The 71311-nt window shown below is 32.2% G+C and overlaps 9 protein-coding genes and 1 pseudogene across 12 annotated transcripts in view; 7 read left to right on the plus strand and 3 right to left on the minus strand.

Annotated features, from left to right (window-relative positions):
* Nucleotides 1-3483: 3483 nt before the first annotated feature.
* LOC144545858 (S-adenosylmethionine decarboxylase proenzyme-like) lies at nucleotides 3484-6059 on the plus strand. Of its 2 annotated transcripts, none has more exons than XM_078294425.1 (3): nucleotides 3484-3638; nucleotides 4057-4214; nucleotides 4565-6059. In XM_078294425.1, the coding sequence occupies exon 3, from the start codon at nucleotides 4749-4751 to the stop codon at nucleotides 5832-5834; it is 1086 nt and encodes a 361-aa protein (XP_078150551.1). In that variant the 5' UTR covers nucleotides 3484-3638; nucleotides 4057-4214; nucleotides 4565-4748; the 3' UTR covers nucleotides 5835-6059. The 2 variants fall into 2 exon arrangements, with proteins under 2 accessions (XP_078150551.1, XP_078150552.1); XM_078294426.1 differs by having other exon boundaries at nucleotides 3494-3642; nucleotides 4062-4214.
* Nucleotides 6060-11247: 5188 nt separating this feature from the next.
* Nucleotides 11248-14723, minus strand: LOC144545774 (uncharacterized). The gene is made up of 5 exons (XM_078294337.1): nucleotides 14454-14723; nucleotides 13728-13977; nucleotides 13133-13479; nucleotides 12367-12622; nucleotides 11248-12054 (listed from the first exon to the last, which is right to left on the minus strand). Exons 1-5 carry the CDS (start codon nucleotides 14619-14621, stop codon nucleotides 11867-11869), a joined length of 1209 nt encoding a protein of 402 aa, XP_078150463.1. The 5' UTR covers nucleotides 14622-14723; the 3' UTR covers nucleotides 11248-11866.
* A 3560-nt stretch (nucleotides 14724-18283) lies between these two features.
* Nucleotides 18284-20616, minus strand: LOC144545874 (F-box/FBD/LRR-repeat protein At1g13570-like). Its single transcript, XM_078294439.1, has 3 exons — nucleotides 19810-20616; nucleotides 19362-19514; nucleotides 18284-18889 (listed from the first exon to the last, which is right to left on the minus strand). The coding sequence occupies exons 1-3, from the start codon at nucleotides 20590-20592 to the stop codon at nucleotides 18503-18505; spliced, it is 1323 nt and encodes a 440-aa protein (XP_078150565.1). The 5' UTR covers nucleotides 20593-20616; the 3' UTR covers nucleotides 18284-18502.
* Nucleotides 20617-30525: 9909 nt separating this feature from the next.
* LOC144545773 (uncharacterized) lies at nucleotides 30526-32446 on the plus strand. Of its 2 annotated transcripts, none has more exons than XR_013508579.1 (2): nucleotides 30526-31067; nucleotides 31628-32446. XR_013508579.1 is itself a non-coding variant. In XM_078294336.1 (2 exons), exons 1-2 carry the CDS (start codon nucleotides 30927-30929, stop codon nucleotides 31997-31999), a joined length of 528 nt encoding a protein of 175 aa, XP_078150462.1. In that variant the 5' UTR covers nucleotides 30526-30926; the 3' UTR covers nucleotides 32000-32404. The 2 variants fall into 2 exon arrangements, 1 of the variants encoding a protein (XP_078150462.1); XM_078294336.1 differs by having other exon boundaries at nucleotides 31613-32404.
* A 1777-nt stretch (nucleotides 32447-34223) lies between these two features.
* On the plus strand, nucleotides 34224-35270 carry LOC144545519 (BTB/POZ and MATH domain-containing protein 1-like). Its single transcript, XM_078294085.1, has one exon. It carries the CDS (start codon nucleotides 34224-34226, stop codon nucleotides 35268-35270), a length of 1047 nt encoding a protein of 348 aa, XP_078150211.1.
* Nucleotides 35271-37960: 2690 nt separating this feature from the next.
* On the plus strand, nucleotides 37961-40938 carry LOC144545736 (laccase-4-like). The gene is made up of 7 exons (XM_078294284.1): nucleotides 37961-38126; nucleotides 38251-38402; nucleotides 38724-38968; nucleotides 39068-39196; nucleotides 39387-39916; nucleotides 40116-40554; nucleotides 40665-40938. The coding sequence occupies exons 1-7, from the start codon at nucleotides 38004-38006 to the stop codon at nucleotides 40793-40795; spliced, it is 1749 nt and encodes a 582-aa protein (XP_078150410.1). The 5' UTR covers nucleotides 37961-38003; the 3' UTR covers nucleotides 40796-40938.
* Nucleotides 40939-49344: 8406 nt separating this feature from the next.
* LOC144545520 (F-box/FBD/LRR-repeat protein At1g13570-like) lies at nucleotides 49345-51103 on the minus strand. The gene is made up of 3 exons (XM_078294086.1): nucleotides 51076-51103; nucleotides 49836-50642; nucleotides 49345-49518 (listed from the first exon to the last, which is right to left on the minus strand). The coding sequence occupies exons 2-3, from the start codon at nucleotides 50616-50618 to the stop codon at nucleotides 49345-49347; spliced, it is 957 nt and encodes a 318-aa protein (XP_078150212.1). The 5' UTR covers nucleotides 50619-50642; nucleotides 51076-51103.
* A 10905-nt stretch (nucleotides 51104-62008) lies between these two features.
* Nucleotides 62009-64483, plus strand: LOC144545522 (F-box/FBD/LRR-repeat protein At1g13570-like). The gene is made up of 3 exons (XM_078294087.1): nucleotides 62009-63079; nucleotides 63392-63541; nucleotides 64087-64483. The coding sequence occupies exons 1-3, from the start codon at nucleotides 62231-62233 to the stop codon at nucleotides 64456-64458; spliced, it is 1371 nt and encodes a 456-aa protein (XP_078150213.1). The 5' UTR covers nucleotides 62009-62230; the 3' UTR covers nucleotides 64459-64483.
* A 2427-nt stretch (nucleotides 64484-66910) lies between these two features.
* Nucleotides 66911-67957, plus strand: LOC144545523 (BTB/POZ and MATH domain-containing protein 1-like). The gene has a single exon (XM_078294088.1). The coding sequence runs from the start codon at nucleotides 66911-66913 to the stop codon at nucleotides 67955-67957; it is 1047 nt and encodes a 348-aa protein (XP_078150214.1).
* A 2758-nt stretch (nucleotides 67958-70715) lies between these two features.
* LOC144545751 (laccase-4-like) overlaps nucleotides 70716-71311 on the plus strand; it is a 2931-nt pseudogene continuing 2335 nt past the window's right edge. The window contains exons 1-2 of the transcript XR_013508576.1: nucleotides 70716-70826; nucleotides 70951-71102. The product of XR_013508576.1 is annotated as a laccase-4-like (transcript). The remainder of the gene's footprint in view (nucleotides 70827-70950; nucleotides 71103-71311) is intronic.

The following is a 71311-nucleotide window of genomic DNA, read 5'->3' on the forward strand; positions in this document are numbered from 1 at the left end:
TTTTCTATAATTTTTTAACTGTGACAATTAAGTCTAGATTCCCTGCCGTAGCTCAATGATTTTAGTCAGGATTCCAGGAGAGAAAACGGATGAAAAGTTATATATATATTTTTAATTTTCAGTGTTGGATGTGAGTCATGTGACAAATTGAGATATTGAGATCTGTGCCAAACTTTATTCGCGTGAAGTAGACCTTCTTTTCCGGAAGCGTATCCTCTGCGGAGCCAATTCCTGTGGAGCTGTGCAGATTTTTTAATCTAATCAGTTCGTTTTAGATCGGACATATCAAATCAGATCTTACAAAATTTAAGAATATTTACTTTTTTTTTTAATTCGAGCAAGATCTGATCTGATCAGTCCGATCTGAAACGAACAGACCAGATTAAAAGCTCCGCACAACTCCGTAGGAATTGGCTCCACAGATGATATGCTTCCTCCTTTTCCATGCTCTAGTAATACAAAATTTGTGGCCTAAAGCCTAATCCATGATTTTGTCTTTTGTAAAAATAATATTTTTGAAGGACAAAATTAAAATTAAAATTTATAAGAGTGTTTAGTTTAGCCTCCCTTTTATATACTTCACTCAACCTCAATTTTTTTCATAATTAGAAAAAAAAAATGATGAAACCAGTATGATTATTTTTTTTCACAAAAACTATAAGAATCAAAATGTCATTTCGGTCTCATTTGTTTTCACAGATTTCGAGAAAAAAATACGTTGAAAAATCGTAAAAATCCTCGAGACCGAATTGTCATTTCAATCCCAAGAAAATAAAAATTTCGAGACTAAAATGACATTTCGGTTCTTATGATTATTTAAAAAAAAAAAAAATAATCATGTTGGTTTCATAAAAATCTTTTTTCTAATTATGGTTTATAAAAGAATTCCTCAACCTCTGTTGATAAGAAAAGGACCTTTTTAATTTCATAAGAAATAGTAAAAGAAATAATAATATTGTTGTCTAAGACGGGTCCGCTAATCGTTGCAAATTTAATTTTATTAAATAGATTATAATTCATAATGAAAATTATCACATAATTTAAATTCAAATGTCGTATCACAAGAAAAAGAAATGTTCATAGCTTCAATTATATAAACAAACAATTAAGTAATGTTAGTTTACTAATTGACCCGTCCAAAGAAAATCATATAAACAACTAATTATTTTTTTTTAATTTGCGGACTTTACAAAGTAACATTCTAGGCAAAAAGGAGAAATTTATATAATTATTATTACTTTATAATTTAAAAATATTTTTCTATCAATGTGTCAATTTTGAAAGGAAGGGGAGGAATTAGCAAAGCAATATTTTTAAAGTAAGGTGTAAGAGATATTTTTTTTAAAATTAAGCTATATTTTTAAGTGATTAAATTAAAAAAAAAATCCAGATATTGACAAGATGAGTGAGCATAGATGGAAAAAAAATAATTTAAAAATTGTGATGAACAAATCTAAATGAAGTTATAATGGTTATATATATAAGTTTCTCAAAAATAAATGCTGGTAAATGGAAGAGAATCTTCCTACTTATTTTTTTAATTAAAAGTATTTAATGGGAAAGGAATATAGGATTTGTCATACATGGAATAAATTTTCCTTCTTTCTTTGTATCTTTTTGACCAATCTCTTTGTTTTATACTTGGATTTTGTTTTATAATAATATTTACTGGAGCCTATTAAAAAAAAAATCTAAAGGATATTGCTTTGGTGTAATACCCAAAGTGAAAAGCGAATAGTTTAGGTTCGGTTTGGCGGAATAAAAATTTCATGATTCGGACATAATTCGGTACAACAATGAAGGAAAAAAATCTTTTAAATTATTTTTTCTCGTCTTTGTTTTGCGAATAATTCGTGACTCGCGTTTTATTCGCGAATAAAACATGCTATACATTTTTTTTAACGTTTTATTTGAAGTTCGGTGCAAAAACGTCAAAAAACATTTAATATGCAAATTATTCGCGAATTAAACACGTATATTATCACTATTGTAATACCTACAAATGAAGATACATATCAAGTACCTCCAAATAAAAAAAAAATCACTTAAATTATTACATTAAGTCTTGTGGAAATTCAATAATACTTGCCAAACATAACTTATAGGTGAAGTACGAACAAGTTTCATGAGAAAGATATTGTATCGTTTTCAAAATTTAGTTTAGTTTGAAAAACAACATTATTTGTTAACTTAAAATGCATATTTTGTAATTAATTGTTCTATAAATATAGCAACTCGAATTTCTAAATGGGAAAAAATAATAATTTTGTTAACTTTACCTTGTGCATGTTTTATTTTTCCATAGTTATATCTTTTGTTTTATATTTTATGAACAAATATCCTAAATTTGTTAATATAATATTAGCAAAAAATTGTTATTCCTTTCTTAGCTCCCAAAAACAATACAGTAAAAATTTGAAATGCGTAAATTACTAAATTTTCTTTTTATGAAAAATTGTCCATCAAATTTTAGATTAGTATACACAATATTTATTCCGACGATGCTATAAATAGGAGTATTTTTATAATAATAGAAACTTATTGAGAGATAAATTATTTAGTATTAATGAATAGCTAATAATACTAGTATATATATTTTTAAAACAAAAACATACCAATATTAATACAATTTATTTTATTTTTAGAAATCAAATATTAAAAAAAATCCAAAAAGATGATGAATTTTTTCATAATATCAAATATGGAGTTGTTTCTTAAAATTTCTCCAAGAATCACATTAGATGCGGTTCCTTTCATGGATACAATATTTTCATCATCTTTCTAGTTCCTTAAAAATAACAATATATTTTCCAAAAATAAAAATGGCAATAATGCACAGCCTGACTAGTCAAGTCCAACCCATTTCTAATAATTTTCCACAAGTTTCCTTGTTTTACGGACTCTCTTATTACCAATTCCACAATCACCAAACAATAATAAACTATGTATAGCGTACAACAGTTAGTATAATTAATATATATTTATTTTTAAAGTTTAGATAGTTAATCTGAACCGTTAAACATGATTACCGTTTTCAAATATACTGGAAAGTTAAATTTTACATTTTTTATAAATATTTTACTATTTTGTTAGATAGTTAGAAAATCACCGTTTTTGAATAGTTCAGAATTTTTAAATTAAGTGATTTTTTATCTATTTAAAAAAAGTAAAAAATTCTAAAAATATAAAATTTGAATTTCGAATATTTTTTATATAAAGATAATATTAAACTGTTTGAATTAACTATTTAAACTTTGAAATAAAAATATAAATTCATAGTAGTCAAAATAGCCTCACTATAAATTAACAAAAGAGTACTAAAAATAGGATATAATTGTATGAAAATAGAATTTATGCAATAACAGAGGAGATTTCCGTCTGCGCCGCGTCCAGTTCGTAAAAAATAGTAGAAAAATAGCGAATCGTGCGTGTCAAACAAAACCCTAGGAGGCATTCTGGGTCTATAAATACCACCTCTTCTAATCTCATTTCATCTATTCACAGAAAATCCCCATTCTAAACTATTCTCCTCTCCTCTCGCTTTTTCAAGAAACCAACCCAAATCTCGACAAAGAAAGAAGAGAGAATAGTCTGAATAGATCCCAATTACAGCTTTCTTCTTAACCAATTCAAAATTTGTAAGTTCTCTCTCTCTCTGTCTGTGGTTTCTTTCGATTAATATAAAATATTTAGGATCTATGTGGAATTTGTTGTTTGTTTATGCAATTTTGTGAAATTCTTTTGTAATCACCTGGTTGGATCTGAAATAAAATTGTAGCTTGCTGAACCAATGTTGAAATTTGTTAAATATTTGGAATCAGCTATTGTCCTAATTCAAATTATTGTGTAATTTATTCAGAAATGAAATTTACATTTGCTCTAACAAAATCATATGAATGTTCTTCTAACCTAGAAGAATTTGAATTAAAAAGATGAATCCAAACGAAATTGCAATTTCTTTCAAGTTGTACTTCATATGCCAATTACAAGGCATACACCATATTAAATAAAATTGCTAACAATGGAAATATATTTCATTTGTTTTGGTGATTGCAGATTAGAGAATTGATGTTTTAATGGAGTCGAAAGGTGGAAAAAAGAAGTCTAGTAGTAGTAGTGGCTCTAAACAATACGAAGCACCTCTCGGATACAGCATTGAAGACGTTCGACCTGCCGGTGGTATGAAGAAATTCCAATCTGCTGAATACTCCAACGTAAGTTCTATATCTTATTTCTGATTTTTATGGTACCAGTTAAGTATTGGTAGTGTTGTTGGTATGAACATGATAACAAGCCTCGTCATAGGATTTTATATGTTCGGTACAAAAATGGTTGTGAGATAGTACCAGTTATGGTTTGTGCCAGCTGATACCTGGTTTGGATTGTAAAGTGTGAATTTTATTAATTTTCAGTTTCTAATCAAACCATACTTTTTATCATATGAATTTGTTAACCCAAAATAATAATTCCTTATTTCTGGTCACAAAATAAGACAAAGAATCAGATTATTGACTTCCCAAATATCAAATTTGATTATTTCACTAATTTCTTGTTTTTTTTGTAGTGCGTGCGCAAACCATCCTGATACGACCTACATGCAATTCTTCGTAGATTAGGAACTTTCCGATTTTCTCTTACTTTGATTTTGAAAACCTTTTGCTAGCTGCTCTGCACTCTAATTCTCTTCTCACTCCCTCCCTTCTCTTGATACATTCTCCCTTCTCTCTCTGTCTACAAACCTTGATCAAATGGCGGTCTCTGCTATTGGTTTCGAGGGCTACGAGAAGCGCCTCGAGATCACAGTCTCTCCAGCTCCCACTTTTCTCGATCCTCAAGGCCTTGGTCTCAGAAACCTTTCACGTCCCCAAATTGACTCTATTCTCGACCTTGCTTATTGCACTATTGTCTCCAATCTCTCAAACAAATTGTTTGACTCCTATGTGCTCTCTGAGTCGAGCCTCTTTATCTACAACTACAAAATTATTCTGAAGACTTGTGGGACCACCAAGCTCCTGCTATCCATCCCCAGAATCCTCGAACTTGCTGAGGAATTGAAGCTCCCGGTTCAATCGGTGAAGTACTCTCGTGGCTCTTTCATATTCCCCGGGGCCCAGCCGGCCCCACATCGCTCCTTTGGGGAGGAAGTCACAGCTCTCAACCAATTCTTTGGCCACCTCAACTCTTCTGGTGCGTATGTTGTTGGAGATGCATTGCAGCCCAACAAAAAGTGGCATGTCTACTATGCGACTGATCGCCCCGAGCAGCCCATGGTAACACTTGAAATGTGCATGACGGGTTTAAACCCTAAAAAGGCCGCGGTGTTCTTTAAGAATGAGGTGAATGGGGATGGGAATATGACGAAGAATGCGGGCATATCGGAAATTATTCCAGAAATGGAGATATGTGACTATGAATTTGAACCATGTGGTTATTCCATGAATGGCATCTATGAGAAATCCCTCTCTACCATTCACGTAACCCCCGAAGAGGGTTTTAGCTATGCGAGTTATGAGGCTATGGGATTTGATCCTGGCAAGTTGGACTACAGCGATTTGGTGTCCCGGGTCTTGAGTTGCTTCGGCCCCACTGAGTTCTCTGTTGCTGTTACTGTTTTTGGTGGATGTGGATTGGACGGGTCATGGGGTAAAGGGGCAAATGTGAATGGTTATAATGATGGTGATATGTTGAAACAGGAGTTGCCTGGTGGCGGGTTGCTTATTTACCAGAGCTTTGTTGCTGCAAGTGGTTTCCCGACTTCTCCAAGGTCGTTTTTCTCTTCCTGGGATGAAGAAGATGAAGAAATACAAAGCAAAAAGATTATTTACAAGGTCTAAGCTTTTGATTGTGGAAGCAGCTAGCTAAGGTTTATGTTTTAAGTTTAATTTTTGTTTTTCATGAATTCAGATTTCAATTATGATTGAATAAGCGCTTTGTGTGGCATGCTGTGTCTGCCATGATGAGTGATTGTTGAAGAACAATGTTTTTATTTGATGTCATTATGTTATTTTATCTATCTTTTGTTGGAATTATGTGATGTGATATTTTAATTTTGTGTTAGTTGATGTGATTGATGAAGTTTTCATGTAATATGTTTAATTATTTGGCTATGATTGCACATCACCATCGGAGCCTCAAAGGTGCGAATCTATGCTGATGTTCTATTTTGTGGTATTTTTTTTTTTTTTTTTTATTTAAGAATTTTGTATCAGTTAATAATATTAAATTTCAAATTGGAGTATGAAAGGGACATGAGTCAGCTCTGGCCAATTAAGTTAGTCAATTCATGGAGACAGCTATGTTTGTGCTACTATATAATAAATCACCTAGATATATATGTGCCTTTAATTATGGATGGATTATGGAGACAGCAAATGCTTAGAGGTGTAATTGCTTGTTAGACTTGCTAATTAAGGGATTAGCATGCTTTCGCTTTCATCTCTTATCCTATAGTCTTTATCACTGTTTTTTTATTTTTTTTTTATTTTGAGAAGATCTAGCAAGTTCTTATTCCATTATTTTATAATAAATAACAAAAATGTTGAAAGAATTTACAAGTCAATTTGTTAAAAGAACGAGTATGAGATTGAATAAGAGTATAGTAGTAATAGAAAAATGTTTCATAAGTTTTTGGTGCCACAAAATGTTATATTTTTTATGTCTATATCTAATAATATGAAATCGAAAGGTCAAATAAATACTATTGATAATTTTCATAAATGATGCACCGATCATAAAATTTTTAGGATTTTGAAGTTCATTTCATACAAGATTATGCAATAAATAATGAACATAGTTAAAAACTATGATAGATCAATTTGAATGAATTTATTATTCGACCACTAGGTCTAGTATAGATTCTTTTTTTTTTATTTATTAAATGGCTTCGGTGCATCCCAACATCTTTTAGATACTATTTTCAAAAATTAAATAAGCGCTTTCTTGAAAAGGAGACGAGCTCATGCCACTACACCAAACCTGTGGTTCCGATCTAGTATAGAATAAAATATAATATTTATAATTTTTTTTTGAAGATTAGTGGCTTTAAATGCTTATTAATAATTTTATTGATAAAAAAAAGACTTACAATGAATCAAATTACACTCCTTAGATCTAAACTCATTTATTCTCATGAAATCTTGTAAATTACTCTAATAACTTAATCCTACATATCTACTCTTAAATACCTTATTACCTCTTTCTCCATCTCTTTTCACGACTGGATCTGCTTTCGTCCGATTGCTATCGTGTTCTGACGGTAGGATTTGCTCACCGCCATGCTTCAATCGAGATATAGGTAGTATATGCTCTACGCTTTGAGATCCGACGATAACGCGCTCTCGGCTCTGGTCGGCTTCCTCTCTTCTTCTCTCATTCTTCTCTCCGTTCAAGAAGATAAAGACGAGAGGGGAGAAGGTACCACTATATCGGTGGGGGGGGGGGGGGGGGAATTAGAAGTGAAAGAGACAAAATGAAGATGTGTAAAAGAGTGAAGAAGAACAACGGCGACGACTAGGTTTTTTTTTCTTTTTTTTTGTCGCTTGGGAGAAAAGAGCAAAAATTGCTGCCTCGTGAAGAAAGAGAAAGACAATGATTGGGATTGAACAATTAGATTTTAAATTTTGAAATATAAATACAAAAATAAGGTCATGACATTTTATTTATAAGCATTAGAATCTCACTTTTAAACCATTGATGTTGTTCATTTTCATTAGAGACGTCTCTACGTAAAACTTTATGCTTTTAAATTAATTTTAAAGAAGACTGAGTTGTTAAAAATGAATGACTCTAATTAACTATAATAGATTATGGTTGTTTATTTTTTAACACTTAATTTAGTATATACAAAATTTTAAAATTTAGAAATATATGTGGATTCATTTCTCTTGAAATAAACAAGATTAATTCGAAATTTGTGACATTAAAACCATTATGTTTTAAAGCCTGCGAAATTCAATGAATGTTGGGGGTGTTATAAAATTTTATCTAACAATGTTGGAAATGTTAATAAAATATAACAAAGCAAATCGTTTCAAAGTGTTTAGATTTACAATTAAAAAAAATTGACTCCAACATATGTGGACCTTTCCTTCTAGAAGAAAACTTTAGTTAAAAGAGAAAAAAAATATATCTTTGCTAAGAGTAAATGTAATCAAGCAATAACCAATGTGAAATGTGGTCCTTTTAGGTTAATCAAGCAATAACCAATGGAAGGGAGCTGGAATATCTGGATTCAAATCTGCTCATTTTCTTAAGAAAAAGAACATCCTTCTATTATTTTATCCGGACAGTTTAAAATCGATTATACAGCTTCAATTACATCTGATTCATTTTAATATATTATATTGATATAAAAAAAAAAAGTAATTGAAACAAACTGTGTGATCGATTTTGAACGGTCCGAATAAAATAATAGAAGGATGCTCCTTTTTTTAAGAAATTTTTCTTAAGAAAAAGAGCAGATTTAATTCATGATTTTAATTGGATCGATGTTCGATTTGAGCTATTCAATTCCCGTAATTATTCATGTTAAAATTAAAATTATAAATCGCTCTGTGAATCTCATTGAAGATAAATCGTGGTAATCTGAAGAAATAACTTTATCAAATACGTTACCTCACTTAATTAGTAAAAGAGTTCCCTCACTTTACGGTTTGAGATTAACTCTCAGTCACTTTGAGATTTAGACTAGCGCATGAGACAGTATTATTGGACTTTGAGATTCGTACCAAGTTAAAAAGGACAGTCCAGATCTACTAATTCTAAAAGATCCCCTATTACAGTACCTGAGGATCTGAATTCAAAAAAATGGGGAAAATGACTTAAAAATGAGACACTTGACACTCTAGGCTTTGAAAAGAAGCTCGTTTCCGCCAATTGTTTTGACTTCACCAGCTTGCTATTTCGATGCTGTTCAACACGAATCTTGATGCGCACAAATTTGTCAACTTTGGGCTGGACGGTGGATGGTGCTTGAGCGGATACGATCTAAACATCACACGGTCCATTTGGTTTGAAAGAATATTTAATAAAAAAAAACTTCATATCTAAAATTATATCGCATTTTTAGAGAGGTGATGGAGAGAAGTTTTGCATGATGTGTCATACATATGTTACTTTATCCTTGATTTATATATCTTGTGAATTATGTATATAGCAGCTATTATTGTAAATAATTGTTTGTAAATAAGCCTAGTTTTCTCTTATAATAAAAAATATATATAAATCCCGTCTTGATTAATTATATATAATTTCCAATCATATTATAAGAAATCAGAAAAAATCAATAAATCTATATCATCAGAATTGAATATTATATTTTTTTATTATTTGCTTAATAACATAATATCTCTTATAATATGATTTTGGATACATCTTAACCAAAATCATGATAGTTTTCCTATTTTAAGCTTAATTTCTTTTATTTAAATTCATGATAGTTTTCTTACTTTACAATTTCTTTTATTTAAGTTTAGTGGTATGCAAGTTTTCCGTTTAATTTAGGTTATAAGATTTTTAGATTAGTTTATGTTGTTAATTTGTTATATTTCATTTTCGACTTATTATAAATTGAGATCTAATGCTTTTATTTATTATCATTATTAATGTATATTGAGTCGATGTTCAAAATTAAAAAAAGTTAGAATATTCATTATTTTCAGGTAATGTTAATTAAAACATGGTTTGATCGATTTACATAGTATCTTGATACAAATCCTCACCTATATTACAACACAATAAATTGAATACAATTTAGAAACCAAAAAAAAAAATATACTGGTCTTCTTCTTCAAAACCTTTATTTCTAAACAAGTTAGAATATACTAGAAATGAATCAAATTAGAATCAGTAACACGTGTCTTCTCAATTCGTGAGATTTCATTGCTTTTTTTTTTACCGCTAGCTCATCAAGCATATCACGAACCCTTCTTCTTCTTCTTTTTCTGACTTGGAACAGACTCTATAGTTTGATGGAGTTAAATATATATATACTGGTATATAATATAAATTAAATAACATTATATTATTATTTAACATCGCTCAATTACATCTAAATTAGTAGTACGGCATCTTTACAAAACTCTACAACTTTGAACCATATCCAAAACTACATGATGGGTATAGTGAAAACTGAAAACTAATCGAGTGAGTCTATGGTACTATGCATATTATAAGTTGGTCCGTAATACAAATCAATATTTTTATTTTTGCAATTCTAACGGTCGATTCAAACCGTTCAACATGATTCCTATATGAATATGTATTTGCAGACCAAATTTTTATATTTTTTAGAATATTTTACCAATTTTTTAAGATAGATAGAAAAACATATCTTCGGGGTTCCTAATATTGAATTTAAGAGTATATGGGCTGCTACCATCTCCCTCAAAATTAAAATTTTTTTATGGTTGGTTAGCAAAATAAGGTTTTAACAAGGGATAACCTTAGAAAAACATATCTTAAAAAATAGTACAAAAATTCTAAAAAAATATAAAATTCGGTCTGCAAGTACATATTCATATGAAAATCATGTTGAACAGTTCGAATCAACTGTTAGAATTTTGAAAACGAAAATATTGATCCATATTACATACCAAATTGTGATATGCATACTACCATAGACTCACTGAAACAAATCAGCATCCAAGAGATCAAGGCGTCCCTTAACACAAAACTTATTTTGTTCTACAAAGACATAATCTATGCTCCTAGTTCATCCAATAGCAATAAAGAAAATTTACAAAACAACACAATTGTCAGTTATCATATGACTCTAAAAAAGATAATTGAATTTTCTTTATGACTCTAAAAAAAAAGATAATATTTACAACAAAAGATAGCTCCTTAGAACATAATTGAATTTTGTTACTAAAGTGAAACTATACTATTAGTGCCAGTCAGTGCTTTCCTACTACATCCACTTGCTATACAAATTACAAACACATACTGCCTCTGAGAAGGCCATCAACATCAGGTTTATCAACTAACCATGTTGAACTGGAACCTTAATTGACAATTGTTGAGTGATAGTGGAGACAACAAATTTCTGCATTGGCATGTAACAGAAATTTTTGGTCACAAAACACTTGTTACACATGATAACTTAACTACAAGGCAAAAGACATGTAGTTTTCTGTTTGCAAATAAATCCAACCAATTATATTGCAATTAACATCAAAGTTACAAAGATATCTGTAAACAATACCTGAGCATTAATACAAATATCCGGTGATAAATGTAAGCAATTAAACATTGATTCAGAACCTGCTCCAATAGATTATGAACTGAGTGATTTGGTTGAGTAAAATTAAGGGGTAATATGTAGTCTTGTTTTGATTGCTTAACCTTCATTTAAAAGCAGCATGAATAGTTGGGTCACAGGCTGACACACACACACACACACACAAATTTGTATGTTTTTTGTGTTTAAGCTGGTTGCTGGCTCTGCCACTTGTACAGATGAAGTTTCAAATTAAAGACCTTAATATACTTAAATTCAAATCTAGAACAATTCATTGCAAGAAGCAAATTACAAGACAACTATGGTTACTCAGATAACTAATTTATAATTCCAAAACAAGGAGATTACAGACATTGAGTTATATAAATAGAATCATTAGAAGGAGATCATCTATTTCAGTCTGATACATCATACATCCCACTCAAACTTTTTATGTATTAAAACATGTACCCTCATATTTCGCTCTGTAAACCCTAATGGTACCAAAAGGGAAGGACCACGTACTTCGCCTCTCTTCCACTCCTTGATGGAAACAGCTTGCGAGTTCAATCGCACTGAGCATGTAATACAAGTCTCCACTTCAAATTCATATGGGAAAACAACTTTGCCCCGATGAGGCAGATCAATCTAATACAAACAGAGAGCATTCCCAATATTTGGAATGGGTTCCTTAACAAGCAGAAACAGATCTTTATCAGGTCCAAACAAGGTAATATAAAGATCCTCTTCATCAAATCTTATATTGTTGGAATTACCATAACTGTAGTAAATGCCGGGGTCCCGGTGGTCTTTCTTAAAATGTTCCCACCATTCTCCTACAACATTGTGTATAAACAAATAAAGGTACCAGAATAAGGTTTGATTTTGCAAACGAACTTTCCATCAGAAAAATTGTGAAATCAAGGATTTTCCTATCAAGGCTCGCATAAGACAAATGATTTATTAAGCTGTTCTATATGCAGTTCAAATTTCAATCGAGAACAATAGAACTGTACGTGCGGTACCAACCGCCATTCCACAATATTAATCCATGCATTTTTGTGTTTACGGCCATTGTTTTGCTAACGTGTTGGTGGATTGGTTGTACTAATACTAAGACAAGAGTATCGACAAGAAAAAATGTGCACCTGGAAAGGCCTTGTGAGCACATCCTGGAATTGGGCATAAAGACAAACCAAACTCACATGTATCAGTGTGCACTTGCCTCTGTGAATAGGAAACAGGCTCGCGGCAACCATAATAGGCGTAAGTGCAAGGGACATATACTGCTTCCAAAATCTTTTCCAGTGCAATATTACGGGAAAATACTGGACGGGTGCAGGTTTGGCACTTGTCTTGTCCTTTAGTCCAGCAAGAGGGACACGCCACGTGACCATTGGTACACTGCCAAAAGTATGTGAATTTGTTCACTTTTTGCATTTATGTTTGGGTCTATCATCAAATGTTAGAGATAAGGGGATAAAAATGAAGGAGACTAAGGACTCATCATTCTTTTGATTTAATTGCAAATTAGATTAATATAATCTTGATTTGTAAGTATGTTAAGATAACTTAGAATAAGTAACAATAATGTTACAATCTAATAGATCATACAACTCCCAAAGGAATCTCTCATAAGTATTCTATAAGGTAGTTATCATTTCCAAAAATGACACAACACTTGCTTATGATGGAAATTGAATTGGTGTAGTTTGCTGCCTAAATTCGAGCATAATACGCACAAAATTGAGATTTAAAAAAAAAATAACGCACTTAGGTCTAGGTTGTTCAAATATTGAAGCTGAACTCATTCACAAGTTTTCGAGAAATTATAAAAACGTTGAAATTCTATGGAGCATTTACGCAAACTTGAAAAGAAAATAAATTTCCAGAGAATAATATTGAAAAATATACCTGATGAAGTGGAGGAGACAAGGGATAGGTGCAAATGGAGCAGTCCAGTAAGTCGGTATCGATTGTGACTATCTCTCTTCCTCCTCCAATCTCTTCTTCTTCAGGAGGAGGATTAGAAGGCTCTATCAAGAATCTGTGCATGGCAATGGACATGTTTTGGAGCTGCCTCTCCTGCTCCGTCATCTCCTGCAACTCCTTGCCATAATCACGAAACTCCTGACTGGGCCCGTCATTGCTGGTATGAAGCTGTGCCATCTGCTGCTGTAATTGTGTCAATTGCAGAACCTGCTCTAGGAACTCCTGTATCAGGTCCCCGTGTTCTTTCAGAAAATGTTCCCGCTTTTCACCTACAAGATTAATTGTGCATAAACAAGTAAAGGAACCAAAATAAGATTTGATTTTGCTAACAAACTTCTCGTCAGAAAATTTGAAAAATCAAGATTTGCCTATCAATCAATACTTTGTACCACTGCCATTCCACAATATTAATAATCCCTACATTTTTGTGCCTATGGTCTTGTTTTACTTACATGTTAGTGGATTAGTTATACTAATACTAGGACAAGAGAGTATCAACCAGCAAAATTGTGCACACCTGAAGAAGCCTTGTGACCACAGCCTGGAATTGGGCATAAAAACGGGTTGAACTCACACGTATCACGGTGCACTTGCATCTGTGAGTAGGAAACATACTTGGGGCAATTGTTGTAAATGCAAGGGACATGTACTGATTCCAAAACCTTCTCGAGTGCAATATTACGGAATAGTACAGGGAGGGTGCACATGGGACATTTGTGTTGTACTTTAGACCAGCACGAGGGACACGCCACATGACCATTCGTACACTGCCAAAATATGTGAATTTGTTCAGTTTTTGCTTTTGCAATATAAGGTAAGAACAAAAATGCTTTAGGTTGTACCAAATTGAATTAAAAATTTTGAATCACAATCCATGCTTGCGAATTAAACTTGCATTTTACTGGATTTACTATTAAACATGCAAATTAAGAATAGTGTCCCCAGTAGCTATTTTATTAGTAGATCAAAACTTAGAATGAAGAATAGAAATTAGATTAATATAATCTTGATCTGTAAGTACATTAAGATAACTTATAATATGTTGGTAACAATAGTATTTGCTTACCAGGTGTTATGTAAGGTAGTTAATTACAATAACACAATCTAATACTTTCTTACCAGTTAAATTTGCAAAATATCAGGTGTTATATGCAAAAGTGCAAATGATGGAAATTGTTGGTGTAGTTTGCATAAATAAGAGATAAATTTGCAGAGAGTAAATTTAAAAAGAAAAAGAAAAGACCTGATGAAGTGGAGGACAGAAGGAATAGGTGCAAATGGAGCAGTCCAGTAAGTCGGTATCGATTACGACTATCTTTCTTCCTTGTCCAATCTGAGGTTCTTGAGGAGGAGGATTAGAAATCTCTCCTTTTGTTTTTTTTCTCCGCCTCGTCTTCTTCCCCTTCGCCATGGCACGGATTCGCACCCCCTTAATTCGCTGTCTCCTGTTAGGGTTTAGGGGATATCAGATATCCAGTATCTGATTCTGATTCTGATTCTGATTCTGTAACTGAAGAAGAAAGGAAGAAGATTATTCTTTCTGAATCATGTCGTTTTTCAACTCAATTATTTGCTATTCAATAACGGATCCATAAGGGAAGCTGACTCAACACATTTGAAACGGACGGCTCAGATTTACTCTAAACTGGTCGGGATTCGGGATGATAGAGGGAACAGGATTATTTGTGCTTTGAGATGCATGCCAATCCATTTTTGGACCGTCCGATTCAATTCTCCTCAGTCAGGTAACTCGAGGGGATACGAATTCTTCCATTACTGGATATGATATGATGATTTTTGAATTCATATCCTCGATCCCCCGGTACCGTAAAAGGGAATCTTTTATAATTAGTGGATCCAGACTGTTCTTTTAATTTTACACGAATTTTAAAGCTCAAATAATACTGTCCCTGCAATAGTCCGGGATCCGTATCCTCCCAGGTACCTGACTGAACACAATTGAAACGGACGGTCCAGATTTACTCTCAGCTGGTCCTTGCTCGGAATGACATAGAAGAGTATTATTTGTGCTTTGAGATTCGTGTCAAGTTATATAGATCAATTTTGAACTATCTGATTCAATTGTACTCAGTCCGATAGCCTGAGGGGATGTGAATTCATACAATCGGAGAGGATACTCTTTGCATTATTTTAATTCGAACTAGCGCAGAAGGCTATTATTTGGTTTTAAAATTCTGTGCAAAGTTAAAGAGAAAGATCCAGATTCACTAATTGTAAAAGATTCCTTGTGCATTGATAGCGCAGAAGGCAGTATTATTTGGTTTTTTTAATACATCCTACATTTTTTTTAGAATGGTCGCTTTCTTGTTTTAGGTTGGTTCAAAAAATAATTTATACTGACACTAAATTTATGCGCAAACTGTGATAATAAAAAAAATTGTAATTATTGAATCTTGTTTTGTCAAATAAAAAAAATTATATATATAAGAATCGACCGTCGGTATAATAACAAAGACAATATCTTCTATGTACAAAATCGTAAATTTAAAACTCAGATAATTTTTATTTTTATGAACACTTAAATATAAATTATTATACTAGATATATTTTATATGTACGAGAAAAACACCATTAGATGTTGATCTTACTCGCATTCTTTCTTCACTATGTACCTCTTGCGTTGATCTTTATTTTTATATAAAAATGCTGAAATCCTATAAATTCTTTATAGTATTAGTATTATTATATTTTTTTTTTATTTGAGGATGCGCCTACTTTTTTCAACATTTTTTTTATTTGAAACCCCTAGACCTATGAGAAATTATTTCCGTTTTGTTTCATAATTATAAAACTTACATATATATATATGTAATTTCATAATAAAATTGTCTTAATAAATATTTTGAGTAGTATATATAAAATTGTCTTAAAAAGGTAAGCATTGAGATTTTCAAATTTGAAAAAAAAATGATATATAATCAACATGCATAATTTTTCAAATTAAGATAATGATAGAAAGTCGTCAAAGAAATTGAAACTTATTTAATACTTTCTGTTTGCATCTTTATAAATTAATACTTTTTAAATTGAAATAATATCTTATATCATAATATTTTCGAAAAAAAATACTACTTGTTTATGGTTACATCTCACATGTATACTTAAATATATTTTTATTTGCACGATTCAACATGAGTGGCACTTGCAATTTGAAATCAAAATATAATTTGCAAGGATATTTAACAAAAAAATAATATCAAAATAATATTAAATGTTTAGAGCGGTGGTGGGGAGAAATAAGTTTTGCATGTTATGTCATACATATGTTACTTGATTCTTCATTTATATATCTTGTGAATTATGCATATACCAGCTATTATTGCTCTATATAGGAAAATATAAATAATGGTTAGTAAATTAGTCTAGTTTTCTCTTATAATAAAAAAACATATAAATCATGTTTTGAATAATTATATTTATGATTACATGTAAGTTTTTAAATATTAAAATAAGAAATTAGAGAAAATCAATAAGCCGAATCATTTAATATTGAAATTGTACAAAGATTTTATATACTGCTCAGTAACAAATAATTTTGTTCCCTACTCTTCTGCAGTATTTTATCTTTTGTTACTACATTTTATGTTAAGTTGGGAGGTTTGGAAGTCTACATATTGTACTTTGCTTAATTTTTGTTATTATTATAGATGCAAATTCTGAAATTCATGATAAATTCATTGTTTGTGTGTGGTGTTAATTAGCACAAACTATTCTAAATACATCAGTTGTGTCCCTTGATCTCCAGTCATAAACATTTGATTTTCGTACAAAAATTTCTAAATTTTTTGTATACACATAATGAGAAGATTTTGGCTCATACTCGGTCTGATTCGAAATTGAAATGTGAAAAAGGTCAGCTCATAATTAACCCTAATTTGAGTAGCTTATGCTTATACTCATATTGCGTATTCTCATTATAGAATGAAATCTAATGCAAAAAAGGGGAGGTAGCACAGTTGGCTAGAAAGAAAGTCCTAGAACCGTTGATTACTTAAAGGCCGAGAGTTTGATTCTCCCTCACAACTTCGCAGTTTCTGCGAAGTTTTTCAAAAAAAAAGAGGATGAAATCTAATGCTATTATGTGTTATCATTATTAATGTATGTTGAGTCAATATTAAAAATTCAAAAAATTAGAATGTTCATTATTTTTAGATAATGTTAATTATTTTTAGTATCATACCACAAATCCCCACCTATATTACAACACATTAAAAATATAATTTAGAAACCTAAACAAATCTACTGGTATATAATATCAATTAAATAACTTTCTCTTATTATTTAACATTGCTCAGCAATCCTTACCTAGTTCATCTAATAGCAATATAGAAAATTTACAAAATAATACAATTGTGAGTTATCATGCATGACTTTAAAATGAAAATTCACCTAATAATATATTACAACAAAAAACAGTTTCTTGGTGCTGATTGGTCCGCATTATGTATTAATATCTTTGTTTTCAAAATTCAAAACATTTGATCTGAACCGTTTACATGATCACCATATGAAAATGTAATTGTAGTCAAAATTTACATTTTTTACAATGTTTTCACTATTTTTTTAGATAGGTAAAAGTAGAAAATTCTTCCTATCTAAATTGATTTTTTTGACTATTCGATGCTATGTGGAATAATAATGCAAATGAAAATGTAAAAGGCAGTATTTCGCAATATAAGCAACTGTTCTTTTACAATGTTTGTTTATGTTTGTACAATGTCACTTGTGAGTAGTCGCTCTGAGGACAAATTGACAGAAGCCAGGGAAACATGGCAGCCTCCGGTAGGATTTTTACAAAAAAAAAAAAAAAAACACAAACAATAATCAATTCTTACCTTAATCCTGTTCTAAAAACAAACAAAAAGTGAAGTAATTTGGTTTATTTGCATTGTGTCTGCACTTGAAAAAAAAAAGAAGACTTTCCCATGGTAAGACTTTGGTAAAAATTAAATCCCACATTATAAGGTCTCTTTCAGACATTTCATCGAACAAATTCTGAGCACAGACGAGACTTAACCACAACTTCATCAAAAAGAAAAACAAATTAGGTCATTATATTAGTTTCAAAGCATGCCTCAAAAATATCAAAAACTATTGTAGAATTAAGCATGATACAGGAGATGAAATATCTAAACTTCTAATCTCTCCACGCCCTCTTTTCTACCATATGCATTCTTAATTTAAATTTTAACCTGAAATCCTAGGGCTAGGAGTAAACAAAATACCAGCAAGTATACATGAGTTGTACATATATGCTTTTTGAAACTGCTATTAAATTACTTCTAAATTTTTGAATTCATAGGGGTGACTAAACACCCTTTGGGTTGCATTAAGGTCGGCCCCCGACTCTTCACCACCTCTGTTGACAAATATGATTTTAGCCATATTTGATAACCTAGGAAAGAACTCAAGCATCTCAAAAAATCCTTTGGCATCCTCTAAGTCAATGATATTGAATTCCTCTAACAGAGGTGCAGTGCTAAGCACAAGTTTTGCAAATTCTAGCATCGACTTGGAGCATCGCAAGGACAACTCAATGGCACGTGCATACATAACGTCCACAACCTTGAGGTGCTTAAACAAGCAGTCTCGGATTGCTTTCAATTCCCACAAAGCTTGATCATGCGGTTCATCCATATTATTATTAGGATCCCAGAACTGAAAAATGGAAAAAAAAAATTTGTCAATATGATCATTAGGTATAATGATTGGATAGAAATTAAGATTCAACTAAATTTGCCGGTAACATATGATTATGTTGATCCGATCAAAGCACCAGCTTTGTATAAATTGGTACTGGACCAGTTTAGAAGCAGAGACCAGATTTTAGACTATGGGGATCAATGTATACAAAGGAGCTATTGATGTTTATTTCCTTGAAAAAGTTTGGGGGCATTTTTTAGAAAATATATGTAGCAATGTTACATAAATTCCAAACCATCAATATGAAGTTTTTGGAAAAGAAAGGGGCTCAGTTGATCCCCATTCTTGCTTAGTGGATCCGTCACTCAACCAGACATTTATAATTGGTAACTTTGTAATTCTTTATGGTTTCCCCAAAATTTAAGAAGTAACAGAAAAAGGAAATAGAAAATTAATCAAATCATATTTAAAATGTATAGTAGTAGACCTCTATATGGAGTACTTTTAGGTTCGGTGCATTTTGAAACAAGCAAAGAGCAGTTGCAATCTCAACCGGGTAAATATATAGTTGAACAAAAATATCTGTCAAATGATTGTAGATAGCTGGAAGATTCTCGGGAATAGGTCCCCCAGCTAAGTACTTGCAAAGAAAGTAGAATAAATCATAAACATTTAGCAAAATAATAAGATCATAGTATTACAGTACCAGACAATTTTGTACCGGTGGGATTGGTCAACACTACAGTATCACATGTACATACCAGAATTTGTTCGACTCATAGTTGTTGGTTCTATCATTTTTTTTTTCATTTGCTAGCCTCTCCTTGGTTAATTTATCTTTAACTAGATCATAACCGTTTTGTACAAAAGTTCAAATGAAGCCCTATTAGTGGTATTCCGAGGGACAGGTATAAACTCTTGATAATCAATCTTACATATATAAAATCACCACATATTTCTAGCCTTTTAATGTTAGAAAGGCGACCAAGAGCACGTGTAATGTTGCTTTCCTTCCCATGTTTTCCTGAACTAAACTCTTGATAATCTACGCTAGCTTGTGCGAGAAAAATGCATCCCCAAGTCAATTTTGGAGTTTCCAAACAGATATCATGAAAGTCACCATCAATATTCAAAGAAGTGAGGTTTGGTGCGAGAATACGAAGGCAACCTTGCTGTACAAAACAACAAAGTGACAAGTCATCTAGCAAAGGGCAACATGAAACCAATTTCTCTATACCAAACCCTGGCATATGAAAATAAGATAGGTGAAGGGTGCGTAACAATGGAAAGCCATTGAAAAATCGGGGAACATTGATAATATTGCATCTTTTTTTATCATGAAATTTTAGCTTAAGATCCCTGATACCATTTCTAGACAAGATGAGCATCCATCGGCCAATCGCCTCATTACAAGCATGCTCACTACTGACAAGTGTGAATTTTTCAATCGGGCCCTGGTGAAGCAGTAATACTTGGTCGACAACCTTAATAACCCCAGACTCTGTCCAATTTTCTCCAAAGAAAATTTCTTCAAAGACCAAATTTGGTATCAAAGTCCATGAATCAATCCACTTGCTCGAGAGGATTCTTGTTTTGACCACCTCTTTGAGTGGTAGTTTCACTAGAATTTTCTCTTTTAGATCAGCTGGCAAGTTGGTGATATAATCATGATTCAAATCAATATTAACGCTATTTTTTTGGGGCTGAGTTCTATCCATTGATAATTTGAAGTCAATTTCAAGTAAGAACCCTTTTTTTTTTAAACTGCAGATGTGTCCATAATTATAAAAATTAAACAAAATTTGCAGAATTACCCATAATTTAATAGTCAAAGGCATAGAAAAATAGTTACATTACATGGCCAAGAAAATCAATAAAAACCTCAACTCTAGAAATGCTCACATCATGTGATCTGACACAAGGCTTAGATAAACAGTAACATTGAAGAAGACAATCAAGTGGTCTGATTTTTTTTGTTTTGGTTGGTGTTGAGTAGGGGTGCAAACGGGTCGGATGTTACCCGTCCGAATCCGGATCCGTATCCGAATTTTTGCGGATTCGGATATTCGGATACGGATACGGATTTTTTTATGCGGATTCGGATACGGATACGGGTTGAGTTTCGGAATCGGATACGGATACGGATAATTATCCGGATCCGGATATTTTAATTTTTCGGATATCCGGATAGGAATATGCTAGCATGCTATGCATAGCATAGAACCCCTCCATGCAACGGCTTGGATTTCGAGTTTTCAAAATCCTAATGGTCGATCCGAACCGTTCATCTTGTTCTCCATATTAATATGTGTTTGGAGACCAAATTTTACATTTTTTGGAATATTTTTACTATTTCTTTAGATTTATTGAAAATCGCTGTTTTCAGCAAATCTGGACCATAAAAAAACAGCGATTTTCAATAAATCTAAAGAAATAGTAAAAAAATTCCAAAAAATGTAAAATTTGGTCTCCAAACACATCTTTATATGGAGAACAAGATGAATGGTTCAGATCGACCATTAGGATTTTGAAAACTCAAAATCCGAGCCGTTGCATGGAGGGGTTCTATGCTATGCATAGCATGCTAGCATATTCCATCCGAATATGTTAAGATTTGAGATAATTTTTTTTGTGTCTATTTATCTTTTATATTAGAATATCTTTTGTATTGGTATTTTTAATTAAAGTTATAGTTATGTTGGTGAATTTTAGTTAATTAGATATATATTTTGTAATGGTGTAACAAGTTAATTAGATATATATTTTGAATTAAAAATCCGAATTATATCTGTATCTGTATTCGTATCCGAAAATATCCGATCCGTATCTGTATCCGTTTAATATCCGATCCGTATCCGATTCGTATCCGATCCGTTTGCACCCCTAGTGTTGAGGGTTCAAATTGTAAAACTTTGATTCGAAACATTTCTCCCTCTATTTATCTATTAAATCAAAGAAAGTTGAGGCCAAACGCCTAGATATTAGGGGTGTCAATGGGTACGGTACGGGTCGGGTGGAGACATTTTCATACCCATACCCATTAAAATTGACCTTACCCATACCCTACCCATACCCATTAAAAATTGATCTTACCCTACCCTACCCTTACCCGTTAATATTATCGGGTAACGAAACGGTAGCGGGTGAATAACGGATAATACTAGTATAATAATTAGTTTTATTATATTTTACAAATTAAACATAAAAAACTCATTCATTTTAACACATATATAATTGCATTTTTAATAAAAAATAAAATAAATGTGCAATCAATTCCAACTAAATTATTTTTTATAAAGAATAAAAATTCAAAAACACGGATATACATTTAAGTGGGTTGAAAATTGAATTGAGTATACATTTAAGTGGTTTGAAAATTGAATTGAATATATATTTAGATTTTATAATTACCTTATAGGGTAACGGGTACGAAATAGTCATTACCCATACCCTTACCCATTTATTTAACGAAAAAAAATTCTTACCCATACCCATATCCAATAAGCTAACGGAAAAAAAATCTTACCTATACCCACCTTATCGAATACGATACGGGTCGGATAAACGGCTAAAAAGGTACCATTGACACCCCTACTAGATATCCAACCACAAAATTGTATAGCTGGGATAACTACGTGCGACACAGAGAGAGAGAGAGAGGAATTACCAAAAAGAAGTGAAGGCAGAAAAATTGATGGAGAAGATTTAGGGTTTTAGTCTATTGGATTTCCGCGCCACTACCACAAGCCCTATTTGGGGAATCGAATCCCCCGAGTTAAATTGAATTTTGAGTTCAGATCCGGCTGTCCTGACTAAATATTCAAAATTGGTATGGAGCGGACACTACACGACACGTTACTTATACTAGACACGGTACGACACTTGGTTGAATATCACAGTATAAACTAGAGTTTCTAATATGATACGACAGTTTTTAATTCAGTTTCAAAGATATGAGAACTTTAAAAAAAAAAAAATATGCAGTAAAACTTCTTATTAAGAAATTGGTTATAAACTCTATACTGACTAAATGATTGGCTTAAATTATTTATCTTTTTTTTAATTTGTTACTGATGTTGCTTAATAGAAACTCTAAAATTAATTTCAGAGGTATGAGAATTAGAAATTTCATAAGCTTTAATTTCTAAAAAGTGGTTAACAACTATTAAAAAACTCAATTGAATTGTATGGATGGAATTTATATCCTCTTTAATACATCTTGACCATCCGATCTGTTTTCAAATTCCTGCGGATTAAATTCACACTAATATTAAAGAACTCATATATTATAGATATGAGTCTGTGGTACTATGCATATTACGATTTGTTACCGTGCTACGGCTCTATATTCGAGTTTTCAAATCCTAACGGTCGATCCGAACCGTTCATTTTGTTCTCCATATTAATATGTGTTTGGAGACCAAATTTTACATTTTTTGAAATTTTTTTACTATTTTTTTAGATTTATTGAAAATCACTGTTTTTAGATGGTCCAGAATTTTTAGATCAAGTGATTTTCAAAATATCTAAAAAAATAGTAAATTTTTTTTAAAAAATGTAAAATTTGGTCTCCAAACACATATTAATATGGAGAACAAGATGAACGGTTCGGATCGACCGTTAGGATTTGAAAACTCTAATATAGACAGGGGCAGAGCTACTGTGTATCAGGGGTAGGCAGCTGCCTACCCCTAGGAATTTTTTTTTTTTTGGACCAGGTTTTCTAATGGGCCTTGAAAAGTTTGCCTACCCCTGAATTAAATTATGCCTACCCCTGGCCCAATTGTTTCACAGTCCATTAGGAGAAGAACGCTTCATCCCTCCTGCTCCTGGCTCCGCTCCGTTAGGGGAATAGAAACAACCACGCGACTACCTCCGCGGCTCCGCCTAACCCTAAACCGCGCGACTGCCTCCACTCCTGCGGCTCTGCCTAACCACGCGACTGCCTCCGCTCCGCTCCTGGCTCTGAGCCTCTGACCACTCCTTGAAATCATGCCTCTCCCTGAGACCATGACTGTCAGTGAAATCGCGCCTCTCTGTGTCTGTCAATGAAATCTCTGACCACGCCTCTCTGACCTCCGCTCCTTGTCGTTCTCTACTAGTTAGTTACTTAGTTTCTTAATTGATTGATTTATTTAAAATGGGTATTGGGGCTAGAAAAAGGTCATTTTATTGTGCATTTTTTGGCTGGTGAAAACAAAATGGCAAACAAAAGCAACTGGAGGATATTCTGTTGGGGTTGAAAATCTGAAGGAAGCTTCATTGACATTGACTTCTATGAATTTTTAGTGGGACTTTGAATTGTGAATTGGGAGATTGTAAATCATTGCTTGGAAGCATGTTTGGAGGCAGCCCTCAAGCTATATCTGTAGCCTTTTTAGAATTCAAAATAGTTTCTTTTAAATGAGATCACACAACTTCTAAAATTCAGGAAAAATAACTGATTTATCTCAAATTACTTTTGCAGTTTTCCAAGGAGAAAAGGAGCATCTTACCAGTGGGGTATTTAATTGAAATAATACAAGATGAGGTTGCTGATATTGCGGTGCTAGAAGAGCCTGAACACCTCACTTGGTAAAATTTAATATTGGAGCTAGAAATGGGTATTTGTACAATTTAATATTCAAATGAAGGATTTGTCTTTGCTGACATGCATCATGCCCAAATTAAATTCATTAATTTATGCTTTTTGTTGGTATTTTTCTATACAAGTATGACACTCATTGGTTCTAGTATATTAATTTAATTTTGAATCTGAGTAGTTGCATATTAAGTAGGTAAGAAACCTAATTGGTAAGAAACCGAATGAAACTGTACTGAGATGAATTGCATTGAGAAATTCATAATTGTTAAATATTTTTGCATTTCTTTTCTGAAATGAAAAACAAAAGAAAAGTGTTATCATATCAATTTAGAAAGTCTTTTGATTTGTGATTTTCTTTCTTTAAATTTGTCAATTAAAGAAAGTGTTATAATATTAATTATATATATTGACTTCTTGTTTATTTTCATTGATATTGTAGTTTTTGTTATGTTGAAACTTTTTTTTTTGCAACTATATATATTCCGCCTGCTCCTGACAAAATTCCTGGCTATGCCACTGAATATAGAACCGTAGCACGACAACAACCCGTGATATGCATAGTACCATAGACTCACTCATTAATTTATTCTCTGACCCAAAAGTTGTCATGCAAAAGCGACAAAAAAATTAATTAAAAAAAGACTTCCGTTTTTCGCCAGTTCGATTTGATTAAGGTATTTATATATTTTGAACACATTTATGTATCTCATTCTTTAATCTTTTAAAAAAAAATATATATTTAATTTAGTGATAGAAACAATATTTTATATATAAGAAATTGTAAGTTTGAAATTCGAATAGGAAAATTTCTTGTGGTATTTTAAATAGTTAGATGACTTGATTTTTTTAATTTTTACTAAAAAGGTCATTTATTTTTATTTTTATATTACTTAAATTTTTTTTGTTAAATATATTATTTCATACATAATGTCTAAGAAGATTCGGACATTAATTTAAATTAATGAGCATCAAATTTTGGATCGACTCTGAATCTGATGAGACAAAGACTTAAAAGTAAAGATTAATCAGTATCAGATATACAACTAACCCTGATTCATCACTATCATCATAAGACATTTATACAGGCGGTCCAATAAAAACACAATCAAAATTCCAATAACCATACTAACTAAATTAAATACAAAATATCGCTAATAAAACAGTAAACATATAACATTATTCAAATAAAAAATACAAATTAAATATTAGCTAAATCATTATGTGTAAGTTACATCAAATATTACTTTCTATCTAAAAAATCTACCCCTAAATAAAGGTATTTGATCGATTTTGCTTTTATTATAACTTGTATTAAACACAAGCATAATCATTAAAGATTTATATATTAGTTTATCAATTTACTATATCTTTTGTGATAAATCTTTTCATCCATTTCATATATAATATGTAAATTTTAATCAATTTTTAGATACTTGTTAATTAACTGATCAAAAGTTTAAATAAAAATATAAATTTTAAGAGGTCTAATTTTCTAAAACATAAATATTTATGGTTTTTTCCAATATCTTAAAAATTTTCGGAAATATAATTCTTATATGTTGGAATGCTAATGTCCATTCGCAATAGATTTTAAGTAATACATATCATATCATATCATATAAAATTTGACTCGCACCTTTTATTTAGGAAGATGTAAAATATGAAATGTCACACCTAAATGACCCTTAGTTACAGAAATAGTATGAACATTTCATGCTTCTCACATGAAGTTTGAATATTTACAAAAGGTATAGAAAAAATATACATGTGATAGGTTTATTAAATGTATGAATTACTACTTGCCAAGGAACAATCATTCCAAGCTATAAGTAGACAACATCCTACCATTTTGCACTAGGCTTAAAAAAAAGAAAAAGAAAATATGAAGCCCATGATAAGTCCAAATAAGCCCAAATGAGCTCATGCTGGTATAATTCAATATACTACAATATATGGACCAGTGTTGTAAAAAAACGTTCGTTTATGACGATTAATCAGTCGATTAGTTATTGGCGGTGCTGTCATGGATTTTTTCAATTATTCGATTAATTATTTCTGATTATAGCCAATTATTCCTGATTATTTCTAATTAATCACTTGGTGGTACCTTGTCCGTTTAATGATCGCATACAGTTATTTACAACACTGATATGTACTGGATCTTTGTAGAATTTTTGGTTTTTTGTATTAAGTGGATACAAATGAGAATAGAAGAAGGGAAGAAGAGAAATAGAAGAGAAGAAGAGAAAGAGAGAAAAAAAATATGACTTTTATTTCATAATCAAATTGGTACACTATGTCTTTTTATAGCTGAAAATAGAAATTAATCAATTACATAATGTAAAAAGACTGAATTACCGAAATTTTTTATTAATATTAAAAAAATATAAAATTTAAGATACTATCCATGTTTTCGCCTTATTTCGAAGTCTATCCAAGCTGTAATTTTTTTTTTTTGCGGTTTTAGACTTAATTCATGTAATTTTTTTTCGAGGTTTCCAAAAAAAAAAGTAAATTATTTTTGGGGTTTCAATTTTTTTTTGCATTTTTCATATTTTTTATTTAATAGAAATATTTATAATTTATTTATTTTTTGTATTGAAATATTAGAAATATTTCATATATTTCTTTAAAAATAGATAGAATACTATATAATTTGATTTATTAGAAAGACTTCTACAAATAATCCGGATCAACATTTTTCATGCTGGATTTTTTGTGGCTAAAAAAAAAACATATTAATTTTTCTTACAACAACAAAAAAATTCAGCACAAAAAATGTTGATCCACGTTTTTTGTAGCAGTCTTTCTAATAAATGAAATTATATAATATATTATCTATTTTTAAAGAAATATATTAAATATTTCTAATATTTCAATATTAAAAATAAATAAATTATAAATATTTCTATTTAAATAAAAAATATGAAAAATGCAAAAAAATGACACGGCAATTTTTTTTTGCGTGACCGACGAGTGCAGGGGCCAGTATTATTTTTACTTTGAGATTAGTGCACCACGTTTTTGAACAGTTCAGATTTTCCAAAAAAGCACTCAAAGTTTGTGATATCTCAGAGGATGCGAATTCCATCCCAAATAGGTTCGGATTTTGAGTTTAGGTCCGGACCACCGGATCTAAACTCAAAAATTTAATTTGAGTTAACTCGGGTGCTATCAATATATTCCCCGAATAGGGTTTGTGGTATTGGCGCGAAAATAGACTAAACCCTAAATCCTCCCTTTCTCCACTGCCTCTCCGTCAAATTCTCTGTCTTCACTTTTTTGCGGTACGTCCTCTCGATTTTTTTTTTAAAATAGAATTGCATTGAAATAATTTAATAGAACAAGCCCAGCCTGTTGGAATTTTCGAAAACTAGCCTCCACCGATCCCTAGGATCGGTGTAGCAAAAAAAACACATCCTACACCGATCCCTAGGATCAGTGCAGCCCATTTATCACTCCACCATTCCCTTGCCGCAGAATGTCACAGAAAATCAGAAAATCAAAACAAAATAGCCCTCCACCGATCCTGTGGATCGGTGTAGGTTTTTTTTTTTTTTTTTTTTTTTTTTTTTTTTAAACAGAAATTTCTAATTTTTTTTTTATTAAAATATTAAAAATGTTGAATATATTTCTTTGAAAATAGATGAAATACAATATAATTTGATTTATTAGAAAGACTGCAACAAATAACCCGGATCAATATTTTTCAAGCCGGATTTTTCGCGGCTGTAAGAAAAATTAATATATTTCTTTATGTGTTATTGGAAAAAAATAAAAATGCTTAGATTCTGAGTTATTGATCCCGGTTCAAAAGTCACTTCTAGGTAATCTAGAAAATATTGTGATCCATCTAGTACATTTAATTAATAAAAAATTGTTTCTATTTTGAGAATTCTTTTTGAAAAACAATCATTAAATAAATTAAAGTTTTTGTTTTTTTTCAAAAATAGATACAACTTTTTATAAATTAAATGTCCTAGAAAGATCACAATATTTTCTGGATTACATAGAAGTGACTTTTGAACCGGGATCAATAACTCAGAATCTAAGCATTTTTATTTTTTTTCCAATAACACATAAAGAAATATATTAATTTTTCTTACAGCCGCGAAAAATCCGGCCTGAAAAATATTGATCCGGGTTATTTGTTGCAGTCTTTCTAATAAATCAAATTATATTGTATTTCATCTATTTTCAAAGAAATATATTCAACATTTCTAATATTTTAATAAAAAAATTAGAAATTTCTGTTTTAAAAAAAAAAAAAAAAAAAAAAAAAAAAAACCTACACCGATCCACAGGATCGGTGGAGGGCTATTTTGTTTTGATTTTCTGATTTTCTGTGACATTCTGTGACATTCTGCGGCAAGGGAATGGTGGAGTGATAAATGGGCTGCACTGATCCTAGGGATCGGTGTAGGATGTGTTTTTTTTGCTCCACCGATCCTAGGGATCGGTGGAGGCTAGTTTTCGAAAATTCCAACAGTCTGGGCTTGTTCTATTAAATTATTTCAATGCAATTCTATTTAAAAAAAAAAATCCGTCCTCTCTCTCTCTCATCTTCATACTTTTCTAAAGAGTTACCTTTTTTGGTATTAAGGCCTATGTCGTACTAATTTTGCTTATGTTAAATTTTGCTTTATTAGGAGTAGATGATTACAACACCTTGTTAGTTCTTCTATTTTCTAAAAAATATTCGCATTTCATTACCCCAGCTATACAATAGAGGGATTAATGCTTCAAAATAGAAGTTTTGCAATTTGAACCCTCAACACCAACCAAAAAAAAGGAACAAAAAATAATTAACTGGTCCTAAAATTAAATTTATTGTTGAATGTATAGAAACTAATGCTGGTCATACAATTATTTGATTTCCAACTACATGGGGCTAGGTGTCAGATCACTTCATGTGCGCATTTCTAGAGTTGAGGTTTTTATTGATTTTCTTGGCCATGCAATGTAGCTTTTTCTTTCTTGTCTTCTTCAATATTGTAACTATTTTTCTATGCCTTTGACTATTAGATTATGGGTAATTCTGCAAATTTAGTTTTTTAATAATTATGGACGGATCTGCAGTTTAAAAAAAAGTTTCTTAATGCTGCTTGCAGGATGAAATTGACTTCATATTATCAATGGATAGACCTCAGCCCCAAAAAAGCAGAGTTAATATTGATTTGAATCATGATTATATCACCAACTTGCCAGCTAATCTAAAAGTGAAAATTTTAGTGAAACTCCCACTCAAAGAGGTCGTCAGAACAAGCATCCTCTCGAGCAAGTGGATTGATTCATGGACTTTGATTCCAGATTTGGTCTTTGAAGAAAGTTCTACAGAGTCTGGACTTATTAAGTCGGTTGACCAAGTATTACTGGTTCACCAGGGTCCGATTCAAAAATTCAAACTTGTTAGTGAGCATGCTTGCAGTGAGGCGATTGGCCGATGGATGCTTATCTTGTCTAGAAATGGTATCAGGGATCTAGAACTAAGATTTGGTATTAACAAAAATAAAAAATGCTGTGTTCCTTTCCGCCTCATCTCTTGCCTGGCACTGGAACGTGTGTATCTGTCTTATTGCATTATTAACGTTCCCCAATTTTTCAATGGCTTTACTTTGTTACACACCCTTCAGTTATCTTATTTTCATATGCCGGGGTTTGGTATAGAGAAGTTGGTTTCATGTTGCCCTTTGCTAGATGACTTGACACTTTCTTTTTTTGTACAGCAAGGTTGCCTCCGTATCCTTGCACCAAATCTCACTTCTTTGAATATTTGTGGTGACTTTCATGATATCTGTTTGGAAACTCCAAAATTGACCTGGGGATGCATTTATCTCAGTTCAAGTAGCGGAGATTATCAAGAGTTTAGTTTAGGAAACCATGGGAAAGAAAGCAACATTAAGGGCCTGTTCGGCGTAAACCCAAATGTTACTGTTTACGTGGGAAAAAGAAAATTCACTCAGACTGAATTTTTTTTTTCCCACGTGAACAGTAAAAATCAGTTCAAATTTTTTTGCAACCCATTCCTATTCCCATTTCCTTAGGCGCACCGAACAGGCCCTAAACGTGCTCTTGGGCACCTTTCTAACATTCAACAGCTAGAATTATGTGGTTGTGATTTCATTGATGTAAGATTGATATATGCTTAAATTTGTTTACAATGATATTAGCATACCTGTTCCTCGGAATACCATTGATAGGGCTTCCTTTGAACTTTTGTACAGAAAGGTTGTGATCTAGTTAAGATAAATTAAGAAAAATTAGCCAAGGAGAGGCTAGCAAATGAAAAAAAATAAAAATATGATAGAACAAAAACTATGAGCGGAAGAAATTCTGGTATGTACATGTGGTACTGTAGTGTTGACCGATCCCACCGGTACAAAATTCTCTGATACTGCAATACTATGAGCTTATTTTTTGGCTAATGTTTATAATTTCTACTATTTAATTCTTTGCAAGTACTTGGGCATGGGACCTATTTCAGAAAATCTTCCAGTCTTCAATCATTTGACAGAGGTTTTTGTGCAACTACGTACTTACCCGGAGGAGATTGCAACTGTTCTTTGCTTGTTTCAAAATGCACCGAACATAGAAATACTCCATATAGAGGTCTAGTAGTTCTCTATGTACAATTTATATATGATTTGATTAATTTTTTATTTACTTTTTATATTACTTCTTAAATTTTTGGGCAAAACTGAATGCTCGATTAAATACAAATCTTTTTTTAAGTTGTCCTGTAGCAAAGGAAACCAGAAAGAATTACAAAGCTACCAATTACTTTAAATGCCTGGTTGAGTGAGGGATCCAATAAGCAAGAATGGGGATCAACTGAACCCCATTCTTATCCAAAATTTTTATATTGATGTGTTGGATTTTAGGTAACATTGCTACATCTTTTCTAAAAAATGCCCCCATACTTTTTCAAGGAAATAAACATCAATAGCTCCTCTGTATACATTGATCCCCATAGTCTAAAATCTGGTCTCTGCTTCTAAACTGGTCCAGTACCAATCTATACAAAGCTGGGGCTTTGATCGGATCAACATAATCATATGTTACTAGCAAATTTAGTTCAATCTTTCTGTATATCCAATCATACTACCTAATGATCATATTGACAAGTTTTTTTTTGTTCTTTTCCATTTTTTCAGTTTTGGGATCCTGAGGATATGGATGAACCGCATGATCAAGCTTTGTGGGAATCAAAAGCAATCCAAGACTGCTTGTTTAAGCACCTTGAGGTTGTGGATGTTATGTATGCAAGAGCCACTGAGTTGTCCTTGCGATGCTCCAAGTCGATGCTAGAATTTGCAAAACTTGTGCTCAGCACTGCACCTCTGTTAGAGGAATTCAATATCATTGACTTAGAGGATGCCAAAGTATTTTTTGAGATGCTTGAGTTCTTTCCCAGGTTATCAAAGAAGGCTAAAATTGTATTTGTCAAGAGAGGTGATGAAGAGTCGGGAGCGGATCTTAATGCAACCCAATGGGTGTTTAGCCACCCCTATGAATTCAAAAATTTAGAAGTAATTAAATAGCAGTCTCAAATAGCATACATGTACAACTCTTGTATACTTTCTGGTATTTTGTTTACTCGCTAGCCCTAGAATTTCAGGTTAAATTAAGAATGCAAATGGTACGAAAAAGGGCGTGGAGAGATTACAAGTTTTGATATTTCATCTCCTGTATCATGCTTAATTCTACAATAGTTTTTGATATTTTTGAGGCATGCTTTGAAACTAATATAATACCTAATTTGTTTTTCTTTTTTTAAGAAGTTGAGGTTAAGTCTCTTGTCTGATTGGGGCTCGTCGAGCAGTGTTTACATTCCCGTTCAAAATTGATATGAATGTGAAATTGGGGTTAATCCTTGACTGTGCTCACAACTTGTTCGATGAAATGTCTGAAAGAGACCTTATAATGTGGGATTTAATTTTTACCAATGTCTTGCCATGGGAAAGTCTTCTTTGTTTTTTCTTTTTTTCAAGTGCAGACACAATGAAAATAAACCAAATTACTTCACTTTTTGTTTGTTTTTAGAACAGGGTTAAGGTAAGAATTGAATATTGTTTGTGTTTATTTTTTTTTTGGAAAATCCTACTGGAGGCTGCCATGTTCCCGGCTTCTGTCAATTTATCCTCAGAGCGACTACTCGCAAGTGACATTGTACAAACATAAACAAACACATCTTCGGCCGAAGTGCATCAACTTCTTTATAGGCTACATTTTCAGAACTTGAGATGCTCTGAGATAACTTTGATATTTCACAGAAGACAGTTTTGCTCAGGTGAAAAGATGCAGAAGCTCTTGTCTTCCTCACTTTCCTTTGCACTTTCGTCTGAGTAACAGGGTACAGTGTTAATGGTCAACTGGTAATGAATGTGTGATTGCGTGAACTGGGAAGTAAGAAGAGTCCAGATTGAACTACTATGCGGAGAAAAACAAAGCTGCACAACAACTGTTTGATGAAATGTGTGAACCACTGGAGACCTACCCGGAATAAAATTGCTTCTTCCTCTATCTCTATATTTATGTATAGGCAGTTAGGTTTAATTAATTATCACGACAAGCCTTTTTGCAATTCTTAATTAATGTGTAAGAACAGTTGCTTATATTGCGAAATACTGCCTTTTACATTTTCATTTGCATTATTATTCCACGAAGCATCGAATAATAAAAAAAAAAAATAGATAGGAAGAATTTTCTACTTTTAAATATGGTCCAACAATTTTTAGATAAAGTGATTTTCTACCTATATAAAAAAAATAGTAAAAAAATAGTAAAAAAAATGTAAATTTTAACTACAATTACATTTTCATATAGTGATCATGTAAACAATTCAGATTCAATGTTTTAGTTGGATTTTGAAAACGAAGATATTGATCATAATGCGGACCAATCTGTACTAAGAAACTCTCTTTCATTGTAATATATTATTAGGTGAATCTTCATTTTTAGAGTCATGCATGATAACTCACAATTGTATTATTTTGTAAATTTTCTGTATTGCTATTTTGGTAAGGGGCTATCACTTTGCACTTCTATGTTAGGTTTTTATATGTTTAATTAGTATGATAGATTTTTGTACTTCATGATAAGTGGTTATATATTGTATCCACTCCAGTACATTTACAATGTGGAACATAGATTTAAACAAATCTTTGAAATAGACCTTTAACAGCTACATACTTTTAGTGATGCTTTGTACAAATGCCAAAGTTGGTAATTAATGTAATTTTATACTAATATACTTGTGTCATGTATAAATTGCTCATCATAGAATGGGAAAATACATCATATATTACATATATAGCATCCTTCTCCTGCAGGTCCTAACAAAAATAACATTAGTGCTAATATGAGGTTTCTAATTTGATTCTGTTGATCACAAATAACTTTCCAAATTTATTGGGGAGACCATATTAAACATCTATTCTCGGTAAGCCAGTTTTAAAAAATATTAAAAATAAAGAAAGTGCTAATATCAGGTTTCTAATTTGTTCACAACTGGAAAACCCAAATTTAGATCTCGATCTCTATAAAATCTCCAAAGGCAAACCAAAAATCTTGCACAAATTATTAACGATTGCCAGCAGGTAACGTCATCTTAATTTTCTTTGTTTTTTCTCTTTTTCCACATTGTAAATCTCTAACTTGCATATCATGTATATATATAATATACATGCAAATTGTATACATTCCTTTTTCATTTTAAAAAATAAATAATATCCTAGTCTGTTTTGCAGAAGACCAGTAAAGGAGATGGCATCCTGTGAAGGAAACAATAATTTCACAACATCAGTATGTGTTAATCGGCTGGTGAGTGGGACCCACCATTGCAAGATCATCGGTTACTCGGCTATAAGAGATGCTTTCTTAAAATGCGTAGAGTCAAGCAGCTTTTGCATTGGAGGTCTTGAATGGGCCATCAGATGCCGCACTAGTGCAGTAAACTATGATGATCTCTCCGGACACTTGTACTCTCACGTGTCATTATCCCTCGTGCTTTTGACCGATCCAGCCGAGACCATTACATATGCGGTTAGATATGAATTAAGTTTGTTAGATAAGCAAGGAAGGTTGTCAGAAAAGTACACCAGAGGTTTATTTAAATGTATCGGACAGAGAGGTACCGGGGAGAGCAGTGATGTAGTTGGAATAGAGTCAGGTTTCAAGTACTTCATAACACATGATCAACTTGAGACACTGTATGTCAGAGACGATTGTTTCACCGTTCATTGCTCAATTAGCAATGTACTGGAATCTACTAAGGTGCCGGTGCCCGCACCGGCTATGAAATTGCGACACCACCTCGGAAACCTCTTGGAGAGTGGAGTAGGAGCGGATGTAAACTTTCAAGTGAAAGGTGAGATCTTTCGCGCACACAGGTGTGTGCTTGCTGCGCGATCACCTGTGTTCCATGCGCAGTTTTTCGGGCCTATGAGTGTAAAATCATATGACATCGAGCCGATAAAGATCGAAGATGTGGAACCCATTGTCTTTAAAGGTTTGCTTAATTTTATATATACGGATTCGGTGCCGGAGATAGATACAGCAGCAGATGGTGAACCCATGGAAAGATCTGATTCGGTGAAACTAACACAACATCTCTTAGTAGCGGCTGATCGATTTTTGGTGGATGACCTCTACAACTTCGCGGAGGAAAGATTGTGCGAGCGAATCTCAGCTGACACGGTTGAGACCACCTTTGCCTTGGCTGAGCAGTACAATCTTCACCGCCTCAAAGCTGCCTGCATCAAATCTGGTGTCATGCCTATAAATTTATTTAGCAAGATGTTAATTTGTTAGTGGGTACTAATGCTACTTGGAATTTGAACTTGGGTTGTTAGTTTGAAAGCACTCTTTGATGGCTGTAGATTTATTGTGCTTTTAATTTTGTTTTCAATGAGACTTACAATTTATGTAATTGTACTTACTTTATTTCGTTATTTTTATGTTGTGCAATGATTTTTATTTAAAGATATATATGGTCGTATGATGATGTGATCATACTGAAAAGTTTACATTAAAAATTAAGTTCATATCTGACAAGATTATAACCTGAGTTCATTAGAAAAATTGACGGATGAAATATTGATTCATAAAATTTACTTTGATTCCATATTATGATGCATCTAGGCCTGTTTTTGATAGCTTGGATAGGCCTGTTTTTGATAGCTTGGATCATTCTATAGGACATAAAATGACAATCAATCTTTAGCATGCAAAAAAGGAGCTTGTGTGGTATTAAATGAGTGGATGCAACAAAATAAATATCATATCTAAGTTGTGGTCTTCATAAAAGTAAATAATGTAGCACTCATATATTAAGCAAATTAGATTTTTTCTTTTAAAAGTATTAAATAAAGACAACTATGATACAAAGATAGAGTTCTTTTTTCTCAATGCTGAAAATTATTTATTAAGGTTTTAAAATAACATCTTCCTGCAACTAAGGCTTAATAATTATAATGGCACATGAACTAATTTGCATGATTTAATTAAGTCTAGTAATGATAATTAAGGAGCTAAAATGTTTCAATTGATAGAAAAACATCCTCATTTTAATAAATAGAAATATTAAAATGAAACTATCGTAGTGCTATTTTTTCTCTTCTATTTTTTAGTGTCAATGAATGACATACACTGTATAATTCAATGTCTAATAGTTCTTTAATTCTCTAAATAAATTAAAAAAAGCATATAAAACTGTGTTGTTTGCTCATATATTGTAATCAATACGTATCCAATATATAACCTCATCTCTTTACTTTTTTGAATTATTTAATAATTTTCCATATTTGTGAATCCCAATAATTGTTTAATTTAATGTAATATAAATTTAGCACACAGATAATTAAGATATATACAATATTCCAAGCATTCAACTACACTTGGTTTACTAACATCTGTCCCTGATTGGAGACTAGCATTTGTCCCTGATTATATATGGTGACATTTGGAATTATATTAATTGCTCGAAAAAGCTTACAATAATACCATTCCATTATGGACATTACCAAATTTAGATGCACCAGCCGTCAAATTAGAACTTGGAAGTACTAAAAGTAGAGGTGGTAAGATCTTAATCGGATTCGAAAAAATATGTGCCCGATCTAAAGACAACTTGAAATCTAAATATGACCCCAAATCGAACGGTTCATATTCGGCCTGACCCAACCAAAATTTAACCGAACCCGTTCATTTGTCATCTCTCTCTCTATATATAATAATAATAATAATGAAATTTGGCTAGCTAATTAGATCTGAATCTGAACCTGAACCAGACCCAGACCCGATTTAATAATATAAAAATGTCAAATAGATCAAGACCAATCAGACCCGAACCCGCCGTCCAAAATTGGACATTTCAAAATATAATTCAAGACGACCCAAAATTCAAAATGATTTCAAACTGAATGATTTGAAATCAAATCTATAATTCAAGATGACTAGTTTGAATTTAAGTTTAACCGATTGTATATGTTATGAAATGATTTAATTTCGAGCCTATTCATCCGATTTCCGTCTTTACGGTGCCAATAAGTAACATTTTTCTATTTTGAAATCAAGGAGGGTTCGTGTGACACCGAATGTCACAAATTCATATATCGATTCATTATTTGCACTTTATAGTTATTTATTTCAGTATACTGATTATCAGTAGCGAATTTGCTTCCATGTCTTTAATTTATTATATATGCTATAACAAGTTTCCTATGCTAAACAATTTGTTTGAAAAACAAAAATAATAATTTTTATGAGAAGTCAGTTGGGTCAGGCATCCTTTTCTTACTTGGAGACACAGGGAAGAATTTTTTTAACAAATAAAAGAAAATAATAAATAATATTATATATAGGCACACACACATATATAAATGATAACTATTTCACCTACCCTCAATTTTATCCATACAAAAATCAACTCACCAATAATCCTGTTCACTTTTTGCATGACAATGTCTCTTAAACATTTGAAAATGACAATGTCTTTTTAACTGTAGGAATATATACATTTTCTTGTTATTTAAGAAAAATAGCGGGAACCTAATTAAAAAGCTGAAATTTTGTGTGTCTGCTAGTATGATTCGATTTATCCTGCAGTGAATAAAATAAGCTGTGATATGGTGCAACTTACTTATATGTATTGGTATGCGAATTAGCACCCATGCATGGAATAACATGCTTTCGTTTATAATATAACATATAATAGGCCTAACATGAATCAAGTCAAAGAAAAAACATTGACCCAAATTAGGCGTAATGTTTCCGTTCTGAATTGCACCTGAACCTCACCAAATCTTTCATTAATTGCATGATAAAGTAATGGTCAAAATACTTTGGGGTTGACTTTAGCTACACTCTAAGCTATCTAAGGCCAACTCTACCTCTTGATGTAACTATGTTCATCTTCATTCCACCAAACATCAATCTCCATATTATAAATATTATCTCTATTATTATATATACTTCTCAAGTCACCATGCAATTCATCAAATAATTAACTAACACAAAGCCTTCTTCCCTTGTCTCTTAAAAACCATGGCTGCCTCAGCTCTATTCCCTTCTCTTATCATGCTCTCATGCATTGCAGTTGCACTCCTCCAATTCCCTATCATGACTACTTCTCAGCAAACCAGCATTACAAGGCACTACCAGTTTGACGTACGTGCATGAATATATTTATATGGTTATATATAGTATTAGTTTTAGTTTCTTCTAATTTATTTCTCTCTTATATTATATATATACTAATTAACTTGCTATCATGTCTACGAAAACACGGCAGATACAAATGAAGAACGTAACAAGACTGTGTCAAACAAAGAGCATTGTGACGGTAAACGGCCAATTTCCGGGACCTAAGATCGTATCAAGAGAAGGTGATCGAGTGGTAGTCCGGGTTATTAACCATGTTCCGTACAACATCTCTTTGCACTGGTAGGTCAGCTTTCTCTTTCATGTGTAATTAAAGATGCATGTTTGGTTTAGTTAGTTAAATAAAGTTAATCTTTTGCAAATTGAAGCATTGTTGTTTCTTGTAGATTAGTTGGCTAACTGTGTTTTTAGAAAGATTCCCTGTGTAGAAATTAATTTTAAATTATATAATAGATGTAGAATCAATTGATTAACTCATTTATAAATAAAGAAAAATTATCATAGAAGTATGATAAAAAGTAACATAATTTTATTAAAGAACAACACCTTACTATTTACATCAATTCTAACTATTGTTTACATGGAAATATATATACAATACAGGCATGGTGTCAGACAGTTGTTTAGTGCATGGGCTGATGGGCCAGCCTACATAACCCAATGTCCAATCCAATCAGGCCAGAGCTATGTTTACAACTTCACAATAGTAGGCCAGAGAGGCACTCTATGGTGGCATGCACACATTTCATGGCTACGTGCCACTGTCTATGGTCCCATTGTAATCCTTCCAAAACTTGGCGTCCCTTATCCATTTGCAAAACCATACAAGGAAATTCCAGTCATCTTTGGTATATATAATTATGTCTAATTTTGTGTTCAAGTTCACTATATATATATGAGAATATTGATTTGACAAAATTGTTTTGGCTTCATTTTGAATTTGCTAGGGGAATGGTGGAAGGCCGATACAGAGGCCATCATCAGTCAAGCTTTGCAGACAGGTGGAGGCCCAAATGTTTCCGATGCGTACACCATTAACGGCCTTCCCGGTCTACTGTATAACTGCTCAGCAAAAGGTAAGAGAAGATGATAATAACAAATATATAGAATTAAAATTAGTACCTAGTAGTACAAAAAATAATGAAATATTATTTCCACTAATTCAGATTATAACTGATTAATTTTGAAAGAGATGAATTAGTATATCAGTTTCATGTTGCTATGTTATTCCTTGACATCAGCACTATCATACTTAAATTGTTGCAGACACATTCAAGCTTAAGGTGAAATCCGGCAAGACATACCTCCTCCGCATTATCAACGCTGCACTCAATGAAGAACTATTTTTCTCCATAGCCAATCATTCGCTCACTATTGTAGAAGTTGATGCTGTTTATGTGAAATCCTTCACTACAAAAACACTGCTGATAACCCCCGGCCAAACCACAAATGTTCTACTAACTACTCATGCACAATATCCCGGAGCAAACTTCTTTATGGAGGCACGACCATATGTCACCGGCCCAGGAACCTTTGACAACACAACCGTGGCAGGAATTTTGGAATATGAAAATCCAAACAGTTTTTCTTCATCTAGCTTTAATAAGAACTTACCACTATTTAAGCCCACATTGCCTGTTTTGAATGACACTTCTTTTGCAACCAATTTCACTAATAAGCTAAGGAGTTTGGCAAATACTCAGTATCCAGCAAACGTGCCGCAAACGGTTGACCGAAAATTCTTCTTTACTATTGGGCTAGGAGCAAATCCATGTCCAAAGAATCAGACCTGTCAGGTTTGTTATCTTTAAATCTCAAATTATCTCATCACAAATTTTATTTCAAGTACTACATTTGAGAATGTTGAACTAGTTGTGGTAAGAAGAAATCATGCTGTAAACAAAAGAAATAATAAAGATTGATCTCTATATGGATATAGTTTATTTGAATGTATAATTGCTTCTTAACTATTATTACTGTATGTTAAATAATCAGGGTCCTAACGGGACGAAGTTTGCGGCTACTGTGAATAACGTATCCTTTGTTCTTCCCAAAAATGCCCTCCTCCAATCCCATTTTTCTGGAAAATCAAATGGTGTGTATGCATCCGATTTTCCGATTATACCCCTCATGCCATTCAACTACACTGGCACTCCTCCGAACAACACATTTGTAACCAATGGCACAAAAGTTTTGGTGATTCCCTTCAATACTACTGTGGAGTTGGTGTTGCAAGACACAAGCATTTTAGGTGCCGAAAGCCACCCGTTTCATCTCCATGGTTTCAACTTTTTTGTCGTCGGAAGAGGTTTTGGCAACTACAACCCCGCTAAAGATCCGGCCAAGTTCAATCTAGTGGACCCAATTGAGAGGAATACAATTGGAGTTCCACCTGGTGGATGGGTAGCAATTCGTTTCCTTGCCGATAATCCAGGTAAACTTTTGATCAATTCTTAATCTCATAATTATTTTTTTAATTCTAATTTCATGATTTCACTTGATTTAATCCATTTATTTTTTAATGAATTTTTTGTTTATAAATAGGAGTATGGTTCATGCATTGTCACTTGGAGGTACACACCAGCTGGGGACTCAAGATGGCATGGCTTGTGTTAGATGGTAACCTTCCTAATCAGAAGTTGCCGCCTCCACCGTCTGATCTTCCCAAATGCTAGATGTCTAATAAAGGATGAAAATAAGCCTTTTGTCGTTTGTCGGTCTAGAGGGGAATTTTTTTTTTTTTTGGTTGAGTGTATGCTATCTGGTTTTGCTTTAACTATTTTGATTTGGTTTGGTTATAAAACTCGAGCTAACAAACAAGATAAGCCTGTTTTAGGTTAATGATTGATTGATTGATGTATTATATATATATATATATATATATATATATATATATATATATATATATATATATATATATATATATATTTTGAACAATAGATTAATAGTGTTATAATTGATTTAAATCTGTGCGATTTTTGCATGGATACGGGTACATGTATCGTATCGGATATGATATGGATACGGAGATACGCCAATTTTTAAAAATCCTAGATACGATACGGCTACTATATATATTTTATTAATTTAACACTTGTATTATATAGATTAAATATCAAAAATCAATTCAAGTATAGGTTATATAAAACGAGTAAGGCTACGGTGCTATGGGTTGCATAGAGGGCTATGGTGCTACGACTCAATATTCGAGTTTTCAAAATCCTAACGGTCGATCCGAACCGTTCATCTTGTTCTCCATATTAATATGTGTTTGGAGACCAAATTTTACATTTTTTGAAATTTTTTTACTATTTTTTTAGATAGATAGAAAAAAATTTGGTAATAATAAAAAAGATAAAAATTTCTCACATCTTTCCATAATCAAAATCTTGCTTTGAATATATATATTGCACATATGCACCCCATTATAAAGCTTAAGAAAGCATAAAGTTCCTTTTCATGGTTATGCCTAGATTCATTAAATAGTTAGGTTTATTTAATTAGCACGCCAAGCCCTCTTGCGCAGTACTGCCTTTTATATTTTCATTTGCATTATTATTTGGCGCAGCATCATAGATAGTAATTTTAAATTTGTAAATTAATTTTGTGAATAAGATTTGTTCTCCTATATTGAGTTGTATACTTGAACACAAATTTGAAAGTATATAAAGAAAAAAACTTGTCTTTTTTAAGTGTTTTCATTTGCATTTATTATGTTGTCCATTCTTGACTTGTATAATCAATTGAATTAAAGCATATAAAAAGAATCGGTTTTCCTTACTAATTTTAATATGATAGTTTTCACAAACTTTTTTATTGTTTCTTTGAGCGTTTGGCTATGACCAAGTTTTATTTAATTTATTTTCATCTTATTAATTTCAACTGGACTAATTATTATATATTATGCTTCATTACTATTATATATATTTTTTTGTTTATCATTATATGAACCGTATTATATAAGTATACAATATTGATAAATTAGAACTTGAAAACTCAGTCTCCACAAAAAAGAAGTAATGATTTTATGTTAAAAAATTGTAATTTGTCAAGAATATTTTTATTAATTAGTATTTGTAAAAAAGTACATCTTTCTAATTTTTTTGATTAACACATCCTTAACCTATAAACATGCAAAAATCATGTACTTTTCTAAAACAACATTCACATATATGATTATGAAATGCTGATTTTAAAATCTCTCTATCTTGTATATATGATTCTAAATTTCTAGCAATATTATATATGAGAGGAAGAGAGGGAGGATGATTATGAAATGCTGATTTTATGTATAAACATGCATGAGATCATTTAATTCAAATAAAATGAATCAAAAAATTATATTATCATTTTTGGAAAAAAAAATGACTTTTAGATTCTTTGCTATAGTGAAATTTATTTTTAAACTTGTTTATGGTGACATGAATTTTTAAACTTGTTTTGGTAAACATATGGATTTTTTAAACTTGTTTATGTATGGTCACTCTTGAAAAGAAATTTGCACTTTTATCGAGGTGGTGGAGAGAGAGAGAGAGATACTAAGCATGATCTGTCATACATATGTTATGTGATCCTTGATTTATTTATCTTGTGAATTTCTGCATATACTAGCTATTAATATTCTTTATAGAAAAATACAAAAAGATGCCAGTAAATTAGTCTAATATTCTCTTATAAAAAATTCAGAATGATATTCTGCATTAATTATATCTATGATCGATTTTATATAAGTTTTTAATTCTTGCAATAAGATATCAGAGATAATTAATAAACATATATTGTTAGACTGTCATGATAATTAATATATTATTATTTGCATATTAGTATAACCTTTATGATAATTAAGTTTTGATACAATTTCAAAATACTTAAAACGGAAAGAAAAAGAGAGAAGAACGACAAGAGAAAATAGGAGTGAGAGGAGAGAATGGTGGAGCGACAGGTTTAGGTCAGAGGAGAGAAGCGGAGCGAACTAGATAGAGGGTGTAGATGGTTTAGATGCCAGATGGGGAAGGAATGATATCTAAATTTTTTTTAAGCGGTTAAAGGCGGAGAAAGAAAATGCATGTCAGCTGAAGGGATAGACAATGCAGAGAACGCTGATAAATGTTCGATTAAGATTCAACGGAGAAAAAAAAGGGTTATTGTAGGTGAACAGTAATCCAACATCCAAAATTAAAACTATAAAATATATATTTTGTTTAATTTATTTTTTCTTAATGTAATATATCATAATTTTTAAACTAAATTTGAAAAATATCGATTACAATTAATATGTTTAATTTTCAACTGATATTGTCCCATTCTGGAAGATTTGATCACTTAAGAAAATGATGAAGATAAACAGGCTATTTGTAATTTTTGAGTCATTTTAGAAATTTAAGTAGCTGTATTTGCAAATATTGTTGCAGTTTAAAAGTTTTAACACCAGTTGAAATCTCTCTTTTGTTCCTTTTTATGATAAAAGGTACGAAAATATTTTTAACGAAACAACCAAAAAGTTTAATTGTGCCCGAGTAGCCAAAATTATTTTTACAAGCGAAACAACTAATTCCCTAAAACAAATATCTCGGATTCATATCAAACTAATTAATATGACTGAAAGAACGGGAGATTAAATTTAATTAAACATGCTTTGTGTTAATTATCACCCAAAATATATAATGAAAATGAAATAACAAATTAGAGCCGTCACGTAATTCTTGATGGCCTATAAATTATGAAAATTTAAAAGGCATGAAATTTCTATCTCAAAATATGTTTGGTTGAGAAAATACATGCGAATCAAATTTCTGCACAAATACATGCAAAAATATAAAAAAAATCTGGGGTTGATTTTTTTTCCTCTCTCATACCATTTCTTTCTCATTCTTCCTTTGCATCTTAATAATTTTGTTATTTTGCTTTCATCTTCAGGCAAGTGTATTCATTTGATGATTTTTTATTTTATATAATTGTATATTATTTTTTGACAAGTGCATTTTATATGATATTCTTTATTGTATTTAATTATAAATTACTTTTTCATCATCACTTCAACTTTTACTTTTTACAATTTGTTTTTTTTTGTTTTCTTAAATTTTATTAGACTTTTGATTATTAATGTAACATCCCGATTAATTCTATAATTATTTTTAAAAGGAATTTTTACTTATTTATAATTATGAAAACTATGAGGTTTAAAATATAAAAATTTCATCTTATTTAAAAAAAAAATGAAAGAGAGAGACGTGACATTGTTGACCATGCGGGGATCATGCACCTCCACCTAGTAACCAACATCCATTTATTATATATATATATATATAATCTCTCCTTTTTATTAACATCTTAATGAATATCATCATAAGAAAAAAAAATAGAAGAAACCGAGAGTGAAAGAAAGAGAGAAAAAAAAGAGAAAATATTGTGATAATAGTGTTATTTGATTTTATGTCCGAATGGAATTCTGACTACGTCGCGTTGATTCCGAACAAGTGTTGCATTTCGAATTGGATTTTTGAATTGATCGCTATCAGGTAACCGGACTTCTATATAATTTGAGTTTTCGATTTGTATGGTTGATTGAGTACTGAATCGGGTAATAGGATTATGATAGTATATTTAGCTGGAATATGGGGTCTAGATACTGAAATTTGTTCTTAATAAACTGGAATACAGGGAATTGCCTATTTTAGGGATTCCAACTGGAATGAAACTGTTGTTTATTGAAAACCTAGACCCAATTGATATTATCGGTTAAATATGCATACTTAATTTGATATTTAATTGTATGGATTAATCCAATCCTATTGAAATTGTTATTTATTGTTATTTAGCCAATTATAGAGAAGCTGTGTCGTTAAATAACTGGGTACTTGGTTTTGTAGCTGACTCTGTATTATTTATGTTTCTTTCTATTGCGACGTAGGTTGACAGGACGACGGATGGATGCGAGGATGTCGTTCTGTCGCGTCGCGTGCCTGGCCTAACTGCCAAGGCGTGATAGAATGGTATCAGAGCATTCGTTCTTCGGACTGTGTTTGAGTCCAAATTTCAATTGTATCTGTACTCTGTTAGAATTGAATTGAATTGAATTGAATCCTGATCTACCTGTACAAGTTTGACAAGTATCTTGACTTGAATCTGTCTGATCCAAATTGAATTTGACATTCTGAAGAATTGATTTATGAAATTGTTACAAGTATTATATTTGTGTTCTGCTCCGGTTTGAATAATTGTGACAACTTTTCTGACTTATCGGAATATACATTATGAAATATTAATTTATAAAATTTTGACTATGTGATTTATTTGGAAATTTTATTGATTATCGATTTTGTAATATCTGTCATTCGTGGTACCGTTAAATTATCATATGATATATTTATCTGTCTGACAAAAAATTATAGTAGTATTGAAATTTATTGTAAAGGAATGTATGAAAACTTTGTAATTTTAGTTCTACTTGATTCATTCGATTTAATTATTGTCTGTTTTGTCCCGATTAATTTGAGTATCATCCGTTTGAATTTTGAGGACAAAATTCTTTTGAAGAGGAAAAATTTGTAACACCCGGTAAATTTTATTTTATAAATATTTTAAATTTATTGTGGACTTGTTTGCAATATTTGAAAAGTGAAAGTCTAAGTTTAATATATGAAAACTTAAAAAAAAAAAAAGACAAGCCAACATGGCACACATGCCACGCGGCTCATGCATGTTGTCCCTCTCCCCATATTAAACTTCTTTGTCTCTCTTTTGATGTAGGAGATGAAAAGAAAAATGAAAAGGAAAAGAGAAAATCCAAAGAAAAATAAAGAAAATATTGTGATAATATAGTGATATTTGATTTTATGTCTGAATGAAATTCTGACTACGTTGCGTTGATTCCGAACAAGTGTTGCATCTTGAATTGGATTTCTGAATTGATCACTATTAGGTAACCGGACTTCTCTATAATCTGAGTTTTTGATTTGTATGGTTGATTGAGTACTAAATCGGGTAATCATAATATGACAATATATTTAACTGGAATATGGGGTCTAGATACTGAAATTTGTTCTTAATGGACTGGAATACTGAGAATCGCCTATTTCAGGGATTCCAACTGGAATGGAACTGTTATTTATTGAAAACCTAGACCCAATTGATATTATCGTTTAAATATGCATACTTAATTTGATATTTAATTGTGTGGATTAATCCAATCCTATTGAAATGGTTGTTTATAGTTATTAAGTCAATTATAGAGAAGCTACGTCGTCGGCTTTGTGGTTGACTCCGTATTGTTTCTATTTCTTTCTGTTGCGACGTAGGTTGACAGGATAGCGAATGGATGAGAGGATGTCGTTTTGTCGTGTCGTGTGCCCGGCCTGGCCGCCGGGGCGTGACAGAGTGCAGAAATTTAACCTTTAATTTTCCTAATATTTATAAATAAGTTCAATATCTTTTAAAAATAATTATAGAATTAATCGGGATGTTACAATTAAAAATGATAAAAAAAATTAGTAATGTTTTTTATGAATATTTTTCTCAAGTCAAACTTTTCTATAACTATTTATAAGGTACAACACAACATTATTTCATTATGTTCTCATCACCATTTACGTACATTTTTATAAGTATAGGTTTCTATAAATTAATTAGTAAATGTTCATATTCGTAAAAATATCATCCCACACAATCACGTAAAAACCGAATATGCCCGTAAAGAGAGAGACATTTTAACTGGAAAGCAACTAATAACCTAACCGAAGGGAAAGCAATATATCCTGCTTCTTCACAACTGTGGGCTCCATGCATGTTCATTGGCGCCCTCGTTGACCTCCTTTAGTCAAGTCTTCTCATATTCCATTGATACATCAAATCCTTATGGAATTTTCTAAACCCCATTGATCTGCATTATACCATTTCCTATCCTTTGCACCTGAACTCCAATTTGGATCTTAATTGATCTTCTAACATTTGGTGATTTCTTTTGTTCATGATGGAGATAATAGGATCAATATTTGAAAATGTCTTCCGTCCTTTGAAAGACTTTTTTTCCAGAACCTATGGCTACGTGGCATCCTCTCACTACTACATCGACGCTTTGAAAAATGAGATGAACGAACTGAAGAGCAAGAGGAATGATATTAGGAGGATGATAGCTGCGGCTGAGCGCCGGGGTCTTGAGGCTATTAGCCAGGTATTTCACCTTTTAACTAGCAAGTTTTTTTTTTTTTTTTTGAAAACCTTCGCAGAAACTGCGAAGTCGTGAGGGGGAATCGAACTCTGAACCTTTGGATACAACAACTCTAGGACTTTTTCCTAGTCAATTGTGTTACCTCCCCTTTCTCTTTTAACTAGCAAGTTAATTATTATTTTTTGTAGGAATTTGGTGTACAATATAACCTAGATTTGTTTACCCAATACAAATAAGTTAAATGGGTCAAACTTAATAATACTATTAGCACTTGTTTGAAATTTGAAAGAGGAAAAAATAAACTAATTTTATTGGTTTTTGATATTATTTCGTTCTCTTATACAGTTGCTATATTTATATATTTATAGACTACAGATATAAAAAGCCATTAAAATACTTCCTTATTACATTATTTGTTATATCGGCTAATTAACACTAATTGATATCTAATTGATATGCTATCAACGTAATTAATCTCAAATTGATTCTTTACTTCAACACAGCTTGTAAGCCTAGGTTCGGCAGTGGTACCCACGTTAACATAGTCAATTACTTGGCATTTTTAATGTAGGTTAATTGGTGGCTGGACAGTGTCGATAAGCTAGAGATTGAAGTGGAGTCGATCAAGGCTGAGTACGATGCAAGACTTCAGTTACCAGTGGATAAGGCCGTTGGTATCCGCTTTACATACCTGCTCAGTAAGAAGGCTGATGCAACCAGGGAATTGGTGGGTAATTTAAGGGAGAGGATTTTTGATAAAGTTGCTGATGAGCTCGTTCAGGTAATTTGTGGATCACTTTCCTAAATCCATAAAAGATTGATCCTTTTTTATGAATCATATATAGATAATGTCATTCTCCAATTGTACATTGTATGGACACAACTACAACTCCAGGTGGATGTGTTATTTTAATGTCAGGCCAGTTTGTCGAAATTGTTACTAAAATACAACTACTTACATATAATTGAGCGTAGATTATTTAACTGTCATGGTTCAGATTATCAAAGTATAACAAGAATGATCGGTATGAAACATTTCAGTTACTGTCTATACTGTTGGAGAGTATCCAATGCACCTTGGGTATGCCAAGGAACTCCAGATAAACATAGAAATTAGTAGATGTAGCCAGGTCAGGATAACCCCACACCATAAGTATCCGATACTATTTTAGCTAAAATTGCAATCTTTGATGCACATTTTCAATTTCTGTTTAGCACTAACTTTTAGTAATCTTTTGTTCCTTTAAAATAGGTTCGCTTTGAAGAGATTCCAACAGTGCCTGTGGTCGGAATGGGCCCAATACTAGAGCAGCTTAAGGCGTCTCTAGAGGATAATGACATTGGCATCATCGGTATCTTCGGGATGGCCGGTGTTGGCAAGACTGCCCTGCTAAAAAAGTTCAATAATGAGTATTTATTGAGAGAAGAAGGAATCAACGTGGCTATCTATATTGAGGTCACCCGTGATTACGATCTCACAAAGATTCAGGAGATCATTGGCGTCCGGCTGGGCTTGTCGTGGGAAAATAAAGGCCCCACCCCAATGAGCGTGCAGTCATTTTGTACAAAGTGCTCAGCAAGATGAACTTTGTTATAATATTAGACGACATTTGGGAGCCAATCAAATTGCAGATGCTCGGCATCCCAGTTCCAAAACTGCAATCAAAGAGCAAAATTTTCCTATCCACACGGATCGAAGACGTGTGCGATCGAATGGATGTGAAGCGAAAGATAAAGTTTGATTGTTTGCCTTGGGAACATGCATGGGAGCTGTTTCAAGAGAAGGTTGGGGATGCACTAGCAAATCCCAATGCAGAGATCGGTGGTCAGGCAAAGACCGTAGCGATGAAGTGCGGGAGACTCCCTCTTGCACTTATCACAGTAGGGCGGGCTATGGCGAGCAAGCCCACAACCAAAGATTGGAAGGAGGCCATCACGATGTTGGATATTGCACCGTGGCGGCTTCTTGGAATGAAGAATGACTTGCTTATGCGCCTCAAGCATAGCTACGACAACCTTCCTAATGAAAACTTGAAATTGTGCCTCTTGTATTGCTCCTTAAAATGTAGAGAAGTAGTAGACCTCTATATGGAGCATTTTTATATTCGGTGCATTTTGAAACAAGCAAAGAGCAATTGCAATTTCAACCGGGGCAACACATAGTTGCACATAAATCTCTGTCAAATGATTGAAGACTGGAAGTTTTTCTGAAATAGATCCCATGGCCAAGTACTTGCAATGAAAGAAGTAGAAATTATAAACATTTAGCCAAAAAAATAAGCTGTTAGTATTACTGTATCAGACAATTTTGTACCGGTGGGATCGGTCAACACTACAGTACCAAATGTACATACCAGAATTTTTTCAACTCATAGTCATTGGTTCTATCAATTTTTTATTTCATTTGCTAGCCTCTCCTTGGCTAATTTATCTTTAACTAGATCATAACCGTTCTGTACAAAAGTTCAACTGAAGCCCTATTAGTGGTATTCTGAGAGATAGGTATGCTAAAATCAATGTAAAAAAAATTAAGCATATATCAATCTTACAAATATGAAATCACCGCATATTTCTAGCTTTTGAATGTTAGGAAGGCGACCAAGAGCACGTGTAAAGTTGCTTTCCTTTCCACGGATTCCTAAACTAAACTCTTGATAATCTTCGGTAAATGGAATGAGATAAATGGATCCGGAGGCCAATTTTGGAGTTTCCAAACAGATATCATGAAAGTCACCACAAATATTCAAAGAAGTGAGGTTTGGTGCGAGGATACGAAGGCAACCTTGCTGTACAAAACAACAAAGTGACAAGTCATCTAGCAAAGGGCAACATGAAACCAATTTCTCTATACCAAACCCTGGCATATGAAAATAAGATAGGTGAAGGGTGCGTAACAATGGAAAGCCATTGAAAAATCGGGGAACATTGATAATATTGCATCTTTTTTTATCATGAAATTTTAGCTTAAGATCCCTGATACCATTTCTAGACAAGATGAGCATCCATCGGCCAATCGCCTCATTACAAGCATGCTCACTACTGACAAGTGTGAATTTTTCAATCGGGCCCTGGTGAAGCAGTAATACTTGGTCGACAACCTTAATAACCCCAGACTCTGTCCAATTTTCTCCAAAGAAAATTTCTTCAAAGACCAAATTTGGTATCAAAGTCCATGAATCAATCCACTTGCTCGAGAGGATTCTTGTTTTGACCACCTCTTTGAGTGGTAGTTTCACTAGAATTTTCTCTTTTAGATCAGCTGGCAAGTTGGTGATATAATCATGATTCAAATCAATATTAACGCTAATTTTTTGGGGTTGAGTTCTATCCATTGATAATTTGAACTCAATTTCAACCTACAAGCAGCATTAACAAGTAAGAACCCTTTTTTTTTAAACTGCAGATGTGTCCATAATTATAAAAATTAAACAAAATTGGCAGAATTACCCATAATTTAATAGTCAAAGGCATAGAAAAATAGTTACATTACATGGCCAAGAAAATCAATAAAAACCTCAACTCTAGAAATGCTCACATCATGTCTTCTGACACAAGGCTTAGATAAACAGTAACATTGAAGAAGACAATCAAGTGATCTGATTTTTTTTGTTTTGGTTGGTGTTGAGGGTTTAAATTGTAAAAATTTGATTCGAAATATTTCTCCCTCTATTTATCTATTAAATCAAAGAAAGTTGAGGCCAAACGCCTAGATATCCAACCACAAAATTGTATAACTGGGATAACTACGTGCGACACAGAGAGAGAGAGAGAGAGAGAGAGAGGAATTACCGAAAAGAAGTGAAGGCAGAGAAATTGATGGGGAAGATTTAGGGTTTTACTCTATTGGATTTCCGCGCCACTACCACAAGCCCTATTGAAATGATATTCTGTGTGGAGTTTTTCCGTGCGGAGCTTTTAATCATGTCCGTTCGTTTCGGATTGGATTGATCGGATTTAAAGTTTCACAATTTTTTTTATTTTTTTAAATTCGAGCAAGATCTGATCTGATCCGTCCGATTCAAAACGAACGGACCAAATTAAAAGTTCCGCACGGAAAAACTCTACAGAGAATACGCTTCCTAGTCCTATTTGGGGAATCGAATCCTCCGAGTTAAATTGAATTTTGAGTTCAGATCCGGCTATCCTGACTAAATATTCAAAATTGGTATGATGCGGACACTACACGACACGTTACTTATATTAGACACGGTACGACACTTGATTGAATATCATAGTATAAACTAGAGTTTCTAATCTGATATGACAGTTTTTAATTCAGTTTTAGAGATATAAAAACTTAAAAAACTTAAAAAAAAAAACTATGCATTAAAACTTTTTATTAAGAAATTGGTTATAAACTCTATACTGACTAAATAATTGGCTTAAATTATTTATCTTTTTTTAATTTATTACTGATGTTACTTAATGAAAACTCTAAAATTAATTTTAGAGATATGAGAATTAAAATTTTGAGAAGCTTTAATTTCTAAAAAGTGGTTAACAACTATTAAAAAACTCAATTGAGTTGTATGGATGGAATTTATATCCTCTTTAATACATCTTGACCATCCGATCTGTTTTCAAATTCTTGCGGATTAAATCCACACTAATATTAAATAACTCCTATATTATAGATATGAGTCAGATTGACTCCGTTTAAAATCAGACAGTCGAGATTCATTAACTCAAGAGATTCTATTTTGAGTTAATGCAGAGAATACGCAGTCGTATGGATGGAGATGCTCTCACTACACTTTTATCATTCACTTCCTGATTTTCCACAAATTAACTATGTAATTGAATATGTAATTAACGAGTCAAAGGCGTAACGTGAGAAGATATTTCTAATCAAAATCGTTGTTTACATAAACGGAAACAAAATTTAACGTTTGTTGTTTCCAAAGCGAGCTTTGTTTCTCGGCAGTCCCATTTTCAGTGGTAATTGGTGAGATTTGGGATCAATTGGAAATAAGGTTTTAAATAACGCGCTATAGCGTTTTTAGACCATAAAAAGCTATGGCATCATCAGCGCTATAACGCGCTATACGATGATATAATGCGCTATACGATGCTATAGCGGTGCTATTTGAGTATAGTGCTTTTTTTTAACCAGTCCGTTATGACGTGATAAACGCTATTTAAACCTTTGATTAGAAATTAATTTTTCAGAGAGTTCAAAATTTTCAAAATATTCTATTTTTTTCTCCCAAACCAATTCCAATCTCATTACAAAATTTTGATAATTAACTGTGATATTGGCTTAGGGGTGCAAACGAGTTGGATATTATCTATCCGTATCGGAAAATCAGATATGGATATTCGATATCCGAATATCCATACAGATACGGATACAAATAGGGTTCCAATACCTCGTGATTTTCATATTTTATCATACCTCATATTTTATATATTTATTTTCAAAGTCCAATCTATCGATCTGAACCGCTCAATATGATATCCATACTAAAATATGCTTGGGATTAAATTTTATAAGTTTTGAAAAAATATTTACTATTTTTTTATATAGATAGAAAATTTACAAAAATTATGAAATTTCATACTCTTAAGCATATTTTAGTAAAAAACTTTGTAAAAAATATAAAATTTTACCCTCAAATATATGTTCCATGCATTTGAGTCAAGGTTCTAAATAATATTTATCGCGTTATAGCAGGAAGCCTACAAAAAAAGCTATAGCGAATAACGTCGCTATAGTGAAAGCTATGCCACATAGCGTTTTTTTTTTATAAAAATTATATCATATATTTGTACTAAATATCAACATTATCTAAGTCTCATAGAACAATAAATAATATCAATTTGATTAAAAAATTATAATATTCATATTGAACCAATACAAAGTCTAAATTGCGACTCAAAATATCCATAGTAATACTAATATCATAAACTATCGATCTTTTTCTATTCAAAATATATTCAGCATCATGACATAATCAATCTTTTTTCTTTTTAAATTTCAAAATAACCTAGACATCATGACATAATTAACTATCTTAATATAGTAAGTAATCTATTATATAGTAAGTAATCATTTTGTTACTTCAAAAAATATCTTAATATATTCAATCTAAGCCTTTATTTAAAACCCATATAAATTGAAAAAAAAAAAACTCATATTGCATAGCGCGCTGTAGCTTCTTTATTTTGATTTTGTTTGATGGATCTCTCATTAAATATTTAATAGTTTAATATAAAGCTTAGTACGTCAATTGCAAAAAAAAAATCATGTTGCATAGTGGGCGCTATTTGCGCTACACGCTATGCGCTATAGCGTCTGTAGCTCAAATAGCGTGTTATTATGCCATAGCTTAGCGTTTAGAGTCCAAAAATGCTATAGCGTGCAATTTTAGAACACTAATTTGAGTTGTTACTTGAATTAATTTATTCTCTGACCCAAAAGTTGTCATGCAAAAGCGACAAAAAAATTAATTAAAAAAAGACTTCCGTCTTTCGCCAGTTCGATTTGATTAAGGTATTTATATATTTTGAACACATTTATATTTATGTATCTCATTCTTTAATCTTTTAAAAAATATATATATTTAATTTAGTGGTAGAGACAATATTTTATATATAAGAAATTGTAAGTTTGAAATTCGAATAAGAAAATTTCTTGTGGATATTAAATAGTTAGGTGATTTGAATTTTAATCTTTACTAAAAAGCTCATTTTATTTTTATTTTTATATTACTTGATTTTTTTTGTTAAATATATTATTTCATACATAATGTCTAAGAAAATTCGGACATTAATTTAAATTAATGAGCATCAAATTTTGGATCGACTCTGAATCTGATTAGACAGAGACTTAAAAGTAAAGAATAATCAGTATCAGATATACAACTAACCCTGATTCATCACTATCATCATAAGACATTCATACTAAATAAAACAATCAAAATTCCAATAACCATACTAACTAAATTAAATACAAAATATCGCTAATAAAACAGTAAACATATAACATTATTCAAATAAAAAATAAAAATTAAATATTAGCTAAATCATTCTGCGTATGTTACATCAAATATTACTTTCTATCTAAAAAATCTATCTCTAAATAAAGATATTTGATCGATTTTGTTTTCATTATAACTTGTATTAAACACAACCATAATCATTTAAGATTTATATATTAGTTTATTAATTTACAATACCTTTATATTCAGAATATTTGTGATAAATCTTTTCATCCACTTCATATATAATATGAAAATTTTCATCAATTTTTAGATACTTGTTAATGAACTGATTAAAAGTTTAACTAAAAATATAAATTTTAAGAGATCTAATTTTCTAAAACATAATTTTTTATGGTTTTTTCCAATATCTTAAAACTTTTCGGAAATATAATTCTTATATGTTGGAATGTTAATGTCCATTCGCAATAGATTTTAAGTAATACATATCATATCATATCATATCATGTAAAATTTGACTCGCATCTTTTATTTAGGGAGATGTAAAATATGAAATGTCACGCCTAAATGAACCTTAGTTACAGAAATAGTATGAACATTTAATGCTTCTCACATGAAGTTTGAATATTTACAAAAGGTATAGAAAAAATATACATGTGATGGGTTTATTAAATGTATGAATTACTACTTGCCAAGGAACAATCATTCCAAACTATAAGTAGACAACATCCTACCATTTTGCACTAGGCTTTAAAAAAAATAAAAAGAAAATATGAAGCCCATGATAAGTCCAAATAAGCCCAAATGAGCTCATGCTGGTATAATTCAATATACTACAGTATATGGACCAGTGTTGTAAAAAAACGTTCGTTTATGACGATTAATCAGTCGATTAGTTATTGGCGGTGCTGTCATGGATTTTTTCAATTATTCGATTAATTATTTCTGATTATAGCCAATTATTCTTGATTATTTCTAATTAATCACTTGGTGGTACCTTGTCCGTTTAATGATCGCATACAGTTATTTACAACACTGATATGTACTGGATCTTTGTAGAATTTTTGGTATTTGTATTAAGTGGATACAAATGAGAATAGAAGAAGGGAAGAAGAGAAATATAAGAGAAGAAGAGAAAGAGAGAAAAAAGATGACTTTTATTTCCGATTTTTTTATAAATATCCAAAATTAATAACAAATTTCGTAATTTACCCATTCAGTGGATCAAATTACAAATGTACCCAATCCGGTTATTGGTTAACCGAATTTTTTCTATTTTTCCGGTTAGTGGGTGACCGGGTTTGTGGATTTTTTCCTGTTAGTGGGTAACCGGACCTTTAGAATATGTTCGGTTGATAGCTAACCGGTTATTTTTTCGGTTAACAGAGCACCGGAAAGTTTATAAAGTTTATATTTTCCGTTTAGAATCAATTATAATCATTCATACAAAAATAAATCAGTAAACAAATATTACTTGCTCTATCAGTAAGTAAATAATTATGTTAATTATTTTATCTTTTAACTTTTTTTTTTTTTTGAAATTATGTTAATTATTATTTCTTCTAATCGTTTTTGTAATCTGCTACAGATACGAAGCACACGATCACACTCAGACGGAGAGAAAGGAACACACTCAGGCAAAGATAAAGGAAGATAAAAAAAAAAAGGTCATTTTTTATAATTAATTTGTAATTATTTATGTTGTTATTTGTACCAATCAAAACTAAAAATAGGTTAATTACATATATTGTTTAGACTAAAAATAGTTTATTTTTTATTTTAATTTTAATTTGTAATATAATAAATTAGTTCATTTCAACTGGTTCAGGATATTGTCCAAATAATTTAGAATTTTTTCGAACATTCCAAAATGGTTTAGAATATTTTATAAAATTCGAAAATAGTTAAGGATATTGCAAAATGGTGCAGAATAAGTTAGGAATATTCAAAATGGGCTAGAATAATTTAGGAAATTGTAAAATAATATAGAATAATTTTCATAGTTCCGGACAATTTTTAATTACTTATATGTTGTTATTTTTTGACTTGCCAGACCAATTGAAACTAAAAATGGATAGAACTATTTGTGTCAAGATTTATATTGGAGGAGAAATCCAATACAATAATGATGGGGTATTTTACAGTACCCGAGCTAAATACTCATTACCGCTAACCGTGAACCACAACTTTGATTATCTTCGGAATGAGATTTATAAATTGGTTGGGTATAATGTTAGCCAAGAAAATATGGAAATCCAAGCCAGATTTAATATGTCTACCGATGGGGGATGTGACCATCAGTTAATACTTGTAATAAACCAACAATCTTTCGAAATGATTTTAGGAATTGTGTTGTCATTTTCACAAATGTTATCGATTCTGGAGTTATATGTAGAATTGGAACCGAACTACACCAATCAGATTCCTGAACCTCGATCCCGACCCAGTACCAGTTAGATCCCGACCTAGTACTGTTACATTCCGAAATTTAAAACATGATTTAAATTGATAAATCAATCATTTGGTTTAAATAAAAAGTTTAATTAACTAAAACGAAACTCAAATTTTGAAATATAAATGAATCATAAAATTATGTACATTAAAATTTAGAGTTTAAACATAAAATAAAATATAGCACTATAGATAAATTGTAACTATTTGGTAAATTCATAACTTAGAAAATTTGTTACAAGTTCATGGAATTTTAGAAAAGGAAATAAATTGACTCGTGTAAGTAAATGACCTAGTTGAAATCTAGATTTAAAATATAACAATACGAATTATTTGTACACATAAATAATGAAATTGATAAATCTTGTTTATTAATGAATTATAGAAGTTTAATTAAATAATATATATAAATAGAGATGTACAATTAATACCAAATGATTTGAATATTAGAATAGAGTAATAAAAGTACAAAATATTCATACGAAATTAATTGCAAAATTTTACGAAACTTCGATTCAAAATTATAGTAGAAACAGATTTTAAACCAATTAAATGAGATTATATTGAAATTCTGGAATTAATTGGACCATTGGATTCCATCTAGCACGAATCTCAAAGCAGCCAATTAATAAAACCCCCTCTCCTCTCTTTCTCTCCTCTCCCTCCCTACCCGTGAGACAGAGCCCCCCCCCCGTCCCCTTCCCTCTCTGTTCCGCCAAAACCAGAGGGGCTCCGCCCCCTCCCCTCTCCCGTCGCCGGCGAACCCACCCGACCGCCCCACCCTCTCCTCTCTCTCCTTCTCAGTTCGGGAAACCCCAAGCCCCGCCCCTCTCCCTCTTTTCCCGCCTCCCCTGCCCCTTCGCGCCCCCCTCCTCCTCGCTCGCTGATCCCCGCCACCACCACGAAAACCTTCATCTCTTCTCTCTCTAACCCATGGACCTCCTCTTCCACTTTATCTCCCTCTCTTTTGCACCGGTTGCCATTGATTTCGTGAGAATCCGAAACCCTAGAAATTGGGGGTTTGCCATTATTGCTTGCGGGTGTTTTCGTGAGGTTGCTATGGTGCTTGCTCGTGCTCAAGTGAGACGGTTGCAAGGCGGAGCGAGACGAAACCCTCGAAATCGACCGTTCTCCTTTGACATCCTCTCTTTCGGTTAATTTTTAAATTAAATTATAAACTTCTTGAATTGTGTCTGGATGAATTGATTAATGTTGTAGGAAGTGATTTGTATAAATTAAAGGGGCTAAAATGTAAGAAATGATTAATTGTAGGAAGTGATTTGTATAAATTAAAGGGGCTAAAATGTAAGAAAGGATTAATTGTAGGAAGTGATTAGTATAAATTAAAGGGGCTAAAATGTAAGAAATGATTAATTGTAGGAAGTGATTTGTATTAATTAAAGGGAATTGTAGTTAATTTCACCTTTGCTCGGGTTGTTGATTTTCCCGGTAAATGGTGCTGATTTTGTGTGTGTACCAGTCCTTGACTTGACAGGGACCAAAAATGTAAATAAATTAAACTGAAGGTTGTTTTGTGCAAAATACAAGCCTTGGGGATCTTTATAAAAATAAGGGGTATGAATTTTAAAATATAAAGCCTATGTGAGTTGTATAAATATAAGGGACCAATGTGTAAGATGTAAATTGTTTGAGGCTATGGCCGGCCATGCATGTGAAGTATTATAATTTGAGCCATATGTAAATTTAAATAATTGTAAAGAGGACTGAAATTGAAATGTTATAAATGGACTTTGAGTAAATGGTGAATTGTTAATTAGGGGCTTAAACCTTTACTAAATTATGGGTCTTTAATTAAATTGAATTGGAATAAAATAATTGATACGTCCAATGGACCAAAGTGTAATAAGGTGAAAGTTTATATAAGGGCCGACCATATATATATAATTTTGGAATTGGACTTGAATTAAAATGACTATAAATGAGCCGAAAGGTATAAGAGAATTGACGAATTGAAAGACGACTTTTGGAATTTAAGTTTTGAGAATGTAACCGAACTAAACCGAGTAATCGTATAATATAGGTGTAGGCTCAGTCGAGCCAGATTTTGCGAGACAATACGAGACGTCCGATCCTTAAATTAAGCGGTACGCTCGTCATACTAAGGTGCGAGATTCTTGGACTTGTTTGATACTTTATTTTCAGGAATTAAACTGTGTTTTCGTTTGTCATGTTGAATATCATTGATTGCATCACTGAATTGCGTAGAGCATTTGCATAGCCCAATCAAATTAAACTCGAATTGATCTGAATTGAATGATTTGCATACTGGTATGGTTATAGGTTATGTCGATCTATTGTGATCTGATTTTGATTTAAAGTCACCACGAGTGGAATTGATATGTGTGTGAATGGATTTACGAAGTTAAGCACTTGGATCCAATTAATTTGCCAAGTCGGGCTGTATGCTGACTTGGATTCCCAGGATCTTAAATGGCCTTAGGTGAACGGCCCTCGATATTCCCAGTACCGGTTGGGACGAGGGAGGGTGATTATGTTATGAGATGTGTGATTGGAAATCGTGGTTGACTTGTGTAACGTCTATGGCTCGGTAGCATTTTCCTACGTGTTAATGCATTTGAACGGTCGATTGAATATGACGAATATTGGAAACGATTCTAAAGTGGATTTTCTTTACATGATTTGAACCAGACCTTAATAAACTGTTAAGCCAAGCGGTTGCAGATGGGTGTCAGATAAAGGGTCCAGCGGTTGGCCATCTGTAGGTGTCAGTAACCCTACAGATGTGGGTTTGATAAAGGTTCAGCTCGAAAGAACATCTGTAATTGCTACAAGCCCTACTGAACTCAGTTAGGAATCGAGTTAAGCCAAAGTATATGTTGTGTTTGAAATTCATCTTGGAAATTCCGTAAACTGTGTTGCAGGTTGATTTAACTGTTGTCGTGCATTGGCATTCTGTTATTTATGTTTACGAATATATATCTGTTTGAACTGTTATTGGTTTGGGTTTCATTTTTGAATATAGAGTTTGATTGCAAGTCCAATAATTCAACTGTGGCAAATTCGCACTGAGAATTTATTCTCACCCCCACCCTCCCGATTATTTTCAGGTTTGTTACTCGGACGCAGCAGATGAGGATATTGGCAATGCATATAAAAGATCCACTGCCTCGCGTGTATATGTGACGCTTGATTTATACACGCGGCAGGCTGTCACACCCGGTGGATTTGGGGTGTGACAAGTACCGGTCGGCACTCTGTGGATATACCAGTTAGATCCCGACCCAATACCAGTTAGATCCCGACCTAGTACCAAAAATATTTCAAATAAGTTTAAACAACCTAAACAAATTTCAAATAATTCTAAACAATTATAATTAATATAACAAACTATTTTAATATTTTTTAAATAAAAAAAAAAACCTGATCTGCTTGGAGACCTTCTCTTCTCTCTTCTCTTCTCCCCGCGTTTCACCGAATTTTTTTGCTGATTCAAACTCCTCAGTCCAGGAGCTCAGCTATATTGAAGTCAGCCACGGGTCTACAGTAAATGCCACGCGTCCGCACCCCATTGCATGCACCCCACGCGAAAAAAAAAAAACGAAATGTCCGGTTAACCATTAACCGGACCGAGGAGTTGCCACGCGTCGAAGCCCCACGCTGCATGCCCCCCACGAGTCGAAGCCCCACGGTGCATGCCCCCCACGCGGGAAAAAAAAAAAAACTTTCCGGTTACCAGCTAACCGGACCAATAAATTCTTTCCGGTTAGTAGTTAACCGGACCGAATATTTACGGTTAACCGTGAACCGGTTAATTTTAACGGGTCTGGGAAGCGGGTAACCGGAAATTTGGGTTTTGTTCGGTTATCCATTAACCGGTTTGGATATTTTTGCATTTCCAGCGACAAATTGGTTATTTTTTAAAATTTGTTATTAATTTTGGATATATATAAAAAAATCGGCTTTTATTTCATAATCAAATTGGTACACAGTGTGTCTTTTTATAGCTGAAAATAGAAAGTAATCAATTACATAATGTAAAAAGGCTGAATTACCGAATTTTTTTTATTAATATTAAAAAAATATAAAATTTAAGATACTATCCATGTTTTCGCCTTATTTCGAAGTCTACCCAAGCTGTAATTTTTTTTTTTGCGGTTTTAGACTTAATTCATGTAATTTTTTTTCGAGGTTTCCAAAAAAAAGTAAATTATTTTTGGGGTTTCAATTTTTTTTTGCATTTTTCATATTTTTTATTTAATAGAAATATTTATAATTTATTTATTTTTGTATTGAAATATTAGAAATATTTCATATATTTCTTTAAAAATAGATAAAATACTATATAATTTGATTTATTAGAAAGACTTCTACAAATAATCCGGATCAACATTTTTCATGCTGGATTTTTTGCGGCTTTAAAAAAAAACATATTAATTTTTCTTACAACAAAAAAATTTAGCACAAAAAATGTTGATCCACGTTTTTTGTAGCAGTCTTTCTAATAAATGAAATTATATAATATACTATCTATTTTTAAAGAAATATATTAAATATTTCTAATATTTCAATATTAAAAATAAATACATTATAAATATTTCTATTTAAATAAAAAATATGAAAAATGCAAAAAAATGACACGGCAATTTTTTTTTGCGTGACCGACGAGTGCAGGGGCCAGTATTATTTTTACTTTGAGATTAGTGCACCACGTTTTTGAACAGTTCAGATTTTCCAAAAAAGCACTCAAAGTTTGTGATATCTCAGAGGATGCGAATTCCATCCCAAATAGGTTCGGATTTTGAGTTTAGGTCCGGACCACCGGATCTAAACTCAAAAATTTAATTTGAGTTAACTCGGGTGCTATCAATATATTCCCCGAATAGGGTTTGTGGTATTGGCGCGAAAATAGACTAAACCCTAAATCCTCCCTTTCTCCACTGCCTCTCCGTCAAATTCTCTGTCTTCACTTTTTTGCGGTAAGTCCTCTCTCTCTCTCATCTTCATACTTTTCTAAAGAGTTACCTTTTTTGGTATTAAGGCCTATGTCGCACTAATTTTGCTTATGTTAAATTTTACTTTATTAGGAGTAGATGATTACAACACCTTGTTAGTTCTTCTATTTTCTAAAAAATATTCGCATTTCATTACCCCAGCTATACAATAGAGGGATTAATGCTTCAAAATAGAAGTTTTGCAATTTGAACCCTCAACACCAACCAAAAAAAAGGAACAAAAAATAATTAACTGGTCCTAAAATTAAATTTATTGTTGAATGTATAGAAACTAATGCTGGTCATACAATTATTTGATTTCCAACTACATGGGGCTAGGTGTCAGATCACTTCATGTGCGCATTTCTAGAGTTGAGGTTTTTATTGATTTTCTTGGCCATGCAATGTAGCTTTTTCTTTCTTGTCTTCTTCAATATTGTAACTATTTTTCTATGCCTTTGACTATTAAATTATGGGTAATTCTGCAAATTTAGTTTTTTAATAATTATGGACGCATCTGCAGTTTAAAAAAAAGTTTCTTAATGCTGCTTGCAGGATGAAATTGACTTCATATTATCAATGGATAGACCTCAGCCCCAAAAAAGCAGAGTTAATATTGATTTGAATCATGATTATATCACCAACTTGCCTGCTAATCTAAAAGTGAAAATTTTAGTGAAACTCCCACTCAAAGAGGTCGTCAGAACAAGCATCCTCTCGAGCAAGTGGATTGATTCATGGACTTTGATTCCAGATTTGGTCTTTGAAGAAAGTTCTACAGAGTCTGGACTTATTAAGTCGGTCGACCAAGTATTACTGGTTCACCAGGGTCCGATTCAAAAATTCAAACTTGTTAGTGAGCATGATTGCAATGAGGCGATTGGCCGATGGATGCTTATCTTGTCTAGAAATGGTATCAGGGATCTAGAACTAAGATTTGGTATTAACAAAAATAAAAAATGCTGTGTTCCTTTCCGCCTCATCTCTTGCCTGGCACTGGAACGTGTGTATCTGTCTTATTGCATTATTAATGTTCCCCGATTTTTCAATGGCTTTACTTTGTTACACACCCTTCACCTATCTTATTTTCATATGCCGGGGTTTGGTATAGAGAAGTTGGTTTCATGTTGCCCTTTGCTAGATGACTTGACACTTTCTTTTTTTGTACAGCAAGGTTGCCTCCGTATCCTTGCACCAAATCTCACTTCTTTGAATATTTGTGGTGACTTTCATGATATCTGTTTGGAAACTCCAAAATTGACCTGGGGATGCATTTATCTCAGTTCAAGTAGCGGAGATTATCAAGAGTTTAGTTTAGGAAACCATGGGAAAGAAAGCAACATTAAACGTGCTCTTGGGCACCTTTCTAACATTCAACAGCTAGAATTATGTGGTTGTGATTTCATTGATGTAAGATTGATATATGCTTAAATTTGTTTACAATGATATTAGCATACCTGTTCCTCGGAATACCATTGATAGGGTTTCATTTGAACTTTTGTACAGAAAGGTTGTGATCTAGTTAAGATAAATTAAGAAAAATTAGCCAAGGAGAGGCTAGCAAATGAAAAAAAATAAAAATATGATAGAACAAAAACTATGAGCCGAAGAAATTCTGGTATGTACATGTGGTACTGTAGTGTTGACCGATCCCACCGGTACAAAATTGTCTGATACTGTAATACTATGAGCTTATTTTTGGCTAATGTTTATAATTTCGACTATTTAATTCTTTGCAAGTACTTGGGCATGGGACCTATTTCAGAAAATCTTCCAGTCTTCAATCATTTGACAGAGATTTTTGTGCAACTACGTACTTACCCGGAGGAGATTGCAACTGTTCTTTACTTTTTTCAAACTGCACCGAACATAGAAATACTCCATATAGAGGTCTACTACTTCTCTATGTACAATTTATATATGATTTGATTAATTTTTTATTTACTTTTTATATTACTTCTTAAATTTTTGGGCAAAACTGAATGCTCGATTAAATACAAATCTTTTTTTAAGTTGTCCTGTAGCAAAGGAAACCAGAAAGAATTACAAAGCTACCAATTACTTTAAATGCCTGGTTGAGTGAGGGATCCAATAAGCAAGAATGGGGATTAACTGAACCCCATTCTTATCCAAAATTTTTATATTGATCTGTTGGATTTTAGGTAACATTGCTATATCTTTTCTAAAAAATGCCCCCATACTTTTTCAATACCTCCTCTGTATACATTGATCCCCATAGTCTAAAATCTGGTCTCTGCTTCTAAACTGGTCCAGTACCAATCTATACAAAGCTGGCACTTTGATCGGATCAACATAATCATATGTTACCAGCAAATTTAGTTGAATCTTTCTATATATCCAATCATACTACCTAATGATAATATTTACAATTTTTTTTTTGTTCTTTTCCATTTTTTCAGTTTTGGGATCCTGAGGATATGGATGAACCGCATGATCAAGCTTTGTGGGAATCAAAAGCAATCCAAGACTGCTTGTTTAAGCACCTCGAGGTTGTGGATGTTATGTATGCAAGAGCCACTGAGTTGTCCTTGCGATGCTCCAAGTCGATGCTAGAATTTGCAAAACTTGTGCTAAGCACTGCACCTCTGTTAGAGGAATTCAATATCATTGACTTAGAGGATGCCAAAGTATTTTTTGAGATGCTTGAGTTCTTTCCCAGGTTATCAAAGAAGGCTAAAATTGTATTTGTCAAGAGAGGTGATGAAGAGTCGGGAGCGGATCTTAATGCAACACAATGGGTGTTTAGCCACCCCTATGAATTCAAAAATTTAGAAGTAATTAAATAGCAGTCTCAAATAGCATACAAATACAACTCATGTATACTTGCCGGTAATTTGTTTACTCTCTAGCCCTAGAATTTCAGGTTAAATTAAGAATGCATATGGTAGAAAAGAGGGTGTGGAGAGATTAGAAGTTTAGATATTTCACACATTAAGAAGTTGAGGTTAAGTCTCTTGTCTGATTGGGGCTTGTCGAGCAGTGTTTGCATTCCCGTTCAAAATTGATATGAATATGAAATTAAGGGAAATCCTTGGCTGTGCTCACAACTTGTTCGATGAAATGTTTGAAAGAGACCTTATTATAATGTGGGATTTAATTTTTACCAAATTCTTGCCATGGGAAAGTCTTCTTTGTTTTTCTTTTTATCAAGTGCAGACAATGAAAATAAACCAAATTACTTCACTTTTTGTTTGTTTTTAGAATAGGGTTAAGGTAAGAATTGACTATTGTTTGTGTTTTTTTTTTTTTTTTTTTGGAAATTCCTACCGGAGGCTGCCATGTTTCCCTGGCTTCTATCAATTTGTCCTCAGAGCGACTACTCACAGGTGACATAGTACAAACATAAACAAACACATCTTCGGCCGAAGTGCGTTAACTTCTTTACAGGCTGCATTTTCAGAACTTCAGATGCTGAGATAACTTTGATATTTCGCAGAAGACGGTTTTGCTCAGGTGAAAAGATGCAGAAGCTCATCTTCCTCTCTTTCCTTTGCACTTTTTTCTGAGTAACATGGTACAGTGTTAATGGTCAACTGGTAATGAAGGTGTGATTGTGTGAACTGGGAAGCAAGAAGAGTTTAGATTAAGCTACTATGCAGAGAAAAACAAAGATGCACAACAACTGTTTGATGAAATGCGTGAACCACTGGAGACATGCTCGGAATAAAACTGCTTCTTCCTCTCTCTATATATTTAATTATGTATAGACAGTTAGGTTTAATTAATTAGCACGCCAAGCCATTTTTAATTCTTAATTAATGTATAAGAACAGTTGCTTATATTGCGAAATACTGCCTTTTACATTTTCGTTTGCATTAATTATTATTCCACGAAGCATCGAATAATAATAAAAAAGTTTAGATAGGAAGAATTTTCTACTTTTAAATGGTCTAACAATTTTTAGATAAAGTGATTTTCTATCTATATTATAAAATAGTAAAAATATTGTAAAAAAATGTAAATTTCGACTACAATTACATTTTCATATAGATCATGTAAACAATTCAAATTGAATGTTTTAATTGGATTTTGAAAACGAAGTTATTGATCATAATGCGGACCAATCTGTACTAAGAAACTCTCTTTTATTGTAATATATGATTAGGTGAATCTTCATTTTTAGAGTCATGCACGATAACTCACAATTGTATTATTTTGTAAATTCTGTATTGCTATTAGATGAACTAGGTAAGGATTGCTGAGCAATGTTAAATAATAAGGGAAGGTTATTTAATTGAATACCCTCATATAATATGAGGAGGGTATCGATGTCTTGTGTCTTTCATATCTCATCATACCTCATATGTTATATCTTTGTTTTCAAAGTTTAAATTGTCGATCCAAACCGTTTAACATAATATCTATACTAAAATATGATTAAAGATGAAATTTTATAATTTTTGAAATATTTTTACTATTTTTTAAAGTGGATAGAAAATCACTGTTTTATCTTAAAAAATAGTAAATTTTTTTTTCAAAAAATGTAAAATTTCATCTCCATGCATATTTTAGTATAAATATTATGTTGAACGGTTCGGATCGATAATTTGGACTTGAAAAACGAAGATATAAAATATAAGATATAAAAAAGATGAGACATTGAAACCTCCTCATATAATATGTAGTCCAAGCGAAAGGAGCTATTATATAATCGGTGCAATGCATGTGATGCTTTGTACAAATGCCAAAGTTGGTAATTAATGTAATTCAATACTAATACTTGTGTTATGTATAAATTGCTCATCATAGAATGGGAAAACACATCATATATTACATATATTGATATATAGCATCCTTCTCCTGCAGGTCCTAACAAAAATAGCATTAGTGCTAATATGAGGTTCCTAATTTGATTCTGTTCACAAATAACTTTCCAAATTTATTGGCGAGACGCAAAATAAAATCTATTCTCGGTAAGCCAGTTTTCAAAAATGTTAAAAATAAAGAAAGTGTTAATATCAGGTTTCTAATTTGTTCACAACTGGAAAACCCAAATTTAGATCTTGATCTCTATAAAACCTCCAAAGGCAAACCAAAAATCTTGCACAAATTATTAACTATTGTCAGCAGGTAACGTGATCATAATTTTCTTTGTTTTTTTCTCTTTTTCCACATTGTAAATCTCTAACTTGCATATGTATGTATATATATAATATACATGCAAATTGTATACATTCCTTTTTCATTTTAAAAAATAAATAATATCCTAGTCCGTTTTGCAGAAGACCAGTAAAGGAGATGGCATCCTGTGAAGGAAACAACAATTTCACAACATCAGTATGTGTTAATCGTCTGGTGAGCGGGACCCACCATTGCAAGATCATCGGTTACTCGGCTATAAGAGATGCTTTCTTAAAATGCGTAGAGTCAAGCAGCTTTTGCATCGGAGGTCTTGAATGGGCCATCAGATGCCGCACTAGTGCAGTAAACTATGATGATCTCTCCGGACACTTGTACTCTCACGTGTCATTATCCCTCGTGCTTTTGACCGATCCAGCCGAGACCATTACATATGCAGTTAGATATGAATTAAGTTTGTTAGATAAGCAAGGAAGGTTGTCAGAAAAGTACACCAGAGGTTTATTTAAATGTATCGGGCAGAGAGGTACCGGGGAGAGCAGTGATGTAGTTGGAATAGAGTCAGGTTTCAAGTACTTCATAACACATGATCAACTTGAGACACTGTATGTCAGAGACGATTGTTTCACCGTTCATTGCTCAATAAGCAATGTACTGGAATCTACTAAGGTGCCGGTGCCCGCACCGGCTATGAAATTGCGACACCACCTCGGCAACCTCTTGGAGAGTGGAGTAGGAGCGGATGTAAACTTTCAAGTGAAAGGTGAGATCTTTTGCGCACACAGGTGTGTGCTTGCTGCGCGATCACCTGTGTTCCATGCGCAGTTTTTCGGGCCTATGAGTGTAAAATCATATGACATTGAGCCGATAAAGATCGAAGATGTGGAACCCATGGTCTTCAAAGGTTTGCTTAATTTTATATATACGGATTCGGTGCCGGAGATAGATACAGCAGCGGATGGTGAACCCATGGAAAGATCTGATTCGGTGAAACTAACACAACATCTCTTAGTAGTGGCTGATCGATTTTTGGTGGATGACCTCTACAACTTCGCCGAGGAAAGATTGTGCGAGCGAATCTCAGCTGAGACGGTTGAGACCACCTTTGCCTTGGCTGAGCAGTACAATCTTCACCGCCTCAAAGCTGCCTGCATCAAATCTGGTGTCATGCCTATAAATTTATTTAGCAAGATGTTAATTTGTTAGTGGGTACTAATGCTACTTGGAATTTGAACTTGGGTTGTTAGTTTGAAAGCACTCTTTGATGGCTGTAGATTTATTGTGCTTTTAATTTTGTTTTCAATGAGACTTACAATTTATGTAATTGTACTTACTTTATTTCGTTATTTTTATGTTGTGCAATGATTTTTATTTAAAGATATATATGGTCGTATGATGATGTGATCATACTGAAAAGTTTACATTAAAAATTAAGTTCATATCTGACAAGATTATAACCTGAGTTCATTAGAAAAATTGACGGATGAAATATTGATTCATAAAATTTACTTTGATTCCATATTATGATGCATCTAGGCCTGTTTTTGATAGCTTGGATAGGCCTGTTTTTGATAGCTTGGATCATTCTATAGGACATAAAATGACAATCAATCTTTAGCATGCAAAAAAGGAGCTTGTGTGGTATTAAATGAGTGGATGCAACAAAATAAATATCATATCTAAGTTGTGGTCTTCATAAAAGTAAATAATGTAGCACTCATATATTAAGCAAATTAGATTTTTTCTTTTAAAAGTATTAAATAAAGACAACTATGATACAAAGATAGAGTTCTTTTTTCTCAATGCTGAAAATTATTTATTAAGGTTTTAAAATAACATCTTCCTGCAACTAAGGCTTAATAATTATAATGGCACATGAACTAATTTGCATGATTTAATTAAGTCTAGTAATGATAATTAAGGAGCTAAAATGTTTCAATTGATAGAAAAACATCCTCATTTTAATAAATAGAAATATTAAAATGAAACTATCGTAGTGCTATTTTTTCTCTTCTATTTTTTAGTGTCAATGAATGACATACACTGTATAATTCAATGTCTAATAGTTCTTTAATTCTCTAAATAAATTAAAAAAAGCATATAAAACTGTGTTGTTTGCTCATATATTGTAATCAATACGTATCCAATATATAACCTCATCTCTTTACTTTTTTGAATTATTTAATAATTTTCCATATTTGTGAATCCCAATAATTGTTTAATTTAATGTAATATAAATTTAGCACACAGATAATTAAGATATATACAATATTCCAAGCATTCAACTACACTTGGTTTACTAACATCTGTCCCTGATTGGAGACTAGCATTTGTCCCTGATTATATATGGTGACATTTGGAATTATATTAATTGCTCGAAAAAGCTTACAATAATACCATTCCATTATGGACATTACCAAATTTAGATGCACCAGCCGTCAAATTAGAACTTGGAAGTACTAAAAGTAGAGGTGGTAAGATCTTAATCGGATTCGAAAAAATATGTGCCCGATCTAAAGACAACTTGAAATCTAAATATGACCCCAAATCGAACGGTTCATATTCGGCCTGACCCAACCAAAATTTAACCGAACCCGTTCATTTGTCATCTCTCTCTCTATATATAATAATAATAATAATGAAATTTGGCTAGCTAATTAGATCTGAATCTGAACCTGAACCAGAACCAGACCCGATTTAATAATATAAAAATGTCAAATAGATCAAGACCAATCAGACCCGAACCCGCCGTCCAAAATTGGACATTTCAAAATATAATTCAAGACGACCCAAAATTCAAAATGATTTCAAACTGAATGATTTGAAATCAAATCTATAATTCAAGATGACTAGTTTGAATTTAAGTTTAACCGATTGTATATGTTATGAAATGATTTAATTTCGAGCCTATTCATCCGATTTCCGTCTTTACGGTGCCAATAAGTAACATTTTTCTATTTTGAAATCAAGGAGGGTTCGTGTGACACCGAATGTCACAAATTCATATATCGATTCATTATTTGCACTTTATAGTTATTTATTTCAGTATACTGATTATCAGTAGCGAATTTGCTTCCATGTCTTTAATTTATTATATATGCTATAACAAGTTTCCTATGCTAAACAATTTGTTTGAAAAACAAAAATAAGAATTTTTATGAGAAGTCAGTTGGGTCAGGCATCCTTTTCTTACTTGGAGACACAGGGAAGAATTTTTTTAACAAATAAAAGAAAATAATAAATAATATTATATATAGGCACACACACATATATAAATGATAACTATTTCACCTACCCTCAATTTTATCCATACAAAAATCAACTCACCAATAATCCTGTTCACTTTTTGCATGACAATGTCTCTTAAACATTTGAAAATGACAATGTCTTTTTAACTGTAGGAATATATACATTTTCTTGTTATTTAAGAAAAATAGCGGGAAACTAATTAAAAAGCTGAAATTTTGTGTGTCTGCTAGTATGATTCGATTTATCCTGCAGTGAATAAAATAAGCTGTGATATGGTGCAACTTAACTTATATGTATGTGTATGCGAATTAGCACCCATGCATGGAATAACATGCTATATAATTCCTTTCGTTTATAATATAACATATAATAGGCCTAACATGAATCAAGTCAAAGAAAAAACATTGACCCAAATTAGGCGTAATGTTTCCGTTCTGAATTGCACCTGAACCTCACCAAAATATTTCATTAATTGCATGATAAAGTAACGGTCAAAATACTTTGGGGTTGACGTTAGCTACACTCTAAGCTATCTAAGGCCAACTCTACCTCTTGATGTAACTATGTTCATCTTCATTCCACCAAACATCAATCTCCATATTATAAATATTATCTCTATTATTATATATACTTCTCAAGTCACCATGCAATTCATCAAATAATTAACTAACACAAAGCCTTCTTCCCTTGTCTCTTAAAAACCATGGCCGCCTCAGCTCTATTCCCTTCTCTTATCATGCTCTCATGCATTGCAGTTGCACTCCTCCAATTCCCTATCATGACTACTTCTCAGCAAACCAGCATTACAAGGCACTACCAGTTTGACGTACGTGCATGAATATATTTATATGGTTATATATAGTATTAGTTTTAGTTTCTTCTAATTTATTTCTCTCTTATATTATATATATACTAATTAACTTGCTATCATGTCTACGAAAACACGGCAGATACAAATGAAGAACGTAACAAGACTGTGTCAAACAAAGAGCATTGTGACGGTAAACGGCCAATTTCCGGGACCTAAGATCTTAGCAAGAGAAGGTGATCGAGTGGTAGTCCGGGTTATTAACCATGTTCCGTACAACATCTCTTTGCACTGGTAGGTCAGCTTTCTCTTTCATGTGTAATTAAAGATGCATGTTTGGTTTCGTTAGTTAAATAAAGTTAATCTTTTGCAAATTGAAGCATTGTTGTTTGTTGTAGATTAGTTGGCTAACTGTGTTTTTAGAAAGATTCCCTGTGTAGAAATTAATTTTAAATTATATAATAGATGTAGAATCAATTGATTAACCCATTTATAAATAAAGA

The sequence above is a fragment of the Carex rostrata genome, chromosome 28 (genome assembly GCF_964058835.1).
Source record: "Carex rostrata chromosome 28, lpCarRost1.2, whole genome shotgun sequence".
NCBI lineage: Eukaryota > Viridiplantae > Streptophyta > Magnoliopsida > Poales > Cyperaceae > Carex > Carex rostrata.

Bases quoted from the DNA above. Each gene is read 5' to 3' on its own strand.
- LOC144545774 (XM_078294337.1), bottom strand. From the start codon at position 14,621: ATGGCGAAGGGGAAGAAGACGAGGCGGAGAAAAAAAACAAAAGGAGAG. The intron at 13,978-14,453 runs GTCTTTTCTTTT...ATATTTTGGCAG, and splicing joins TCTGTCCTCCACTTCATCAG to TGTACGAATGGTCATGTGGC. The intron at 12,055-12,366 runs GTGCACATTTTT...ACAATGTTGTAG, and splicing joins TGCTCACAAGGCCTTTCCAG to GAGAATGGTGGGAACATTTT.
- LOC144545519 (XM_078294085.1), top strand. From the start codon at position 34,224: ATGGCATCCTGTGAAGGAAACAATAATTTCACAACATCAGTATGTGTT.
- LOC144545523 (XM_078294088.1), top strand. From the start codon at position 66,911: ATGGCATCCTGTGAAGGAAACAACAATTTCACAACATCAGTATGTGTT.
- LOC144545858 (XM_078294425.1), top strand. From the start codon at position 4,749: ATGGCGGTCTCTGCTATTGGTTTCGAGGGCTACGAGAAGCGCCTCGAG.
- LOC144545522 (XM_078294087.1), top strand. From the start codon at position 62,231: ATGGATAGACCTCAGCCCCAAAAAAGCAGAGTTAATATTGATTTGAAT. The intron at 63,080-63,391 runs TAAATTTGTTTA...ATTCTTTGCAAG, and splicing joins ATGTAAGATTGATATATGCT to TACTTGGGCATGGGACCTAT. The intron at 63,542-64,086 runs GTCTACTACTTC...TGGGATCCTGAG, and splicing joins TAGAAATACTCCATATAGAG to GATATGGATGAACCGCATGA.
- LOC144545520 (XM_078294086.1), bottom strand. From the start codon at position 50,618: ATGGATAGAACTCAACCCCAAAAAATTAGCGTTAATATTGATTTGAAT. The intron at 49,519-49,835 runs GTAAGATTGATA...TTTCATTGCAAG, and splicing joins TATGCGGTGATTTCATATTT to TACTTGGCCATGGGATCTAT.
- LOC144545736 (XM_078294284.1), top strand. From the start codon at position 38,004: ATGGCTGCCTCAGCTCTATTCCCTTCTCTTATCATGCTCTCATGCATT. The intron at 38,403-38,723 runs GTAGGTCAGCTT...TATACAATACAG, and splicing joins TACAACATCTCTTTGCACTG to GCATGGTGTCAGACAGTTGT. The intron at 38,969-39,067 runs GTATATATAATT...TGAATTTGCTAG, and splicing joins GGAAATTCCAGTCATCTTTG to GGGAATGGTGGAAGGCCGAT.
- LOC144545874 (XM_078294439.1), bottom strand. From the start codon at position 20,592: ATGGATAGAACTCAGCCCCAAAAAAATAGCGTTAATATTGATTTGAAT. The intron at 19,515-19,809 runs GTAAGATTGATT...TTTCTTTGCAAG, and splicing joins TATGTGGTGATTTTATATAT to TACTTAGCTGGGGGACCTAT. The intron at 18,890-19,361 runs GTCTACTACTAT...TCCATTTTTCAG, and splicing joins TAAAAGTACTCCATATAGAG to TTCTGGGATCCTAATAATAA.
- LOC144545773 (XM_078294336.1), top strand. From the start codon at position 30,927: ATGGGACCTATTTCAGAAAATCTTCCAGTCTTCAATCATTTGACAGAG. The intron at 31,068-31,612 runs GTCTAGTAGTTC...CCATTTTTTCAG, and splicing joins TAGAAATACTCCATATAGAG to TTTTGGGATCCTGAGGATAT.